We start from the raw sequence: 69,783 nt of genomic DNA, 5'->3' as shown, positions 1-69,783 counted from the left end.
TTGCCTTTCTAGCTTTCCGTTTCTGCTTCTCCGATCCTATCCTTTTGGGAACTTATGTCCTAATCACCACTCCTGGGAAACACACTTTCCCCATTCCGTGTGTTTTGTTTGTCTTGTGTTTTTTTGTTACTTTTTTTCCCCCTTTGTTACTTTTGTTTCCAGGTACATGTGTCAGAGTTTAGGGAAAGGAAGAGTGTGAGGATGGACAGGATAGATGGTGAAGGGTCTGCTCATGACTGATGTCTTCTCCCTGTTTTTTTTTCCCTCCCAGCTCTTCTGTCAGAAACTAGTGTGTTTCTTTTTCTCTTCTGTTCCTCAAGCCCCCACTCTCCTCCTCTTCTCTTCCTTTATTCTGCGCTAACCCATCCGGAGACCCTTCCCCTTCTCCTGCCGGCTCAGTTATGGCGGAGAACGATGTGGACAATGAGCTCTTGGATTATGAAGATGATGAGGTGGAGACGGCAGCTGGGGGAGATGGGGCTGAGGCCCCTGCCAAGAAGGATGTCAAGGGCTCCTATGTCTCCATCCACAGCTCTGGCTTTCGTGACTTCTTGCTCAAGCCAGAGTTGCTCCGGGCCATTGTTGACTGTGGCTTTGAGCATCCATCAGAAGGTAAATTTCCTGTTGGGCATAGAGTACTCATTGGCGCTTTAAGGATACAAGAAAACAGATAATAGCCATGGTCCCTTACAGATTTGTGTATAGGGTAGATCAGGAAATAGGTACCAGAACCTATTTCAGCAGTAAAAGATGTTTATACAGGTTAGTCTGTTCATGATAGTATGTAAGTGCTAGTGATTTCAGAGCAACTTAGAGTGGCTTTTCTCCTTGTCTCCTTGTTTTAAATTTTGTCTTTTAATTGAAAATTTCCAAAGAGGAGCTGGTTGGACCCTTGGACCAAGTCAACTCTGGTCTCTGCAAACCTTTATGGCTGGTCTAAAGATAGCTGGCTTTTGGGTCAAGTACCAAGTTCTTCCCTGGTAGCTCAGATGGTAAAGCATCTGCCTGCAATTTGGGAGACTGGGTTCAATCCCTGAGTCGGGAAAATCCCCTGGAGAAGGAAATGGCAACCCACTCCAGTACTCTTGCCTGGAAAATCCCATGGGCGGAGGAGCTTGGCAGTCTACAGTCCATGGGGTGCAAAGAGTCGGACACGACCGAGCAACTTCACTTTCACCAAGTTCTTCATTTTGCCCAAGGTTGTAGAGTTGTGTCACCCAAAGCATGACAATCTGAGTAGGAGAAGTAGCCTGTGACAGGCACTCAAAAGTCATGGATTGTTACAGATTAAGGAGCACTGGGACAGAGGAGCACCTAAGATGACCGATTGGTAGATGCCCAGAGGGTTGATGGCAGGACTTGGGGCCCTGGAGTTAGAAGAGGCTAATACTAGAAGGAACTGGGAAGGTCTTGATATGTGGGAATCAATTTGATTGAGGGACTTCCCTGGTGGCTCAGACGGTAAAACGTCTGCCTACAGTGCAGGAGACCCGGGTTCGATCCCTGGGTCAGGAAGATCCTCTGGAGAAGGAAATGGCAACCCACTCCAGTATTCTTGCCTGGAAAATCCCATGGACAGAGGAGTGTGGTAGGCTACAGTCCATGGGGTCGCAAAGAGTCGGACACGACTGAGCGACTTCACTTTGATCGAGGGAGCGGAGAGAAAGGGGTATGGAAATTGACAAGAATTACTTAAGAATTGAGTGGTGAGAAATGGGTTTGGCCTGGTGCAAAAATGTGGTGGAGTTCTCTGGAGATTGGAGTCTCATTTACCTTTTCTTTCCTGCTTCTAGTCCAGCATGAGTGCATCCCTCAGGCCATCCTGGGAATGGACGTCCTATGCCAGGCCAAGTCAGGCATGGGAAAGACAGCGGTGTTTGTGCTGGCTACACTGCAGCAACTGGAGCCGGTTACTGGACAGGTACACTTGCAGAGTGCTGCGCAAGCGTCTTGGCCGGTAGTGTTCAGGAAGGGTGTTGCCTCAGCTACAGGATGCTTTCAGAGCTGTGAGTTCTTGCTGCTAAGATGACCTTGATCACTCTTGACTGAGAGCCCTGGGGAATATTCTGTGGTGATTATGGGGTTAATGATTTAGATCTGGAATTGTAGCCACTTGTGGTTTGCTGGGTATGCTTTTGTGACACCCCTGGTGAGGGGATATACTGTCTGTGTCTCCATCTGCTGTCCCTCTCCCAGGTGTCTGTACTGGTGATGTGTCACACTCGGGAGTTGGCTTTTCAGATCAGCAAGGAGTATGAGCGCTTCTCCAAATACATGCCCAGCGTCAAGGTAAGCCAGGGTGAGAGGCTTGGGGGAATGAGGGTGTGGGGAGTTGGAGGCACTGGGGACTTGCTAGATCAGTAGTCTTCACGTCCCATGGGTATTAAATACCTCTACACAAATAAACATGTAGGACATAGTAAGTTCCTGGAACTTAGGTGCGTAAGAGATTTATGTTCCCCTATGAATTATACTTGTTAGAGGTGCCTGCTATATTGTATTGATATGTGTATACATTGTATCAGTATGTATATACACTGTGTCAATATGGGTGTGCATTGTGTAGCTGCTGTATTCAAGGTGTGGTTCCCAGACCTGTGGTTTCAATGTCACTTGGGAGTGGCTGGAAATGTAGATAACGTGGGTTCCACCCCAGACCTATCCAGTATGAACATGCATTCTAACAAGATTCTCAGGTAATTGGAGTTTGAGAAGCATATGTATATATTTGATGTATGTAATTTTTTATTCTCCTTGGGTGAAAAAATATAGTTTTGTTCACATTAAAAATTTCCCCCTTAATTATTATATTTAGAACTAGGAATATTTGAGTAGTAGCCCTAAACTAAAAACAATTTGTTTAAAATAGTAATAGTAGTACTTGCGCTTGGTAAAATGTGTAGTTAATCCAAAAGATCTTATGATGAATTTGTCTTCTCCTGTCTAATCATACTTCACAGAGTACCACTTGTTAACTTTTTTTTTTTTTAACTTGTGATGTTCTGTGAAACCAAGTATTAGGCACTATTTTCTCAATTTGTCTACTTAAAAGCCATTTTGACTTTTCATGTAAGACTGTTTAGCTTGTTTACATCGTTCTTTTTCCCAGAACTTGGGTAAACTATTTGATTTTCTAAATATAGTCAAAGCTCTATGTGTGTGTGTAAAGTATATCTGTGTTCTTACATTGTCAGTTTCGTTAGCATTTACTTTCTGTCCTCTTAGCAAGTAGACTTTCCATAACTTTCCATTGTTATGACTATGAAAACACTTGTTGAGCTCAGTAGAGAGCTAGGATGTAGTTCCACCTCTGTAGGTTTAATTCTTCACCTTGTGGACTCAAAAGAGGATGTTTTTGGTGTCAAGATCAAATATAAATTTGATGAGAGAGTCTGTCCATTTGCTCAATATTATGTTTCAGTGATTTGATAAAGAGATTGAGCTAGTTCTGCAAAATGTCCTACCTCTGGATTTGTCTGGTTACTTTCCTGTGGTGGTGTTTTAACTTGTTTTTCGCTCCCAGTGTTTCCTGTAAACTGAATTCTTTTTCTTTCTTTTTTTTTTTTGCTGTGGCACCTAGCATGTGGGATCTGAGTTCCCCCACCAGGGATCAAACCCATGCCCCCTGCATTGAAAGTGCAATAACTAGACTGCCACGAAGTCCCTAAACTGAAAGTTATGTTTGAAAGCTTAACTGGTTCAAGTTAAAGATTTTTGGCAAGAATTCTCACAGATGATGCTGTGTATCTCCTGTTTTGTTGCAAACCACTTGTCCCACAATTAATGGTTTTAGATTTACTCTAGACTTAGGGTTATGATAGTCTGAATCCCTTGATTGGTCTCCCCCTTTGAAACTAAAAAAGCAGTTTCTGATGCTGTATTAAAGGCTCAACAGCCATTTCCCTAATGGTTTTAAGGTGCAGTAATATGTGTAGCCTAAACAGGGTTTATTCAAAGGAATTAAAAAATCTAGGGTCAGTTAGGAACACTTGATACCTGTGAGCTTTTTTTTGGTACTTGACACTGTTAATTTCTTGCCATCCTCATTTTTACAGAGAAGCCTGGCTTTGGAGTTGGAGAAGGAAAATTGTTAGATTAAGTCAGAAGAACTAAATGCTAGTCCTCAGAGCATGTAGTTTAGGACAGGTCACTTTTGTTTCTTAGCTTCAATGTTTGGGGGATACGATACTTTTAGATTAGGTGATCTAATGTTCCGTTTAGCTCTGAAATGTTCTGAGAATTGGTTTAGAGCAAATTGAAAGGATGGGAACCTTGGGAAGGTTGACCCTTTTCTTCCTTGTGAAATACTGTTCTCTTCTGGGTTGGCAGGTTGCAGTGTTTTTTGGTGGTCTGTCTATCAAGAAGGATGAAGAGGTGCTGAAGAAGAACTGCCCGCATATTGTCGTGGGGACCCCTGGCCGCATCCTAGCCCTGGCTCGAAATAAGAGCCTCAACCTCAAACACATTAAACACTTTATCTTGGATGAATGCGATAAGATGCTTGAACAGCTCGGTAAGTTGTCCCAGTTGGGCTGGGGCTGGTCTAGTGATCTGGGAAGTTGCCTTTTGGAGCCAAATGATGCTTATTTGATACTGGAGCACTTTAGTGCCAGGACGACTCTTAATCTATCACCCATGACTGATGGCTCTGGCTTCCCTGGTCAGTCTCTGTTAGGCTTGTTAAGCTTCCTTGGTGATCAAGGAGAAGGGTATCATGTTCTTTCTTTTTGTGGTAGATGTTTATCTTTGAGAGGAGGGACTTAGCTAATCTTGGATGTTAGTCACTCCACCATTGTGTCCTTTGTAAATCTCTATAGTGGGTGTCATAGGGAAGAAAATGGAGCTGGAAAGAGAGACAGTCTACTCGTTTGGCATCCGCAACTCAGATTATATCATCAGATTATAGCTGAATAAATGTTTCGACTTAAGTTCTGGAATGAATGTGGAGAGTGTGTGTGGGAGTCTGTGTGGTGTGGTGTTCCAGTGTGCCAAGTGCTGTGAAGAAAGGAAGATGTTTTATGAGAACGCAAATTTGGTGAATGAGACTAGGGATGGGCATATACGCAGGGATAAGTCATTCCAAATGATCTTTGGCTATTCTAGATGGCGAGCTATAAAGTGGGCTCCAAGTAGAGATGTCATATTTGCCTGACTGGATAGGACAGTGTGATCCAGAGGAAGCGTGGAATGGACTCTGACAGCTGGAATGTAATAGGTGCGCGATATTGGTAGACAGTTGGAGCTTGGGGAGAGAGGAGTAGGGAGAAGGGCTTTGTAAGGACTTAATCTTTGTGAGCCTTTGCAGTGGGCTTTATCCCCATTTTCTAGTTGTGGGCTTTGGGGTTTCATCTAATTTCTTGTGTGGTTAAAATACACGACTGGAACCTGGTCCATACTCACTGTTCTTCCCGCTGTATTATAACCCTGGACATGATTACATGGCGGTTGGAGAAAATAGAGTAGAGAGAGACCTGAGGCAAATCTTAACCCTGACCCGCAACTCTCGGCTCACCCATTTCCAGCAGTCCTTACCTCATTGATAAGCCTGTCTCTGATCTTCATTTATGATAATATGTCTCTTTTCTACTATAATTTTTTTTTTTCTTTTTCCTGTAGACATGCGTCGGGATGTCCAGGAAATTTTTCGCATGACCCCCCATGAGAAGCAGGTCATGATGTTCAGTGCTACCTTGAGCAAAGAGATTCGTCCAGTCTGCCGCAAGTTCATGCAAGACGTAAATACCCTTCTACCTTCTCTCCCTCCACTCCCCGCCCGCTGCCTTCTCCCCCTCCGCGCCCTCTTCCTCCAGACTCCCTTGTCCTTCAAGCGCCAAGAAGGGGGCACGTGCCCATTTGAAAGTGATGACTCCTTGAAGAGACACACAGAGGCAGAGACAGTTAGTGTTAGGGTCTGCGCGGCGCCAGGGAAACTCCGGAAGACTTGGTCGGGTTAACGTGAGAGCGGGTAGTGTTCGACTTTTTTTTTTTCATCACAGCATTTTTTGAACCTCTTCTCCCTTTTGGGGGAGGGCAGGATTTTTCTGCCCTACCACCCACCCATCGTCTTCTACATACCCCCTACAGCCACGCACCCTCAAGGTGGCATCGAGCATACAGCCGGAGCCTTCTGCTCCCCAAACTCATAACCTCCCGGTGGCAGGAGAGCAAGAGAGGGACAGACAGATGGCAGGGCATGTCCAAAAGAAGAGCAAACAGCACACATGAATCCGCTCCCTCCCCACCTCCAGGGGTGGGGGCCTTTGGCACCTCAATCCCCGAGTCCATACTCCTTCCTACCCGTACCTCCTCGCACCCGTCGGAACCTCGGTTGATGTGAACCAGCAGCGGAGAAGCACCGTGGCGCGGCGGGGGAAATGCGGACGCACCCAGCGGTGGATGGCGGCAGCGGAGGCCGCGGGAAACCTGACCAGGAAGCTGAGGACCAAACCAGCCTCTTTTTCTGTTCCCGGTTTTTTTCCTGAACCCAAGGCGTGCCGTGCTCCCTGGTTTCTTTCCATTTGTGTTGGTGGGGAGGGGTGTTCTGAGTAGGGTGGTAGATTTTTATTTTTTCTTCTTTTTAACTCTTAATATTCAGAGGGATATGGAAAAAGTAAAGTGAGGAGCTGCACTTGGGTATAACCAGGTGGTGGTAGGGTCTGGGCTAGGCAGGCCCTTGTGTAAGCAGTGGAGTGTGTTTTTTCCCTCCCTCCCTGCTGTGCTCCTTCCCGTGGACCATAACTCTTACCTTTAGCTGTATTTGGGGTTCAAGTTAGATTGGAAGGAAGCCATGGAACTTCTCTTTGGAAATCCTTCCTTTGCTAGTCTGCATTCTGAAGTTCAGCTTCTGGTTTTCTCCTATGACACACTTATCCTTTCCCCAAATCTTGTACCCTGGGGTTTTATGTTAACCATGGCTTCCTGGTGACTCAGATGGTAAAGAATCCACCTGCAATGCGGGAGACCTGGGTTGGGAAAATCCCCTGAAGAAGGGAAAAGTTACCCACTCCAGTATTTCTTGCCTGGAGAATCCCCATGGACAGAGGAGCTTAGTGGACTTCAGTCCATGGTGTCACAAAGAGTCGGACATGACTGAGAGACAAAGCACAGCACACAAAGGGAAATTGGGCTTTAGAGTTGACTCTTGTGCCAATTACCCCTTTTTTTTTTTGTAAATGCTGTCTACCTTCCCTTCAAGGGCTGTGTGTGTGTGTTTTCTTTTTAAAGATGACTGAGTAACTCTGCTGCTCTGAATTTGCTTCTTAGCACCACTCATTGTACCTTCCTCGTAACACTAGATGGTTTGATTTTTCGTTCATAGACCAGTCTCATCTAAAACTATTTCCTTGTGGTCCAAGGGCAAGTTGCTACTCATCTTGAGTAATCTTTGCCTCTCTTTTCATGGCATTTTGACCTTAAGTCCATTGAAGCATTCTGATCTTCCACCTTCCTAATGGGGATATGGGAAGACATCTACCTTCCTTATGGAGATATGATTCTCCTAGTTGAGAGAATATGCGAATGGAGCTCTCCCAACTATTAAACCAGCTCTAATGGATTTATTCTGACCTTGAGTCACTGTCGCCATGATTTCCCAGGTGTTTGCTTCATGTTCTCGCTTTGAGAACCACTTCCCTTTGTTTTCTTTCCTCCACCACCTCCGTTTGAGGTAATGGCACCTTGCCATTGGATGGCTGGACTCTGCCCTTTCCTCCCTGCAGAGTTCCTTTCCTATAACTATTTTCAGTTGGGAAATCTTAAAACTCAACTGATAGGAAGGAAATCAGATCTAATGTCCAAAAGACCACATTAAAATGTGGGTATTTTTGGGGGTGGGGCTGGGTTTTCAATCTTCTCTCTTCTCCCCATCCCCCCATGGGGTGTATTGGAGATCAACTTCCTCCACCCCCCCAGGTTTAACCCCCCCACTCTGCCCTCCTCCCGTTCCCCACCCCTTCCCTCCCCCCTCCCCCCCCAGCCAATGGAGATCTTCGTGGATGATGAGACGAAGCTGACGCTGCATGGATTGCAGCAGTACTACGTGAAACTGAAGGACAACGAGAAGAACCGGAAGCTCTTTGACCTTCTGGATGTCCTTGAATTCAACCAGGTCAGTTGTCCAAGGTCCAGTAGGGAGAATGAGTACATCTCCAACTGTTGGCAGAAACCTTTTTATTGAGGAAGCCATGGATGCCATATGAAAGAATGGTGGAAAAATTCTTGTAAATGAGAGAAAGACTTTTAGGGGCTGAACGTGAGCACGATGGGAACTGCTTTTCGGTTCCATGCCTGACACAAAGTAAACCTCAAATTACAAAATCCTTGAGTCTTAAAGTTGGTGAGAGTCCCACAATAATTAGGCATGTTAGGTCTTAACTGTGTTTTGCACTGCTCACCTGGGTAGAAGTGTTTCATTACTTAACCTGTTGTGTGATTTGTTTGCACTAAAAATCATTTTCTATAAGCTCTTACTATGTTTGATGTTTTGGTGAGTGGGAATAATGGTCATGTCTTTCCAGACTTAGGTCAGATTTTTACCATTCTCATGTGGTGGCTTCATTCTTGTCTCCTAATGTATCTGATAGTTTTGGTTACTGTTTTCCATATCTTCTGCAGCATGTTTGTCTGCTCAGGAAAAGTCAGAGTCGAGCAGGAAAGACTTAGTATTTAGAGCAGAAGAGGAAGTATGTGATGGGGACTAAGGAGTTTTTTTAGAAATTACTGAGAACTCCTGCTTGTAATCTTTCTCACACACACCCACATGGACGGACGCACATCCCTCCAATCTCATACACACCACGCACGCACACAGGTGGTGATATTTGTGAAGTCTGTGCAGCGTTGCATTGCCCTGGCCCAGCTCCTGGTGGAGCAGAACTTCCCAGCCATTGCTATCCACCGTGGGATGCCCCAAGAAGAGAGGTGAGTCAGAGACGGGCAAGATGTTTTGTGTCCTTGCGAGCAAAAGGGACCCTTGAGAGAAGAAAATCTCAACACTCTTTCTGATTTCCTTTCTCATAAAGGCTTTCTCGGTATCAGCAGTTTAAAGATTTTCAACGACGGATTCTCGTGGCTACCAACTTGTTTGGCCGAGGCATGGACATCGAGCGGGTGAACATTGCCTTTAACTACGACATGCCTGAGGATTCAGATACCTACCTGCATCGGGTAAGCCCCACACCTGGAAGATAGCCCAGTGTCCTCTCCCACCCCTTGAGTTTCTCTATCTTTCATACCTTGCATTTCTTCCCTCCCTTTGTGTGTCTTCCTTCTGTGGGGCCTGTTGGTCCTATCACATGTCTCTTTCCAGGTGGCCAGAGCAGGCCGGTTTGGCACCAAGGGCTTGGCCATCACATTTGTGTCAGATGAGAATGATGCCAAGATCCTCAATGATGTGCAGGATCGCTTTGAAGTCAATATAAGTGAGCTGCCTGATGAGATAGACATCTCCTCCTACAGTGAGTAATGATCTCATGAAGCTACTTCCCCCAGTCCTTTAGATTCTCTTCATTTGCTTAGTGGGTTTTTTCTTAAAGCCCCTGGTGTATGGTGGCCGCTTGACAAGTTTGTCATCCATATTTCTGCTGCCCCCACCTTGATGCTCATTTGGTATGTTTAGTTGACCTGTGTATGGGGGTCTCTTCTCATCAAATTGTTTCTCTTTCTCTACCCCCAGACCTATCTCTGACCCGCATACCACACAAACATCTGGATGTGTTGGGAGAGGGGTGTTTGTGCCGACCTTGATTTTTTTTTTTTAATTTTTTCCCACGCTCTAGTCGAACTGCTGTATTTTCTTTTCAGTTGAACAGACACGGTAGAGGACTCACCCACCCGTTGTGGAATGTGACAGTTCCTCTTCAGGAGACCGCACCAGGCGTGGGGTGAAGGAGACACTACTGCTACCGACCCCGGGCACCCCGTCCCCCGCCCCGTGACTTCCCCTGGCATCACCACCACTCCTGAACCCCATTTCCCCAATTTGTCGGAAATTTTTTTTTTTTTTTTTTTTAACAAAACTAAAAAACTCATGCGTCTGTGGTGTCTATAAGCATTCCATCCCTTTATTGGATTTGGGGTGAAGTGGTTCTGGGGCATAATCCAGAGTAAATTCCTGTGGGGACTGTGCCCTGCTGGGGGCTGAGGTCAGCGGAAGGTGTTGAATTGGGATGTGAGTGAAAAGACTGCAGAGGCCATGACTTCTCATGACTATCCAGTTTCTAGCCCTTTTGTGGCAGTTTCTTCTGTTTTCTTAGGGCCTGGGAGAGGCTGGGATGTTGCTGATCCAAGGGCTGGGGAGGGTGGCGTGCAGTTTTCAGGGCTGGATGGTGAAGGGGCCACTGATGGAAGGCTTAGGTGACTTCTCCCAGGCTCTCTGTGTCTCCGCATCTGTTCCTTTAGCTTCTGTGTCTTGAGCACCAGGGCCTGGGCTTCCCAGGCCCCCTCTTGCCCTTCCACCAGGGCCTGGTACAGCTCCAGCTGCTGCTCCAGCAGCTCCTCCGCCTGGGCCAGCTCAGCTGTGGGGCGGGGCTGGTGCTCCTGGGAGGGCAGAGCATTAGGGAGAGGTCATCAGCCAGGGCTGAGGGCTGAGGCTCACTGGAAGTCAGGAATTCTACCTCTGCCCCATTAATTTGAGGTCATCTTACTGCAAAGCCAAAGCAGTTTCCTGTCTTGGGCATAGTCCTGGAGTGGGGTGTGGGGTGGTAGTAGTTAGAGATCACAGCCCAGGTGCTGTAACTGGACTTGAATGTGCATTTGGGAAGGGGAGAACTGGCTGTCCCAACCCTCCTGAGAAATAATTAACTGTTAGATGAGGGGAAGTTATTCCGTTCAAGGGCTTTGTGAACTGCAAGGAGGGTGGGATGCAGATAGAGGGTGGGGGCAAGAAGGGTGCTTTAAGGAACTGAGGGTTGGGACTAGGCCACAAGCATGGGGTGGGGGTGAGGGGGCATGTGCTGTGCTGTGGTTAGTCACTCAGTCATCTAGGACTCTGCGACCCCATGAACTGTAGCCCTCCAGGCTCTTCTGTCCATGGGGACTATCCAGGCAAGAATACTGGAGTGGGTTGCCTTGCCCTCCTCCAGGAGATCTTCCCAACCCAGCCATCGAACCCAGGTCTCCTGCAGTGCAGCTGGATTCTTTATCATCTCAGCCACCAGGTCTGCTTTCAGCTGACCTGTGGTGACATGGAGGGGATTCTCTGCCCCCCAGTATAAATTTGCCCTCATGCCCTCCACCTTCCTTGGTGCCACTTACCCTGTAAGGTGACATCTTTCTATTGTGTGTGGAGCTCGTCTCTGCTGTGCTTCTGGGACCCTGGGAGCAGCACCTCCAGGAGCCCTGGAGTATGGGGGCCCAGGATGGCAGGAGGAGGTGACGGCAGCATTGGGAGAGCCAGGCCAGAGGGAGGACCATGGCGGGTGAGGCAGGGAGCTGTCTGAGCCACCCCACAGCCACCAGGAACTGGCTCCCTCCGGGCTGTGGCCTCGCTTCAATGCCTGGCCCTGCCCCTGCCCTGCTCTGTTGCACCCACCCGCCTCCCAACCTGGCCCCAGAGTCCAGGAACTCAGGTTCCCTAGTGTGAAATTGTTCCTGCCAGGCAAAATTTCCTTCAGAACTCTGGTCCCCAGCCTACCGTGTCTTGTGTCAGTAATTCTTAGCACTGTGTGTTTCTTACTCATTCCTCTCAGTTCTGCAAGGGAGAATGAATTACATTACAGGTTGGCAGATGAGGAAATGCTCAGAACTTCATTCAGCACTCACTCATTCAAGTATGGGCTGGGACCTGCTCTGGGTCAGATGTGCTCAAGGCTCCACAGCCTGCTGGAAAAGCCTAGGTCTGCCAGACTTAAAGCTCACCCTTGACCTGGCTCAAGTATTGATTTTCACTTTATTTCCCTTTCCTCTTCTTGCCGGTGACCTTTCTCTTGTCCCTGTTGTGCATTGTACATTGTTGGGGTTTGCCATCTCTGTTAAGTTGGCACCATACACAGGTACTGGTTTCAAGCTTGGTTGAACTGGTGAGCCCTCCCATCAAATCCGCACTAGAACAAAAGTCTTGTCCACTCACTGAGGCTTGTGTATAAATACTGGACTTCCTGCAGTGTATCCTGAAATGTCCTGTTGTGGCTAGAGGGCACAGTCATACCCCTGGCTCACAGAGTGGATGGTTCCAGCTTTGATCTAAGAAAAAGTAGGTCCTCAGAAAAACATGCCCCAGAAAGCAAGGTTGCTGGACAGTGGACAGCTGCAGTTTGCTATTGGGACATCACACTGAATTTGGAGGGAAGATGGCCTCTGCCATAGTGTGGGGGTCAGAGGAGCAGAGAGGGAGACCTTCCTGGAGGTCAGTGATTTTTGAACTTGGGCTGAAGCAACTTTAGATGAAGTCAGAGATCTCTAGGTTCCCCATTAGTTGATAGGTTCCCATTTTTTAGTGGAAAAAGAATGGAGTCCCTGTACAATTTTGGAGGAGACAAGCCTTCCCTCTTGTCTCTCAGTGATAGGGTTATATGTGGGGGCTCATTTTTGAATTGCAATGTGTGCACAGCTTTAAGTTGTACTTGTTGAGACAGAAGAGGCCCAAACTACTGTTGTTACAAAGAAGGGAAGCTAGTACAAGGTTAAACAAGCCACAAGTAACATTTGAAACTAAGCACATTTATAAATTAAAAGCAAGATTAGCAGCTATTAATTGAGAAACTTCTGTAAAACAGTCTAGATGATGCACTAGTAACAAAGTATCCTACCTGAAAATTAGACATTTCTATCATGTGAATTTCTGTTTCAGGTTATGAACTCCAAAATGGACCAATATCTAGTGATTTGCAGTAGGCAGTCCTAAGCCATGAATTATAGTAGAGTCTGGATTTGGCTTTGTCTGGGAGAGCTCAAGAAAAGACTGGTATTTGGATCAGTTCAGATCTATTGGGTGAGCTGTGGATCTCATAGTCATGGAAATGAAGGGATGAAAGTAGATAAATGTAAACCTAGAGTTATGTTACTGTGTATATTTACTGTTGTTATTCCTGAGGGGCTAATAGTCTTTTTCTTTATGTGGTGCTGTTTTATTTATGTCTCATAGTCTTAATCAAATGAGAGGTCTGGCTTGGCCTCTGCAGGAGGGGCCTGTCTTCAGCCAGGGATAGGCAGAGGATTATGGGAGGTGTCTGGCACGAGGTCGAGGGGCTGCTCTGCTGATGCCGCCTTTACTACCGCATCCTGCCCAGTGGATGGGGCAGGCCTGGGGGCACTGACGTGAGTCACGTACCCTTCATGCAAAACTTGGGGAGATGGGTACTTAGGTATATTTAAGTCCACCCACTGCTCTAATGTGAGAAGTTTACTGAGAGGCACTTTTTGTTCCTGTCACAGGTGACCTTCATGGTAACTTTTCAAGAGAACTTTCTCACTTCACTTTTTTTGGCATGTGAATGTCCGGTTGTCCCAGCACCATTTATGTATTCTATCCCTGGGTTCTCTCTCCTGTCCACTGACCTACTTGTGTTTTCTTTCACCAATACCACGTTGTCTTGATTAGCATAGCTTTGTAGGAAGTCTTGACCTCAGGTAGGGTTTTCAAGTGTCCACCGACTTCTATAGTGTGCTGGCTGTTCCAGCTCTCTGGCCTCTCCATATGCATTTTGTCAGTTTGTCAATACAGGCATTCCTTGGAAGTATTATGGGTTTGCAGACCGCTGCAATAAAGTGAATATTGCAATAAAGTGAGTCACATGAATTTTTTGGTTCCTCAATTTGAATATATAAAAGTCATACAATGTGTGCGTGTGTGGGCTCAGTCATTAAGTTGTAACCCCATGGACTACACCCCACCAGGCTCCTCTGTCCATGGACTTTTCCAGGCAAGAATAGTGGAATGGGTTGCCGTTTTCTTCTCCAAGGGATCTTGCCCACCCAGGGATTGAGCTGGTGTCTCCTGCATTTCCTGTATTGACAGGCAGATTCTTTATCTCTGAGCCACTGGGGAAGCCCATATATACTTTATACTGCAGTCTGTTAAGTGTGTAATAGCATTATGTCTAAAAAAACAATGTGCATACCTTAATTAAAAAATAATGCTGTTGGAAAAATGGCGCTGATAGACTTGCTTAACACAGGGTTGTCACAAACCTTTGATTTGTAAAAAATGCCAGTATAATTTATTTTTTATTGAAGTACAGTTGAATTACAATTTTGTATTAATTACTGTACAGCAAAGTGACTGGCTATATATATATATATTTTTCATATTCTTTTCTATTATAGTTTACCATAAGATATTAAGTACAGTTTCCTGTGCTATACAGTAGGATCTTGTTTATCCATTCTATACACACCAGTTTGCATCTGCTAATTCCAAACTCCTAATCCAACCCTCGGCCACCACTCTCACCTGATTCTATTTCTGTTTCATAGGTTCATTTGTGACACATTTTAGATTCCTCATATGGATAATATCATACGGTACCTTTCACCCAGCTTCCCTTAATGTTAACATCTATCAAAACTATGTTGAGACCAAGAAACTAAGAAGTTAAAATTGGTACAATACCATTAGCTAAGCTGTAGACTGGATTTCACCAGTTTTTCCACTAATGTCCTCTTTCTGTTTCAGGATCCAATCCAGGGTACCTTAATGCATTAGGTTGTCATGCCTCCTTAGTCTCCTCTGATCTGTTGAGTTTCTTACTCTTTATCTGTCTTCATGAACATTTTGAGGAGTACCAGACAGAACGTTTGGGGAATATCACTCAGGTTGGGTTTGTCTGATATTTTCTCATGATTAAATTGGGTTTATGGGTTTTAGGGAAGAGCACTGTAGATGTGAAAGGCCTTTCTTATCACATCATATCGAGGGTACATGATATCAACATGATCTTTATCTGCCAAGTTTCTCCACTCAGTAGTAGTTTTTCCCTTTCCATTCTCTATTTTTGGCTTCCCAGATGGCTCAGTGGTAAGGAATCTGACCACCAGCGTGGGAGACACAGGAGATGCAGGTTCGATCCCTAGGTTGGGAAGATCCCCTGGAGAAGGAAATGGCAACCCATTCCAGGGTTCTTACCTGGGAAATCCTGTGGACAGAGGAGCCTGACGGGCTACAGTCCAAAGGGTCACAAAGAACCTGAGTGACTGAGCACACAGCACATTCTGTTGTTTGGAAATGAGTCACCAAGTCCAGCCCACACTCAAGGGGAGGGAAATTAAACTCCATCTCCTGTAATGGGGATTCTCTTTATATATTACTTGATACTCTTCTGTAAGGAAAGTGTGTCCTTTCTCCCTCCCTTTAAAATGTTTTTCAGTCATTTGTGTATTTTAATATGAACTAGAATATTTTAAAAAAATTGTATTTGTTTGGCTGCACCGGTCTTAGTTGTGGCATGCAAACTCTTGGCTGTGGCGTGTGGGGTCTAGTTTCCTGACCAGGTATCAAACCCTGGCCCCCTGCATTGGCAGCATGGAGTTTTAGCCACTGGACCACCAGGGAAGTCCCTGAACTCAGTATTTTTTATTTGGGGTTATAATCCAATATTTATTGTGATTTTGCTGCTGAAATTGTTCCAGCTTTGTTCATAGGGAGCTTTTTCAGGTTGGCTTCTGTGTCCCTTTGACATGCTCAATTATGGGGAATTGCCTTCCTCTCTGACATTACAAGGCATTCCAGGCTCATCTTGTAGTTTTTTCTGTCTTAAGCCTACAATCAGCTATTTTTCTAAAGACCCATGGTTCCTTTTATTGGAGGGTGTTTTAGCCAAAATCTGGGCATTGAGTGCTCATTTCACTTTTCTAAAGAGGACAGAGTTTCCAAGAGCTGCCCGAGCTCAAACAGGCAAACGAGAGGCTATCCTTTCAGCGCCACATAGAGCTTATTTAGTGCAAGCTTTACTACCCAGCACAATGGCCAGTTTTCCACATGTGCCTTCATTCCTTAAAGCTTCTGTTTTTGTTTTTGTTTTTTAGCCTGTAGGGCTGAAACATTAATAATTTAATTTTCTGATGTTTGGAGACTTCCCTGAAAGAAAAATTTTAGGTTTCATTAAGAAGTTCCACTTACAAAAGTAGAGTAGCCAAGAGGAAAAGACGGCAGAGGGAGGAATCAGTTACATTTTTCTTCCATTCCTGCTGCTCTTTCCATGTCCCTGCGCCGGGCAGGGCGGGGGAGGGATGGCTCTTGGACTCTGAGAGAAAAATAATGATATGGAATCACCTTTCCCAAACCCCTTGATTTCTGCTCTGTCTGTGCCCATCCCCTCTCCCAGTCGTTGGCCTTTTCCTTCCTCCAACCTCAGCTACAGCCCAGCCTCTTGCCTGGAGCCTGCTCCTCAGGGAGAAGTGAGCCATTCTTCCCACTGGAGGGCAGAAGAGAAGAAGAGAGGTCAGGTCCTGGGGATGTGGGAGAAGGCGCCGCAAGAATCACACGTGGAGAATGCAGCTGTGGACCAGGGAGGGAAAGGGAGGGTGGGGCCCACTGGGAGATTAGGACCGACATACATGCACTGCCGTATGTAGAGCAGATAGCTAGTGGGAACCTGTCATAAGGCGCAGGGAGCTCAGCTCCGTGCTCTGTGGTGACTCAAAGGGGCCCTGAGAGGGAGGTCCAAGAGGGAGGGGATATATGAATATATACAGCTGATTCTCTTCATTGTACAGCAGAAAGTAACACAACATTGTAAAACGATTATACTCCAATTAAAAAAAAAAAGGTTAGAACCAGAAGGGCTTTCAAATGAGGGTGAAATGTGAGTGACCAGAGGGCAACTGAGGACATTTCCAACATCTCCATTTAGGAGGGAAGGGAGGGCCCTTGGGTACAGGAGCAGAGAGCCTTGCCCAGGTATGGATGAGATTCACCCCCACCCTCACCCATCCTCTGACAATACCTCATCCCACATCACATTGAGGGGCCCTTCAGGCCCAGGTGCTCCACCAGCCAGAGGTATCGCAGGTCTTCTTCAAGGAGGACCCCCACAGCAGCCCAGCTCTTGGCAGGTCTTGTCACCCCCTCCACAGCGGGTCCCCGAGTCCTTAGTTCACCGTCCGTTCCCTTCCTTCCTGCAGCCGGATCAGCACTCTGCCGACAGCTCAGCCTCTCAGAGTGTGATTGCCCTCAGGGTCCTGCTTTGTTAGTGACCATAACCCTGGGTGGAGGGTGCGGCGGGGGTGGATCCAGAGAGAGAGGGCCGAGAGAGGGAGGGGGGTACCCCGACTCTTCCTCCCCAAGCAGTGCCTTCTCCCTCCCCCACCCCAGGACTTTCAAAGGCCGGAGCAAGAGAGACCCGACCCCACACCTTTCTGTAAGAAGTCTGTGCACAAGGGCGCCTACCTCCAATCCCACTGCAGTTTTACTGCCCGCCTGGGGCAGTCCTGGGTGTGCAGAGGACGATCCAGCAGTGCTCTTCCTTCACATATCTGCATGACTCGGTTCCTCACCTGCTTCACTGTGTCTTCTGCTCAGCTGTCACCTCCGTGAGGCCCACCCTGACCACCCTCTTTAAAAGTGCCGCCTCTCCCATTACATTGCATTGTTGTTGACTTTGTATTATTTTTTCTCTGTATCCCCTATCATTTTCGAACATACTGTGCAGATCTCTTTTCCCAAAGAGGACCTCAACAGCACTGCCCCACATGCTCTTTTACAATTGACCTCTCCACCCTCTGTCTACAGCTGAGGGCTAATTCCCCTCTTCTTGAATCAACAGCCTGTAAGCATCAGGAAAGCAAGTGTTTTGACTATTTTGATTAAATAGCCATCAGTCCTAGAGCAAAGCCTGGCACAGAGGCACTCACTCACTATTTGTGAAGGGATGAATAAATGCTGTGACAAGATTCCTTAAAGCTGGGTCTGAGGCTTGGAAGAGGGGAGTTTGCTGGTGTTTGGTTTTGGAGGTTGTCTTAGTCTGCTCAGCCTGCCATAACTAAATACCCCAGGCTGGGTGGCTTAAGTGACAGAAATTTGTTTTCTCACAGTTCTGGAGACTAGAAGTCCAAGATCCAAGTGCTAGGAAATTTGGATTCTGGTAAGGGCTCTCTTTTAGGCTTGTAACTATGTCTTTTCACTATGTCCTTACATGGCCTCTCCTCTGTACAAAGTGGGGGTGGAAGGGAAGAGAGCACAAACTGGTGTCTCCTTCTCAGAACTGCAAGCTTTATCAGACGAGGGCCCCACCCTTATGACCTCATTTAACCTTGAGTGTGTGTGCATATACGCTGTCATGTCTGACTCCTTGTGACCCACGGACAGTAGCCTGCCAGGCTCCTTGTCTGTAGGATTCTCCAGGCTAGAAAGCTGGAGTGGGTTGCCATTTTCTACTCCAGAGGATCTTCTCGACCCAGGGATCAAACTCGTATCTCTTGTGTCGCCTGTGTTCACAAGCAGATTCTTTACTACTGCTACCACCTGGGAAGCCTACAAATGTAAGATGGGAAACCACAAAACTCCTAGGAAAAAACATAGGTTTAATACTCTTTGACAGAAACTGTAGCAATATTTTTTTTGGATCTGTCTTCTAAGGCAAAGGAATAAAAGCAAGAATAAAGGGGAGCTAATAAACATTAGAAGCTTTTGCGTAGGAAAGGAAACCACCAACAAAATGAAAAGACAACCTATGGAATGGGAGAAAATACTGCAATAAAATGACCAGTAAGTTAATATCCAAAATATATAAGCTGCTCATACAACTCGACATCAAAAAACCAAATAACCCAATTAAAAAATGGGTGGAATACCTGAATAGACATTTTTCCAAAAAAGACATACAGACAGCCATAAAAAGATGCTCAACATCACTAATCATTAGAGAAATACAAATTAAAACCACAAGAGATATCACCCCACACCTATCAGAATGATTATTATCAACAAGAACACAAATAACAAATATTGGCAAGGATGTGGAAGAAAGGGAAATTCTGGAAACTGTTAGTGGGGATGTAAATTGGTGCAGCCTTTGTGGAAAACAGTGTGGCTACTTCTCAAAAAACTAAAAGTAGAACTACTATGTGACCCAGTAATTCCACTCCTGGATACATATTCAAAAAAATAAAACTAATTGGAAAAGATGCATGCACCCCAATACTCATATGCATCATTATTTATAATTGCCCAAGTATGGAGACAACCTGTGTCCATCAACAGAGGAATGGATAAAGAAGATGTTACATATTCACAATGGATACTACTCAGCCATTACAACAGCATGGATTGACTTGAAGGGTATTGTGCTAAGTGAAATAAGTCACAGAGAAGGACAAATAATACTGTGTGATATCATTTATATGTGGAATGTAAAAGAAACTAGTGAGTATAACAAAAAGAAATAGGGATTTTCCTGGCAGTCCAATGGTTAGGACTTGGCACTTTCACTGCTGTGGCCCAGGTCAAATCCATGAAATGTGGCCTAAAATACAAGTGAGAAAGAAAGAAAAGAAACAGACTCACAGATATAGAGAACAAACTAGTGGTCACCAGTAGGGAGAGAGATGGGAATAGGGGCCAGACAAGGGTGGGGATTAAGAGGTACAAACTGCTACGTATAAAATAAAATACAAGGATAAAGTTCAACATGGGGAATATAGCCAATATTTTACAATCACTATACATGGAATATAACCTTTAAAGTTATGAATCATGTTGAACACTTGGAACTTTTATTGTACATCAACTATACCTCAATTAAAAAATATAATCACACAGAGGGGGTTAGGGCTTCAACATATGGATTCTGAGGGCCACATCTTAGTGCATAACAGGGGTCTCCTGTGACATGTATTTGCTACCCACCAATTGGTCTTGGTTTCCTGAGCCTCTCCTCTCTCAGTACCACCCTGAACTCTTGTCTTGCCACATAAGCTCAATGGACAGGCTGTGTCTGTGTCTTACCCACCATCACCTGCCTCTGATGTCTCTTGGGCCAGAGAAGGGGGGTCCGTCTAGATTGTGGGGTCATGGGTGGCTGCTGTCCAAATTGCAGCCATGACTCAGTTGCCGCATGGGGGCTCCAGGGAACCCTTCCTTGGGCTTGTGAGTCCCATGTCTGCTCAAGCTGCTGTAACGGACTATCATAGAGGATGAGGAGTCCAAGATCAAGGTCTCAGCAGATTTGGTGTCAAATGAGGGCCCTCTTCCTGATTCACAGATGGCTGTCTTCTCACTGTGACCTCCCATGTGGAAGGGGAAAGGGAGCTCTCCAGAACCTCTCTTTTATAAGGACACTTACACCATTTATGAGGGCTCCACCCTCGTGACCTGACCTCCCAAACGCCCTACCTCCAAATACACTGGGGATTTGGTTTCAACACAAGAATTTCTGGGGATACAAACATTCAGTCTATGGCACCTGAAGTCCTGGATCAGTCATCAGGGTAGAACTGAGACCTGGGGCTGGGGTTGCCGAGCTCCCAAGTTCAGAGGGTGGGGGTAGCAGGGAGCACGGCCTGAGGGGTCCAGTCTGAGGATCTGGGTGGTTGGGTCACCAGAGAGGAAGGAGGTGGACTCATCCCAGAGTCCTCTGGAAGTGAACTGTGGAGGATGTAGGGACCGCCACTAAGAAGTGGGTATTTTTGGTCATCTGGGTCTCATTGCTGAGGTCCCTGAAGCCCATAGTGGTGTCTGGCCCCCACAGCGTGCTGAGCACTTGATCCCCAGGCGCCCCTTGACCTGGCATGGAGGCTCTGGTTGTCTAGGAGAGGGAGGGATAACTGAAGAACGTGACAAGCCATTCATTGAGGCTGGGCTCAGACATGGCAGTGAGGTCCTAGCGCAGGAAGTGGGACCCTGGAAACCCTGGGAATTTGATGCCAGAGTTGGTCCCCACAGTGACAGCCCAGCACCTGCCCTTCACTCTCTATGGCCCAGCACCCAGAAACCCTCTCCAAATACAACCCGCAGGTGTCCCCTAGACTGGCCTTTCTCAGGTCACGCTCCTCCCTGGCTCCTTCTTCTCTCCTTCTTGTAACCTTCAACTCCCTGATGTCCTTATTTCTGCCCTACCCTCACTTCCCCTGGAGCATCGGCTCCTTCTTGAACCCAGCTCACTGGGGGCTCTTCCCACTCCGGGATCCCACCCCCTGTCCTGAAATGCACTGGACTGATTCCCAGATACAGAGGTCCTCCAGCTCGAGGCAGTGGCAGGAACAAGCAAGCGATAAGGACTCAGGAGGCCTAGGTCCCATCTCAGGAGACTGAGGGCACTGTGTTTCTTGTGGGGTCCATCTGGGACCTGGGAACCAGTTGTTACGGCCTGGAGGCACTGTGCTTTGAGGCAGAGTCCACGGTGACTCAGTGGGAAGGAAACGTGTGTCAGTGTGGAATTTAGGGAAACACCTCATTCTCCCCAAACTGATGGAGGATGGAGGCCCCTTCTTGTGTTTAAAGCCGTATTCTGGTTCTGGGAGCCGCCAGAGACCCTGGGAGGGTTCTGGCTGAATAGGAGAGAGCTACGTCTCCTGTCCTGAGCCCTGTGGCCACACGAGGGCGCTAACACATTGCTCTGCGTGGCCTGGAAGGGTCTGGGCTCTAGATTAGTCAGAGATGGCTGACCTCAGGACTGAGTACCAATGTGGGGAAACAGCTTCTGAGCAGCTCTGGACTCCACTGGTGTCAGGGTCAGGGGTGGTCCAGGGACGGGAGGAGAATAGGGTTCTTATGCTAACTCTGAGATTACCATCCCTACCCTGTGACTCTCCTGCCTCTTGTTGACAATGCCTGGGAAAATGGAAAATAAGCATTTTCTTCTACACTATTTCTTTTCAGTACTCCTTGATGTAGCAACAGTAACAATATCTGTATAAGTTTTTTCTCAGGAAGAATACGTGAGAAATTGATCAAATGCTCACCTCTGGCAGAGGACCTAAGTGCCAGGGATTTGGGGAGGGAGGAAAAATTTTCACTTGCAAATCCTTTGGAATATCTTGAAAGATTTTTGAAAAATATGTTGCATTAAAAATCCCTCTTGGGGAGGGTATATGTGTATATCTATGGCTGACTTATGTTGATGTTTGGCAGACCAACCCTATTATATAAAGCAATCATCCTTCAATTAATAAATAAATACATTTTAAAACAAAACAAACAAAAATCCCTCTTGGGAATTCCTTGGTGGTGCGGTGGTTAGGACTCTGCACTTTCACTGCAGAGCAGCCCACTTTCAATCCCTGATCTGGGAACTAAAATCCCACAAACCACAAAACACACACACACATCCCTCTCAGTAACAATAAGGAAAAATATAAAGAAAAGAAAATCTATAAAAGAAAAAAATCTTTCTCATTTATGAGACTCTTTCCTATTTACTTGCAGTTCACACGCTATGGTCCTATGATATGATTCAGGCCTCACTGAATCACTCACTCACTCACTCATTCACTCACCCATTCATTCACTCAACAAGTATTTCTAAAGCAACAACCAGGCACTATTCAAGGAGATAGGAATACAGCTGTATACAATCAAAGTCTCTATACTTGTGCTCATTAAGCTTATGTTCTAGAGGAAGGAGAGAAAATAAACAATTTTGAGTGTGGTCCTCCAGCACTCACAGGGTAGTCACACCTCAGAGACATCCAGGCTGTTCACTGGCCTGAGAACTTGACCCCCAGACAGCGCTTCCCTCCCTGACATTCTCTTCAACTGTCCTTACTGAGAGCCCCTCCCTGCGTGGCTCACCACATCTGGGTGTCCAGCCTCCCTCTACCCACTGCCCTGCGTTGATTTTATTTAAACCCTAGTTGTTGTCGCTAAGTTATTCTGGCTCGGTGACCCCATGGACTGTAGTCCGCCAGTCTCCTCTGTCATGGGATTTTCCAGGCAAGAATACTAGAGTGCATTGCCATTTTCTTTGCCAGGGAATCTTCCTGACCCAGGGATTGAAGTTGCACCTCCTGCATTGGCAGGTGGATTCTTTACCACTGAGTCACCTGGGAAGCCTCACACCGTGGTCACTAATGCACATTTTGAAGTGTCATTATTTAATTGTTTATTTTCTCTCCTTGCTCTAGAACATAAGCTTTATGAGCACAAGTATAGAGACTTTGATTGTATACAGCTGTATTCCTATCTCCTTGAATAGTGCCTGGTTGTTGCTTTAGAAATACTTGTTGAGTGAATGAATGGGTGAGTGAATGAGTGAGTGAGTGAATGAATGAGTGAATGAATGCACAAGCAGCCTGGCACATGCACAGACACACATTGCCACACACATATTGTCACCCACACTGACACATACACACGCAGAACACACTCACATACACACATTGTCACATTCACACATTCTCACATGCACATACTCTTGAAGCCTAATTTTCATTCAATATTAGGTTGTGGACATTTCCCATGCATTATTATTTCTAAAAGTTTTCTCCAACTTATTGTGAAACATTTCAAAGATATCTCAAGTTTGAAAGAATAGTACAATAGCCATCCTAGATATAGTGATGTTAATATCTTGTCATATTTTCTTTGTGTATGTAATAGATTGTATTTCCATGATTTTTGCTGAAATCCTTGAAAATCACTTGCCAACATCCTGATCCTCATCCCTAGCTATTTCAGTGTCATTTCTTGAAAAGGAAACTGTCTTCAAATAATATTATTATCATACTGAAAATAACTGTAATTCCCTAACATTATGAAATGTCAAAGTAATATAAAATTCTCTTAATTATCCTCCACGTGTCTTTCACTTGGAGAGAGGAACGCTTGGTTGTGCTATCTATGAATTTTCCTTCTCTTCCCTCTCTCCAGCCCCTAATGACAACTCCAAAGAAAACTGAAAAGTAGACACATTGTTTTCCTACTTCTTTTGCAGCTTTTTGAAACTCAGTTTTCTGACATAAATCATCTCTTGTTTGGGAGCGACATCTCAATGTCTACATAACATCTCACAGTGCGATGAGCATCTTGGGACAGTTGGGAGTTGGGACTTGGGACACAGGTGCCCTGGGCCTTCTGTTCTCCTTATGAGGGTAGAAGAGGGACCCCTGTGCCAGGGTCACCCCTGGCTCCCTGAGAACCTACACCTCCAACAGCAGGTGTCAAGGCAGACCTGAGCCCTCAGGGTGAGAGTGAACTCACATAATCCTTGAAGACCACTTGTCCCCTTCAGACATTCCATCCCAGAGTCAGCGGATCCAGAGGGGTCCACACACAGGAACAAAGACCCAGCCACCTCAGCCCTTGTCATCTCCACCATCTTCTTCACCCCAGAGCCCAAGTGAGAGCCCCAAACCCCTGATCCTCTCCACCTTCATCTCCCTGTCAGCTGCCTTGACCCACCGGGACTAACCTCATTATGCCCTTTCCCTGTTTGTCTTAGTCATGACAAGCCCCCAGAGAGTCTGGCCTCTCATCTGTGTTAGAGGCTCTGCACAGCTCTATTCTGTCTCCTCTTCCACCCCTCCTCAGCTCCTGAGGGTTTTCACAGCGCCCCCTGGAGTTCTCAGACACTGACCAGCAAAATCTCCAACGTCCTCCTTCGGATGTTCCCTTCACCTCACAGCTCTGACAGAAACCTGGGTCTCCTCAAGGACACGGTCCCTCTGAAGTCCTCTGATACTGTTTCCTCATCCATGGACCTTGTACCCCTGTACCTGGGTGTGGGTGGGGTCCTTCTTATGACTCCCTGCAGGCCTTTCTCCCACCCCCTTCCCTAACATCCTCCAGTCTGACATCAGGTTAGAGCCCCCACGCTGCTGGTTGTGGGCCTTCCCCATGGACACCCAGCCCGTTCCCCTCATTGCTCCTCTCTCACAGCTCCTGACTCACCATCACTGACTCCAACAATGTTAGCTCCTTGGTCTCGGGTGATTTCAACATGAGATGTTAGGCTGAACAGTGGCCCTCAATGCGGTCCATGGCCAAATCCTTGAACCCGTGACACGTTCTGTCTACACAGCTCTGGGTTTTGCAGGATAGGAGGTCTCAGTTCCACTAAGGGGGCACTCTTACAAGGGGACACGACAAGGGTCCCATTGAACCATACCCTATGACTGCCACCCGGGAAGCTTGGATTCCATGTGCCGAAGACCAGCAGGTGAGAGTAGGGGTCCTGTCTTCTCTAGGCAGATGTGATTGAGTCTGGTCCTCAGGAGAGACGGAGTTGCTGCTACATAACTGGTGCAGGAGGACTACATGGGGAACTCAGGTGAGAGACTTGGGTGCCTGCTGCTTCTCCCTTGTCCCAGTGAAACTATGAATGTTAGGTGCAGTGACCCAGTCTGAGAAGGGTTTGATTTCCAAGGGTCCAGACGCCTCAGGTAGGAAGGTTTAGGACACAGCCCCCAGGTGAGGCACAAGGGCCCCTGCTCCTGTGCACTAAGATCCAAGGCAGCATTTATGCAGAGACCCTGCTTCCCAGGGCTGTTCCCAGACAATGACAGGTCGCAACAGTGACCCTAAGGGAGGCTCAATTCCGGGAGACACAGGGCTCCTCCTAAGGCCATCTGTGGCTCGGGGACTCTTCTATGGCCTTGCTCAACTTCACTTCCATTGCCTAGGGATCTAGGACAGTCCAATGAACCTTCTCTCCTGTCCGCCTCTAGGGGTCAGATTGCATCTTAGTCCTGTGGGCTCTCCCAGTGTTTTCTGCCTGCCTCACATTCTCCGACAAGTGTTTCCCCTGATAAAACACTGGCGAGTTCAGTCTCAACTTGGCAACTGCTTCTTGGAGGACAGGGACTAACAAGATCATTTTCATTTGTGCACCAATAACCTATTACTTATTTCAGCTTATAAAACCTTTCTCTTTATCCAGCTTCTCCGACCAAAATCTGCTTCATTTCGCTTGTCTTTTTAGTATCCGAGTTATATTTATTGCTTTAAGACACTAAGTTTTAAGATAATTTTCTGTTCAATAAAGCTAAGTAATAAAGCTCTCTTAAGTCTTTATTATTCTATGGATATTGTCTAAATCTATTTCCTTGCATTTTAAAAATGCTATCTATACTTAATATTGGAGAAGGCAATGGCACCCCACTCGAGTACTCTTGCCTGGAAAATCCCATGGGCGGAGGAGCCTGGTAGGCTGCAGTCTCATGGGGTTGCAAAGAGTCGGATACGACTGAGCAACTTCACTTTTACTTTTCACTTTCATGCATTGGAGAAGGAAATGGCAACCCACTCCAGTGTTTTTGCCTGGAGAATCCCAGGGACGGGGGAGACTGGTGGGTTGCTGTCTATGGGGTTGCACAGAGTCAGACACGACTGAAGCGACTTAGCAGCAGCAGCATACTTAATATTTCTAACTGCTCTCCTCTTGTTCTCTCTTTTACTAATTTGGACTTTTCTCTTTCTTCTCCTCCTCCTCAGCTTTCTTCCTCCTTCCTTTCTTTCTTTTTAATTTGAGGACTCCAAATATATAAATTAATACTATATGGTTGTGCTAAAAGGAAGCATTCTCAAGACCCATATGCTGAAAGTGTGATGCCATTTATATACACATTCCTTTTCTTCTTTTTTTAAAAAAATAATTTGATTTATTTATTGGCTGTGCTGGGTCTTTGTTGCTGCACAGGCTTTTCTCTAGTTGCATTAATCGGGGGCTATTCTCTAGTTGCGGTGCACAGGTTTCTCATCTCGATGGCTTCTCTTGTTGCGGGGCACAGGCTCTAGGGCGCTCAGGCTTCAGTAGTTGTGGCACGTGGGGTCAGTAGTTGCGGTTCCTGGGCTCTAGAGAACAGGCTCAATAGTTGTGGTGCACGGGCTTAGTTGCTCCACATGTGTGATCTTCCCAGACCAGGGATTAAACCCATGTTTCCTGCACTGGCAAGAGGATTCTTTACCACTGAACCACCAGGGGAGCGCCGACACATTCTTTTTCAATTAACACCACATTGCAATTCAACTACACTTCAATAAAAATAAAATTTATCAAGACAGTATGGTACTGGCACAAGGACAGAAATATAGATCAATGGAACAAAATAGAAAGCCTAGAGATAAATCCACGCATGTATGGACACCTTATCTTTGACAAAGGAGGCAAGAATATACAATGGATTAAAGACAATCTCTTTAACAAGTGGTGCTGGGAAATCTGGTCAACCACTTGTAAAAGAATGAAACTAGAACACTTTCTAACACCATACACAAAAATAAACTCAAAATGGATTAAAGATCTGAACGTAAGACCAGAAACTATAAAACTCCTAGAGGAGAACATAGGCAAAACACTCTCTGACATACATCACAGCAGGATCCTCTATGACCCACCTCCCAGAATATTGGAAATAAAAGCAAAAATAAACAAATGGGACCTAATTAACCTTAAAAGCTTCTGCACATCAAAGGAAACTATTAGCAAGGTGAAAAGACAGCCTTCAGAATGGGAGAAGATAATAGCAAATGAAGCAACTGACAAACAACTAATCTCGAGAATATACAAGCAACTCCTACAGCTCAACTCCAGAAAAATAAATGACCCAATCAAAAAATGGGCCAAAGAACTAAATAGACATTTCTCCAAAGAAGACATACAGATGGCTAACAAACACATGAAAAGATGCTCAACATCACTCATTATCAGAGAAATGCAAATCAAAACCACTATGAGGTACCATTTCACACCAGTCAGAATGGCTGCGATCCAAAAGTCTACAAGTAATAAATGCTGGAGAGGGTGTGGAGAAAAGGGAACCCTCTTCCACTGTTGGTGGGAATGCAAACTAGTACAGCCACTATAGAGAACAGTGTGGAGATTCCTTAAAAAACTGGAAATAGAACTGCCTTATGATCCAGCAATCCCACTGCTGGGCATACACACTGAGGAAACCAGAAGGGAAAGAGACACGTGTACCCCAATGTTCATCGCAGCACTGTTTATAATAGCCAGGACATGGAAGCAACCTAGATGTCCATCAGCAGATGAATGGATAAGAAAGCTGTGGTACATATACACAATGGAGTATTACTCAGCCATTAAAAAGAATACATTTGAATCAGTTCTAATGAGGTGGATGAAACTGGAGCCTATTATACAGAGTGAAGTAAGCCAGAAAGAAAAACACCAATATAGTATACTAACGCATATATATGGAATTTAGAAAGATGGTAACAATAACCCTGTGTACGAGACAGCAAAAGAGACACTGAAGTATAGAACAGTCTTATGGACTCGGTGGGAGAGGGAGAGGGTGGGAAGATTTGGGAGAATGGCATTGAAACATGTAAAATATCATACATGAAACGAGTTGCCAGTCCAGGTTCGATGCACGATACTGGATGCTTGGGGCTGGTGCACTGGGACGACCCAGAGGGATGGTATGGGGAGGGAGGAGGGAGGAGGGTTCAGGATGGGGAACACATGTATACCTGTGGCGGATTCATTTTGATAATTGGCAAAACTAATACAATTATGTAAAGTTTAAAAAAAAAAAGTACAATGCCAGATATACAGAATAAAACTAGAAGAAATGAAGTTTTTGTTAGAGTCTGAAAAACATGCCAGGGTGATCTGCATCGCAAGTGAGTTTCAACACAGGAAGTGGGTTTTACCTCTTGCTTTCTGTCTTTCTGCTGAAAACAGCTTCCTCTGGAACCACACAAACAACATGAACACTTACACAGCCCTAATGAAAATTTAAATTGATAGTAGAACTTTGGAAATCAAATTAGCCTTATCTAGAGTGACTTCACTTTCACTTTTCACTTTCCTGCATTGGAAAAGGAAATGGCAACCCAGTCCAGTGTCCTTGCCTGGAGAATCCCAGGGACGGGGGAGCCTGGTGGGCTGCCATCTATGGGGTCACACAGGGTCGGACACGACTGAAGCGACTTAGCAGCAGCAGAATGGTTACAGTACATATATCATATAACCCAACAATCTTACTCCTGATCATTCACTCTGGGGGGCTGCTTGCCTATGTGTCCCAGGAGACATGTACACTAATGTTTATGACAAAAATTGAAACACCAGATGTTCACCCAAAGGAAAATAACTGTGGTACAATCATGAACTATAAAGCTTTTCCAGCAGTAAAATGAGTGAATCTTTCTATCAGTTATCAGATAACTCACCTACCCATAACACTGAGTCATGGAAGAATACAAGCTGTATGTGTTCACTGAACAGGAAGGTCAAAAACAGGCCAAACTAAATAACATTTGGTTTGGGGGTATATGCACTTACTGTAAAATCATTAGAGAAGCTCAGAGGAACAGTAAACACAAATTTCAGGACAGAGGTTATATACGGGAGATGGGATTAAGAAGTGGCTCACGGTAGCTTCTTAGTCTCTGATTCTTTTTTTTTTGGCTGCACTGCATGGCATGCAGGATCTTAGTGCCCCAACGAGGGATCGAACCCGTGGTTGCTGCCGTCGAAGTGTGGAGTTTTAACCACCGAACCATCAGACAAATCTCCTTAGCTTCACATCTTATCTCAGAGGTGGGTTCCGAGGAGTATCAGAACTCCTTAAACTGGTATTTTTGAAACTGGAGTTTGTGAGCCATTCCAGATTAATTTTTTTTTCAATGAAAGGGAAAATTACATACCAAAGTTTAAGGATCCTTAGTAAGACCTACTCAGAGTAGAACTAACCCATAGCCAAATGCTGTGAACCGTATTCGAGAGAGAGGATCCAGGATGCCACAGAAATATCTTTGTCTAGGCCGTTCGCTCTTTTGTTCACTGGCGTCTCTGTCAGTCTTCTGCTGCACAGTGTTTAATCTGATGCTTAAGGTCTTGTGATGGCTTAGACACGTCACTTACGTTAACTTTCACATTCACCTGGCTTAAATACATTTACGGAACCAAAAAGTGCATTGTGCTCAGTGTAAATTAAGCTGGAAAAATATAAAGGAATATCATCTTTGATAATATTACCTGATGAGATTTCATTTTAACTACAAAAATAAGAATCTCATGGGAGGGAGATGGGAGGAAAGTTTAGGAGGGTGGGACACGGGTGTACCTATGGCTATTTCTTATTGATGTATGACCAAAAACCCCCACAAAATACTGTTAAGCAATTATCCTTCAATTGAAAGGAAAGAAAAAAAAAGAAAAATAAGAATCTCTTACTTTAGTCTCCCTCCCCACTCCGAGCTTAGTATCATGACAACAGTTTTGATGTGACTCATTAGACAGGAATGGCTAATTTTGATCTAGGAACAAAGTTTTACCTAGATCAGAATTGTCCCTTGGACTGCAAGGAGATCAAACCAGTCTATTCTAAAGGAGATCAGTCCTGGGTGTTCATAGGAAGGACTGATGTTGAAGCTGAAACTCCAATACGTTGGCTACCTGATGCAAAGAGCTGACTCATTTGAAAAGACCCTGATGCTGGGAAAGATTGAGGGCAGGAGGAGAAGGGGACAACAGAGATTGAGATGGTTGGATGGCATCACCGACTCGATGGACATGGGTTTGGGTAGACTCCGGGAGTTGGTGATGGACAGGGAGGCCTGGTGTGCTGCGGTTCCTGGGGTCACAAAGAGTCGGACACAACTGAGTGGCTGAACTGAACTGAACTCAATTGTCCATAGCTACCTAATCATTTACATATAGCTACTACATGTTTTCAGTGTATAGAATTTGCAGGGAAATCTTAGAGACCTTGGGGTATCTCACTTCTCTGTCTCCAACTTTTATTAGTAGTAATAGTGTTACTCACTCAGTTGTGTCCGATTTTTTGCGATCCCATGGACTATAATCTGCCAGGCTCCTCTATCCATGGAATTCTCCAGGCAAGAATACTGGAGTGCATTGCCATTCTCTTCTCCAGAGGAACTTCCCAACCCAGGGTTTGAACCCTGGTCTCCTGCATTGCAGGCTGATTCGTTATCATTTGAGCTACAGGGAAGACCTGCAAACTTTTATTATTACGTTCCAAAAAGAAGTTTGAAGCACTCAAGAATAATTGACTAAAGGAAGCATTTGATTTACAAAATCCTGAAAGAATATTTAATTTTGATTTTAACATGTGGGTAAATTCTTTTATATTCCTCCCTTCCAGAAGTGGAGCTTCATTTTCTGCTCTTGAGTTTGGGTTGGACTTAGTAATTCACTTATAATCTTTTATTTGTTTGGCTGCACCAGTTCTCAGTTGCAGCATGTGGGACCTAGTTTTCTGACCAAGGTTCCAACCTGGGCACCCTGCATTAGGAGCATGGAGTCTTTGCCACTGAACAAACAGGAAGTCCCAATGATTCACTTGTAACTGAGAGAGCAAGCTGATGTAATGGTGTGTGACTCTGGGCCTATGACATCAAACACAATACAGCTTCCATCTTGGCTGCCGTCTCTCAGATCACTTGCTCTGGCGGAAGATTGCTGCCTAGTCATTAGCTGCTTTAAGGAAAGTTAGTATCGCTCAGAACTGAGGCCTCCCAGGACCATCCAGGAGGGAAATGAGGCCTCTTCCAACAGCCATGTGGGTGACCATGTTTAAAGTGAATTTCTTGCCCTAGTTAAGCCTTTGGATGATGCAGCCTTGGCTGACAGCTTCATCGAAACCTATGAGAGGCCCTAACCAGAATTCAAGTAAACCTCTCCTGAAATTCTGATTCTGGAAAACTGTGGAACATAATAATTATTTGTTTTTTGAAATTCTCACTTTTACAGCAGTACATAGTTATTACAGCATCCAAAGAAAATAATGGATTATTGCATTTTATTTTTGATCTGTTGTAAATTAACAATAGGATGTCAAACATAGGGCTTCCCTGGTGTATCAGATGGTAGAGAATTTGCCTGCAATAGGGAGATGTGGGTTCGATCCCTGGGTCAGGAAGATCCCCTGGAGAAGGAAATGGCAACCCACTCCAGTATTCTTGCTTGGAGAATTTATGGACAGAGGAGACTGGTGGGCTATAATCTTTGGGGTCACAAAGAGTTGGACACAACTGAACGACTAACACTTTCTATTAAACATACCATTTAGTTTTAAGATTTAAGAAGAATCCCCATGGTTAAATGGACAGAAAGCATGTTATTACTATTTACAAAATTTTATTTATTTGAATTTCCATTACCAACTGTAACCCAATTAAACCCAAAGGAAGAACAAGGCTATATTAGGCAGATTCTAAAACAGCCGGGAATAACCAACTTCTCATTATTCACATTCTCCCAGTTATTTGATCAAACACTAATGCAAGTGGTACTGTGAAGGGATATTTTCATATGTAATTAGGTTCATATCAGTTGAGTTTACAACAGGGGATGATCATGGGTAATCCAGACCTAATCAAGTGAACTCTTAACCCAACTAGGTTATTACTGAACAAACAGTGAAAGGGATTCAGTGTGGGGGAGGGCTTGAAATGGACGGGCCCACATAGCAAGGCATGCTGGTGGCCAGAGGCGCTGAGAGCAGCATTCTACCGACCTCAAGAAAGGAAATGGGGACCTCAGTGCTACAACTGTAAGATGTAAAATTCTGCAAAGAGTTCTGCATGAGCTTGGAGGAGGACCTTAAGCTCTAGTTGCAAACACAACTTCATGAAATGCTGAACAGAGACCCTCTCCATACTGCACCTGGACTTCTGATCCACAGAACTGTGAGCATTGAAATGGCTCTTGTTAGAGCAACTACATTTGTGGTAACATTTTATGCAGCAATAGAAAACGAATGCACAGGCTCAACTGTGCAACATATAAAACATTTTCTCCACTGGAATGAATTTATGAACTCTCGCATATACTAGTTGAACAACATAAAATCTTTCCTAATTTTTCTACTTTAAAAAATTTTCTGATTTGTATATGATGCCATCAGACTTTAATACAATCAGGTTTGTTTATTTCATTTGTTCAACAATGATTAATCTAGTGCTCACTATGTATCAAACATAGCTTTATATGCTGGAGGTACAGCTTTAACCAAAACAGCTTTAACACAAAGCCCCTGTGCTCATGTGCCTTACATTCTAGAAGCTTTCCAAGAGTGAGATGGAGCCACTGGAATATTAAAAAATGTCTGAAATGACACTCCTGACCACTGTGGGGGGAATAGTCCATGGGTGGCAGGTGAGGTGGTGGCTCTTGTGTCACAATTCAGGGATGAGAAGTTGGTGGAGACTAAGGGGAGAAGAGGGCCTGAGGGATGAAAGAGACAGAGAGAAGGGCTAGAGAAGCAAGAGGTGTGGAGAAGAAACAGATGTAAAATTATTCTAAAGCAGTGACACTCTCAGGTTTAAATATGATGTTACATTGATTTGCTTAACAGGTATTCTTTGCATCTTGTATTTGCTCTGTTCTGTGAGGCTGCCTAAAAACCAAATGTCTCCTTATGTCAATCAGGTTAAAGAAAATAATACCAAGTGCCCAATAAAATGTGCACATCGCTTAGGTGTGGATCACAAACATAGACGATGCAGGAGTGTTCGTGAAGGACACTTTGATTGCACTGAACACTTGCAACTTTGAGGGGATTAAAGTTTGTACACTCTGGTTGAAATATAATGTGTTAATAATATTTCTTATTTTCTGTATTCTTGATGCTCTGCCATTTGTGGTCTGGATAACTGGGGAGAGACTTGCGCTCTAGAGCTGACCAATTCTTAGAGACAGCAAAGGGCTTGCCCAGGAGCAGCCTTTTCTTTGCAAACTAGACAATCCAGAGTCCATATCTGGAACCACCTCTTCTATAGCAGAGCCTGGCGGGCTACAGTCTATGGGGTCGCAAAGAGTTGGACATGACTGAGTGCGAACACACACACATACACACTTCTATCAGGTCTTACATTCCAGGAAGCAATATTCCTCAGCTCTCGTTATCCAGGGCCAGGTACCAGGCACCTAGAGACAGGCCCTGTCTCCCAGAACCTGCCAATGACCTTATTCAAACCAGCCAATCCTAAGATGTTTCTCCAGCCCTCCTTTGCTTTCCTTCAGCCCTGAGGAAAATGCCATGAAAGTTCTGAGCCATGCTTTCTCCCTCTCCTTGACCTTCTGGCCAAACTTGGTGCTTCCCCCTGTGGCTCTGTGTGGTGTGCCATGCCCCCTCCTCTCTGAAAATGTAATTAGTAAGAAATCTTCTTTCAATGGTTTAGCCTCTCCTGTCATCACCTAGTCACTGTAGTAAATTACTGCATAGGCACAGGTCTTCTGCAGGAAGAAACTGTGCTTCCATGGGCTTTTCTGTATTGACCATGTGCTGAGACTCTGACAGGAAAACTCAGGGCTATGGAATAAAGGTAATTTTAAAGTATAAAAGCCTGGAGCCACGGTTTGGGAAAGTGAAGTTATGAACTTTGGTTATTGCAGAGGTGTTTAGACACATTCACACGGGAAGGGTAAAATCATTACTTTTACAGATTAGATGCTCAGTCATCCAGGGGACATCAGGATTATGGTTAACAAGCAAACAGGAAGCTGGTTTCCTGTTTGAAATAGGAATCTCTACATACACAACTGCCCCCAGTTTCATGAGCATACCATTGTTTCTTCACCAGCTTTCGTAAGACCAGTTTGCAGAGGTGTTTAGACACATTCACATGGGAAGGGTGAAATCATTACTTTTACAGATTAGATGTGCAATCATTCAGGGGACATCAGGATTATGGTTAACAAGCAAACAGGAAGCTGGTCTCTATAGGAATCTCTACATACACAACTGCCCCCAGTTTTATGAGCATACCACTGTTTCTTCACCAGCTTTCCTAAGACCAAGTTGCCTTCTGGCACCCTATTCCTTGGAAGTTTGTTTTTCCTAGGAGAGTGCCCTAGGGATGAGTGAATAGGGATGCAAGTCAGGGAGAGGGAACTGGGGAAGGAAAGACAAAGGGGCTGATCCCAGCCTGGGGGTTTCTCCTTGGAACCCAAGGAAAACCAAGGTTTCTCCTTGGTTTTCTCAAACAGTCCCAGCGCCAGGGAGGCAAAGTGCTCTTGGTGCAGCCTTGAGGAGAGGGGCGGGGCACAAAGTCCCAGGTGCCCTGGGTGTGGCGCTCAAGGTCTCAGGTTCTAGGGGCGGGGGTTGGCGTCTGGGACACTGAAGCTAAGCACTGGGGATTCCCCATCACCTCCCCACAGTTTCACTTCTCTCTCAAACTGTGTCAGGTCCTTCTTCCTGGAAACCTATGATGATGCTCCAGGTCTCGGTCTATTGGTTTCTAGGGAAGCCAATCAGCGCCACCGCGGTTCCCTGTTACGAAGTTCTCAGACTAGTTCGAACTCACATTCGTCCAAAATCCCAAGCATGAGGGTCACCGAGCCGCGAACCCTCCTCCTGCTGCTCTCGGGATCCTTGGCCCTGACCGAGACCTGGGCGGGTGAGTGCGGGGTCGAGACGAAATAGCCTCTGCAGGAGAAGCCAGGGGACCGCCTGTCTGGGGCGAAGGACAGCCGGGGAAGACGCGTTTCTATGGCCCCGAGACCAAACCCACTACCTCGGCCCCGTCCCGTCCTGACCCTCCCCTGTCCCTTCCGAGCCTCCAGCCCTCTCCTCTCACCACTCGAGTCTCCCACCGGCCCTCTTCCGTCTCGCACGCCCCCTCGTCCCCTTATCCCCTACAGGTCACATTCACCTCGGACATGGGGACCCGCGCCCGAAGGAGCGTCGGCCCGGGTGGCAGCCCCTCCCGGCCCCAGGGGTCCACTCCTTGAGGTACTTCCATATTTTGGTATCGCGTCCTAACCTCGGGAGGGACCTTTATCAATCTGTCGGTTATCTGGACGACACTCAGTTCGTAAGATACAACAGCGACACCGCGAATCCGAGGGTGGAGCCGCGGGCGCCGTGGATGGAGCAGGAGGGGCCAGAGTACTGGGACCGGCAAACCCAGATAGCCAGAGAACATTCGCAGGATTCGCGGTCGAACCTGAAGGTCATCGTTGGCAACCACAACCACAGCGAGTTGGGTGAGTCTCAAGCCCTGCATTCCCCTGCGATGACCCGGGGTCCCCCTGAGTTCCCGGGTCCGAGGTTTCGCCCCCGAGGTCAGGAGATCCTCCGACCTCTCTTCGGTCTGGGAAGAGCCCACTAGGAACTAGGATTCACAGGGATTGCGTTTTCAACTTAGGAGAAAAACGGGCTCTGAGCAATCACCGCCCGGGAGTCTGGAGAGGGAGGAAAGCTAGGTTGAGCGCTGGGGGGGCTAAGTGGGCGGTGCTAACCGCGGGGGCGGGGCAGAATCGCACAGCTTCCTTTGGCTGTCTGGCTGCGATGTCGGGCCGGACGGCCGCATTGTCCGAGGGTACGAGCACTTCGCCTACGACGGCGTGGATTACATCACGCTGAACGAGGACATGCGCTCCTGGTCCGCGGCGGGCACGGTGGCTCAGATCATCCGGCGCAAGTGGGAGATGGAGGGAACAGCGGAACTGTACCGGGCATACCTGGAGACCGACTGCGTGGACTGGCTTCGCAAATACCTGGAGAAGGGGAAGGAGACGCTACTGCGCGCAGGTACCAGGGGCCCCGGGCCCTCCCAGATCTCACCTCAGGTTGGGGCTGTACCTCCAACTAGCCCAACCTTAAGGGCAAAAGCATAGGCTTGACACTAGCATTCTTCCCCCTCTCCTCCACCACTTGGATCCTTAGAGTAAGGCTTAAAGATTCTTACTCAGTGTCTGAAATGGCACTCCTGACCACTGTGGAGAGAATAGTCTATGGGTGGCAGGTTAGGTGGTGGTTCTTGTGCGACAGTTCAGGGATGAGAAGTTGGTGGAGACTAAGGGGGATGAGGGATGTGAGAAACAGAGAGAAGGGCTAGAGAAGCAAGAGGTGTGGAGAAGAAGCAGATGTAAAGAATTCTAAAGCAGTGACACTCTCAGGTTTAAATACGTTGTTACATTCATTTGCTTAACAGGTATTCTTTGCATCTTGTTTTTGCTGTGTTCTGTGAGGCTGTTTAAAAACCAAATGTCCTTCTCAGGACAATTAAAAGGTTCTGTCTCTCTGGATGTGGAGGTCTCTGAAATAATTTATTAGCAGATTTATTTGACTTTGGCCTAAGTCTTAGTGCTTTACTCTCTCACTTTTTTCTCTGCCCCATGCCTTCTTCACTGGCCACCTGAGCTCCAGATTTTTTGAGTCAACTCGGTCTTCACCTAGGTCAGGACCAGAAGTCTGTATTGTCTCACTCAGAGACCTGGAGCCTCCTACCCTGGGCTGTTTTATCCTGTTTCTAGAACTTCTCAAAGCATAAGAAGTTTTCCCATATCCTGGGGTCCAGGCTCATGTCTTTTGCACTCTCACCTCTCACACCATTTATTCCCTCCATTCTCAGAATGGTCACAGAAGTGCCCCCTCATGTGGGCTGTTAGAATTAATACAAAGTTCCTAAATTTTCTCACCTTTTTCCTCAGTTCCTCCGAAGACCCATGTGACCCGACACCCCATCTCTGACCGTGAGGTCACCCTAAGGTGCTGGGCCCTGGGCTTCTACCGGGCAGAGATCTCACTGACCTGGCAGCGTGACGGGGAGGACCAGACCCAGGACATGGAGATTGTGGAGACCAGGCCTTCAGGAGATGGAACCTTCCAGAAGTGGGCAGCCCTGGTGGTGCCTTCTGGAGAGGAGCAGAGATACACGTGCCATGTGCAGCATGAGGGGCTTCAGGAGCCCGTCACCCTGAGATGGGGTAAGGAGGGGGATGGGGCTGGAGTGTCCTCTCAGATAAAGCAGGAGCCCTTCAGGAGTCAGTTCAGCAATGTCAGGGCTCAAGCCTGAGGTCAGGGCTCTTCCCTTGACTCCACAGAACCTCCTCAGACCCTCTTCCTCACCATGGGCATCATTGTTGGCCTGGTATTCCTCGTATTGGCAGTGGCTGGAGCTGTGATCTGGAGGAAGAAACGCTCAGGTAGGGAGAGGAGTGAAATCTGAGTTTTCTTGTGCTCCCAGAGGGTTTCAAGACAGAAAATGTCCAGTCTCTTGCCTCAGTGCTGGGAGGCACCATCTACATACACGCACTTACCCAGTCTGAGGTCCTGTTTCTAACACTCTTTTTTAAAAATAATTTTATTTATTTATGGCCGCGTTGGGTCTTTGTTACTGCGCAGGTTTTCTCTAGTTGCAGTGAGCCGGGAGCTACTCTAGTGGTTGTGCGCGGGCTTCTCCTTGCGATGGCTTCTTTTGTTGTGGAGCACTGGCTCTAGGGCGTGTGGGCTCAGTGGTTGCAACTCCCGGGTTCCAGAGCACAGGCTCAAGAGTTGTGGCTCAGGGACTTGGTTGCTTCACAGTATTTGGAATCTTCCTGGACCAGGGATCGAATCTGTGTCTCTTGCATTAGCAGGCGAATTCTTTATCACTGAGCCACCAGGGAAGCCCTCTAACACTCTTTTGAAAGGCATGTGTGTAAAAGAGGATTACCTTCTCACTTTGATGATTCCCGTAATGGGGATCTGATTTCTAGCAGCTAAGTATAGACATCCAGAACGGGAGTGGTACAGTTCCCATAAACCCTCTTTCCTCATGTTTCTCAATCCTGCCCTGGATCTGCATTCACGGTTCTGGAAAATTCCCTGGGATTCAGGACTAAGGGATTCCTATAGAACCTCAAGGCTCTGCCTCCCCCCAGGCCTCTCACATGATATCTTTTACCCACAGATGGAGGGAGCTATACTCAGACTGCAAGTAAGTATGGACAGGTGTGTGTATGGGTGAACCCTGAGACCCTTGAGATAGTGTAGATGGGAACCCCCTGGAGGGGTTCACCCACCTTGTATTGTCTCCTTTAGTCTTAACTCCTGTGGGCTCTGACCAAGTTCTGTTCTATCCCAGGAGAAGACAGGATCTGAGGCCCTAATGTATCTCTCATGGCTCCTAAAGGTGAGACTCTGGAGGGCCAGAAGTGGGAGAGGGGTTGGGTTATGGGGATGCTCTGGATTTGAACATTTTGAGTAGTGGAAATTTGTTCAGAATGTCCCCACCTATGATGACTGACCTGAATTTATTCTTGATTATTTTCTTTTATAGTGTGAAACTGATGGCTTGTGTGGAACTGAGTGAAAGAAGTTGTGTTCACTCTATGTGAAAAAAGTTGTGCCTCCACTCTATGACTTCAGAACCCAGACTTCTTTTTTTGTAGAGATGTCTGAATGTGTCTGTGTTCCTGTACTGTAATGTGAGAAAGTGGGGAGGCTGACCCACCCCTGCCCACAATGGCCTCCATTTCTTCCCCCCACCATTGTGTAATGGTATCATAGGTGTTTGTGTATTATCGTATTGTTTATTTACATATGTGCAGTTCTTTGTTGTATATCAGTGCTACCTCAATAAACCTATGTAAAAAATATCATTTTGAAAACATATTTTGAAAGTGGCTGAGTGGTTCCTAATTTAGCCATTGCCTTTTGAGATCATATGTTAGATTGACAAAGTCTTTGTAATTTTTATGTATTTTATTTTTTTTATTTTTATATATATTTTATTTTATTTAACTTTACAATATTGTATTGGTTTTGCCATATATCAACATGAATCCACCACAGGTATACACGTGTTCCCATCCTGAACCCTCCTCCCTCCTCCCTCCCCATACCATCCCTCTGGGTCGTCCCAGTGCACCAGCCCCAAGCATCCAGTATCGTGCATCGAACCTGGACTGGCAACTCGTTTCGTATGATATTATACATGTTTCAGTGCCATTCTCCCAAATCATCCTGCTCTCTCCCTCTCCCGCAGAGTCCAAAAGACTGTTCTATACATCAGTGTCTCTTTTTCTGTCTTATATACAAGGTTATTGTTACCATCTTTCTAAATTCCATATATATGCGTTAGTATACTGTATTGGTGTTTTTCTTTCTGGCTTACTTCACTCTGTATAATAGGCTCCAGTTTCATCCACCTCATTAGAACTGATTCAAATGTATTCTTTTTAATGGCTGAGTAATACTCCATTGTGTATATGTACCACGGCTTTCTTATCCATTCATCTGCTGATGGACATCTAGGTTGCTTCCATGTCCTGGCTATTATAAACAGTGCTGCGATGAACATTGGGGTACACGTGTCTCTTTCCCTTCTGGTTTCCTCAGAGTGTATGCCCAGCAGTGGGATTGCTGGATCATAAGGCAGTTCTATTTCCAGTTTTTTAAGGAATCTCCACACTGTTCTCCATAGTGGCTGTACTAGTTTGCATTCCCACCAACAGTGGAAGAGGGTTCCCTTTTCTCCACATCCTCTCCAGCATTTATTGCTTGTAGATTTTTGGATCGCAGCCATTCTGACTGGTGTGAAATGGTACCTCATAGTGGTTTTGATTTGCATTTCTCTGATAATGAGTGATGTTGAGCATCTTTTCATGTGTTTGTTAGCCATCTGTATGTCTTCTTTGGAGAAATGTCTATTTACTTCTTTGGCCCATTTTTTGATTGGGTCATTTATTTTTCTGGAATTGAGCTGTAGGAGTTGCTTGTATATTCTCGAGATTAGTTGTTTCTCAGTTGCTTCATTTGCTATTATCTTCTCCCATTCTGAAGGCTATCTTTTTACCTTGCTTATAGTTTCCTTTGTTATGCAGAAGCTTTTAAGTTTAATTAGGTCCCATTTGTTTATTTTTGCTTTTATTTCCAATATTCTGGGAGGTGGGTCATAGAGGATCCTGCTGTGATGTATGTCGGAGAGTGTTTTGCCTATGTTCTCCTCTAGGAGTTTTATAGTTTCTGGTCTTATGTTCAGATCTTTAATCCATTTTGAGTTTATTTTTGTGTATGGTGTTAGAAAGTGTTCTAGTTTCATTCTTTTACAAGTGGTTGACCACTTTTCCCAGCACCACTTGTTAAAGAGATTGTCTTTAATCCATTGTATGTTCTTGCCTCCTTTGTCAAAGATAAGGTGTCCATACGTGCGTGGATTTATCTCTGGGCTTTCTATTTTGTTCCATTGATCTATATTTCTGTCTTTGTGACAGTACCATACTGTCTTGATAACTGTGGCTTTGTAGTAGAGCCTGAAGTCAGGCAGGTTGATTCTTCCTGTTCCATTCTTCTTTCTCAAGATTGCTTTGGCTATTCGAGGTTTTTTGTATTTCCATACAAATTGTGAAATTATTTGTTCTAGCTCTGTGAAGAATACCATTGGTAGCTTGATAGGGATTGCATTGAATCTATAAATTGCTTTGGGTAGTATACTCATTTTCACTATATTGATTCTTCCAATCCATGAACATGGTATATTTCTCCATCTATTAGTGTCCTCTTTGATTTTTTTCACCAGTGTTTTATAGTTTTCTATATATATGTCTTTAGTTTCTTTAGGTAGATATATTCCTAAGTATTTTATTCTTTTCATTGCAATGGTGAATGGAATCGTTTCCTTAATTTCTCTATTTTCTCATTATTAGTGTATAGGAATGCAAGGGATTTCTGTGTGTTGATTTTATATCCTGCAACTTTACTATATTCATTGATTAATTCTAGTAGTTTTCTGGTGGAGTCTTTAGGGTTTTCTATGTAAAGGATCATGTCATCTGCAAACAGTGAGAGTTTTACTTCTTTTCCAATTTGGATCCCTTTTATTTATTTTTCTGCTCTGATTGCTGTGGCCAAAACTATGTTGAATAGTAATGGTGAAAGTGGGCACCCTTGTCTTGTTCCTGACTTTAGGGGAAATGCTTTTAATTTTTCACCATTGAGGATAATGTTTGCTGTGGGTTTGTCATATATAGCTTTTATTATGTTGAGGTATGTTCCTTCTATTCCTGCTTTCTGGAGAGTTTTGATCATAAATGGATGTTGAATTTTGTCAAAGGCTTTCTCTGCATCTATTGAGATAATCATATGGTTTTTATTTTTCAATTTGTAAATGTGGTGTATTACATTGATTGATTTGTGGATATTGAAGAATCCTTGCATCCCTGGGATAAAGCCCATTTGGTCATGGTGTATGATCTTTTTAATGTGTTGTTGGATTCTGATTGCTAGAATTTTGTTAAGGATTTTTGCATCTATGTTCATCAGTGATATTGGCCTGTAGTTTTCTTTTTTTTGTGGCATCTTTGTCAGGTTTTGGTATTAGGGTGATGGTGGCCTCATAGAATGAGTTTGGAAGTTTACCTTCCTCTGCAATTTTCTGGAAGAGTTTGAGTAGGATAGGTGTTAGCTCTTCTCTAAATTTTTGGTAGAATTCAGCTGCGAAGCTGTCTGGACCTGGGCTTTTGTTTGCTGGAAGATTTCTGATTACAGTTTCAATTTCCGTGCTTGTGATGGGTCTGTTAAGATTTTCTATTTCTTCCTGGTCCAGTTTTGGAAAGTTGTACTTTTCTAAGAATTTGTCCATTTCTTCCACGTTGTCCATTTTATTGGCATATAATTGCTGATAGTAGTCCCATGATCCTTTGTATTTCTATGTTGTCTGTTGTCATCGCTCCATTTTCATTTCTAATTTTGTTGATTTGGTTTTTCTCCCTTTGTTTCTTGATGAGTCTGGCTAATGATTTGTCAATTTTATTGATTCTTTCAAAGAACCAGCTTTTGGCTTTGTTGATTTTTGCTATGGTCTCTTTTGTTTCTTTTGCATTTATTTCTGCCCTAATTTAAGATTTCTTTCCTTCTACTAACCCTGGGGTTCTTCATTTCTTCCTTTTCTAGTTGCTTTAGGTGTGCTGCTGCTGCTGCTGCTAAGTCACTTCAGTCGTGTCCGACTCTGTGCCACCCCATAGACGGCAGCCCACCAGGCTTCCCCGTCCCTGGGATTCTCCAGGCAAGAACACTGGAGTGGGTTGCCATTTCCTTCTCCAATGCATGAAAGTAAAAAGTGAAAGTGAAGTTGCTCAGTCGTGTCCGACTCTTAGTGACCCCATGGACTGCAGCCAACCAGGCTCCTCCGTCCATGGATTCTCCAGGCAAGAGTACTGGAGTGGGGTGCCATTGCCTTCTTAGTTAGGTTATTTATTTGGCTTTTTTCTTGTTTCTTGAGGTATGCCTGTATTGCTATGAACTTTCCCTTTAGGACTGCTTTTACAGTGTCCCACAGGTTTTGGGTTGTTGTGTTTTCATTTTCATTTGTTTCTATGCAAATTTTGATTTCTTTTTTGATTTATTCTGTGATTTGTTGGTTATTCAGCAGCATGTTGTTCAGCCTCCATATGTTGGAATTTTTAATAGTTTTTCTCCTGTAATTGAGATCTAATCTTACTGTATTGTGGTCAGAAAAGATGCTTGGAATGATTTCAATTTTTTGAATTTACCAAGGCTAGATTTATGGCCCAGGATGTGATCTATCCTGGAGAAGGTTCCATGTGCGCTTGAGAAAAAGGTGAAATTCATTGTTTTGGGGTGAAATATCCTATGGATATCAATTAGATCTAATTGGTCTATTGTATTGTTTAAAGTTTGTGTATCCTTGTTAATTTTCTGTTTAGTGATCTATCCATAGGTGTGAGTGGGGTATTAAAGTCTCCCACTATTATTGTGTTATTGTTAATTTCCCCTTTCATACTTGTTAGCATTTGTCTTACATATTGCAGTGCTCCTATGTTGGGTGCATATATATTTATAATTGTTATATCTTCTTCTTGGATTGATCCTTTGATCATTATGTAGTGACCGTCTTTGTCTCTTTTCACAGCCTTTGTTTTAAAGTCTATTTTATCTGATATGAGTATTGCTATTCCTGCTTTCTTTTGGTCCCTATTTGCATGGAAAATCTTTTTCCAGCCCTTCACTTTCAGTCTCTATGTGTCCCCTGTTTTGAGGTGGGTCTCTTGTAGACAACATATATAGGGGTCTTGTTTTTGTATCCATTCAGCCAGTCTTCGTCTTTTGGTTGGGGCATTCAACCCATTTATGTTTAAGGAAATTATTGATAAGTATGATCCCGTTGCCATTTACTTTATTGTTTTGGGTTCGAGTTTATACACCGTTTTTGTGTTTCCTGTCTAGAGAATATTCTTTAGCATTTGTTGGAGAGCTGGTTTGGTGGTGCTGAATTCTCTCAGCTTTTGCTTGTCTGTAAAGCTTTTGATTTCTCCTTCATATTTGAATGAGATCCTTGCTGGGTACAGTAATCTGGGCTGTAGGTTATTTTCTTTCATCACTTTAAGTATGTCTTGCCATTCCTTCCTGGCTTGAAGAGTTTCTATTGAAAGATCAGCTGTTATCCTTATGGGAATTCCCTTGTGTGATATTTGTTGTTTTTCCCTTGCTGCTTTTAATATTTGTTCTTTGTCTTTGATCTTTGTTAATTTGATTAATATGTGTCTTGGGGTGTTTCGCCTTGGGTTTATCCTGTTTGGGACTCTCTGGGTTTCTTCGACTTGGGTGATTATTTCCTTCCCCATTTTAGGGAAGTTTTCAACTATTATCTCCTCAAGTATTTTCTCATGGTCTTTCTTTTTGTCTTCTTCTTCTGGGACCCCTATGATTCGAATGCTGTAACGTTTAATATTGTCCTGGAGGTCTCTGAGATTGTCCTCATTTATTTTAATTCGTTTTTCTTTTTTCCTCTCTGATTCACTTATTTCTACCATTCTACCTTCTAATACACTAATCCTATCTTCTGCCTCAGTTATTCTACTATTTGTTGCCTCCAGAGTGTTTTTGATCTCATTTATTGCATTATTCATTATATATTGGCTCTTTTTCATTTCTTCTAGGTCCTTGTTGAAACCTTCTTGCATCTTCTCGATCCTTGTCTCCAGGCTATTTAACTGAGATTCCATTTTGATTTCAAGATTTTGGATCATTTTCACTATCATTAATCAGAATTCTTTATCAGGTAGATTCCCTATCTCTTCCTCTTTTGTTTAGTTTGGTGGGCATTTATCCTGATCCTTTACCTGCTGGGTATTCCTCTGTCTCTTCATCTTGTTTATATTGCTGAGTTTGGAGTATCCTTTCTGTATTCTGGCAGTTTGTGGAGTTCTCTTTATTGTGGAGTTTCCTTGCTGTGTGTGGGTTTGTACAGGTGGCTTGTCAAGGTTTCTTGGTTAGGGAAGCTTGTGTCAGTGTTCTGGTTGGTAGAGCTGGATTTCTTCTCTCTGGAGTGCAGTGAAGTGTCCAGTAATGAGTTATGAGATGTCTATGGTTTTGTAGTAACTTTGGGCAGCCTGTATATTGGAGCTCAGGGCTGTGTTCCTGTGTTGCTGGAGAATTTGCGTGGTATGTCTTGCTCTGGAACATGTTGGCCCTTGTGTGGTGCTTGGTTTCAGTGTAGGTATGGAGGTGTTTGATGAGCTCCTGTCAATTAATGTTCCCTGGAGTCAGGAGTTCTCTGGAGTCAGGATTTGGACTTAAGCCTCCTGCTTCTGGTTTTCAGTCTTATTTTTACAGTAGTCTCAAAACTTCTCCTTCTATACAGCACCATTGATAAAACATCTAGGTTAAAGATGAAAAGTTTCTCTACAGTGAGGGACACCCAGAGAGGTTCACAGAGTTACATGGAGAAGAGAAGAGGGAGGAGGGAGTTAGAGGTGACCTGAATGAGGTGAGGTGGAATCAACAGAGGAGAGAGCAGGTTAGCCAGTAATCACTTCCTTATGTGCACTCCACAACTGAACTGCTCAGAGATGTTCACAGAGTCATACAGAGAAGAGAGGAGGGAGGAAGGAGACAGAGGTGGCCAGGAGGATAAAAGGAGGGAATGAAAAGGAGAGAGACAGATCCAGCCAGTAATCAGTTCCCTAAGTGTTCTCCACTGTCTGGAACACACAGAAATTCACAGAGTTGGGTAGAGCAGAGAGGGGTTAGGGAGGAGACACAGGCGACCTGGTGGAGAAAAAGGAGAGTCCAAAGAGGGAGAGAGCAGTCAAGCCAGTAATCTCGCTCCCAAATAAAAATGGGTACTGAAGATTGGGTTCTTAAAGGTACAAAATTGATAACAAATACCAAAAAGCAAAAATTAAAAATCTAGAGTAGAGTTTGGAATTTCAAAGATACAATGTTAAAGAAAAGAAGAAGAAAAAGAAAGATTAAAAAATACAAAGTCACAAAAATTATAAAGAAAATATAGGTACAAAATTGATAACAAATACCAAAAAGCAAAAATTAAAAATCTAGAGTTTGGAATTTCAGAAATACAATGTTAAAGAAAAGAAGAAGAAAAAGAGAGAAAAAAAAAGTCACAAAAATTATAAAAAAAATATAGGTACAAAATTGATAACAAATACAAAAAAGCAACAGAGAAGGCAATGGCACCCCACTCCAGTACTCCTGCCTGGAAAATCCCATGGATGGAGGAGCCTGGTAGGCTGCAGTCCATGGGGTCGCTGAGTCGTATGCGACTCAGTGACTTCCCTTTCACTTTTCACCTTCATCCACTGGAGAAGGAAATGGCAACCCACTCCAGTGTTCTTGCCTGGAGAATTCCAAGGACGGGGGAGCCTAGTGAGCTGCCGTCTATGGGGTGGCACAGAGTCGGACACGACTGAAGTGACTTAGCAATAGTAGCACAAAAAAGCAAAAATTAAAAATCTAGAGTAGAGTTTGGAATTTCAGAAATACAATGTTAAAGAAAAGAAGAAGAAAAAGAGAAAAAAAGTCACAAAAATTATTTTAAAAAAAGGTACAAAATTGATAACAAATACCAAAAAGCAAAAATTAAAAATCTACAGTAGAGTTTGGAATTTCAAAAATACGATGTTAAAGAAAAGAAGAAAAAAAAATGAAAGAAAGAGAAAAAAAACAAAGTCACAAAAATTATAAAAAATATATATATGAAGTTTGCTTTTAAAAAAATAGGGTCTTTTTTTTTTTGCAAATAGTAGGTTATAAAAGTGAAAATTAAGGGAGTAATAGAGGACTTAAATTTTTTTAAAAAATAAAAAAAAAGAAAGAATGATCGTAAAAATAGTAAAAATATATCTAGGACTTTGTCTGGTGTTGTTGTGGGAGTTCATTTTCGGCTAGTTCCTTGGTCTGGCATATATTTCTCAAGATCTATAGGCCCCTTCCTATGTAGTCGGTACTAACGACAGGGTTTTAATCTATTGCACCTGTCGCTTCCTAGGTGGTTCCCTCTGTTATAGCTTCTTCTGTTTGCTGGTCTCTTCAGTGTCTGATTTCTGCCCTGACACAAGGGGGCGGTGGTGGACACTTTTTTTGGTGGGAGGGGGGCGCTCACTTGTTCAGTCGCGCTGTGGGGAGGGAGGGACGCTGCAAACAAATAACACTGGTGTGTGCTCGCAGTGCCTCAGCCACACTGGGCCTGCCTCCGCTGGCGGCGGGTGTAGCTTCCCTGCCCACACTGCTTAGGCTCTAGGTTGCTCCGCAGGGAACCATCGGAGGCCAGCCCTGGGCTGCATGCACCTCCCAGGTCTAAGCCTCTCAGGTTCAGGCACTCGGGTAGTCCTCAGAGGCGCAGACTCGGTTGGGCCTGAGTTTTGTGCACTTCCCGGGTCTGAGCAGCTCAGGTGATGAGGTGTTTGGCGACTGTGGTCGCTGCGACTTATCGCCTCCCGGCCGCTCGCTTTTCTGGGTGTACAACCGGCGCACCTTCTCAGGCGGATGTTGACCGTCCAGAACACCAAGAAGTCTTAGTTTGCAAAAACGCCTGCTTACAGTTTTGTAGATAACATCTCTCTGGGGCTGCGATTGCCCCCTTCCGGCTCTGGCTGCCTGTCACCAGAGGGGGATGGTCTGCAGCCGGCTATCTCTGTTCAGCCTTTGTTCTGTGCGTGGGCGTGGTGGCTTCTTAGGTTAGGACTGGCTTTTCGTGTGGTATCTGTCCCGCAGTCTGGTTTGCTAGTCCAAGTTAGTTCGCGCAGAAAGCGCTCCGGGCATTCAGGCCAGATCTTTAAGTGATGCAGCCCGCGCCTCCCTGCCCCGCCCCCGCTTGCTAGTGGCTGGTGCAGGCATCTGCGCTGCTTCTCCGCTGGGGGAGTTACCGTTGGGCTCGTAATCTGTGGGTTTTAATTGTTTATTTATTTTTCTTCCCTGTTATGTTGCCCTCTGTGCTTCCAAGGCTCGGCACAGACTTGGCAGTGAGAGTGTTTCCTGGTGTTTGGAAACTTCTCTCTTTTTTAAGACTCCCTTCCCTGGACGTAACTCCGTCCTTCCCTCTTTTGTCTCTTTTTTTGTCTTTTATATTTTTCTACCTCCTTTCGAAGACAATGGGCTGCTTTTCTAGGTGCCTGATGTCCTCTGCCGGCATTCAGAAGTTGTTTTGTGGAATTTACTTGGCGTTTAAATGTTCTTTTGATGAATTTGTGGGGGAGAAAGTGGTCTCCCCGTCCTATTCCTCCGCCTTCTTTTGTATTTTATTTTCAAAGTAAATGATTCACTCTACTTTCTGATCAGATATAATGTTAACTTTGAACTTCCTTGTGGTCCAGTGGTTAAGACTCTGTGCTTCCACTGCAGGGGACATGGGTTCCATCCCTGGTTGGGGAAGTTCCACATGCAGCAGTGTGCCCCGCCCCCGGCAAAAAAAGAAAAAGATATAATATTAACTTGAAATCTTAGTTTGAGTAGTTCAACTTCAGCTAATTATGGGCAATTCTATGTGACAGAAGCTGTGTGTGTACAGTGAAGCTTAGAGAATATCAACAAAAAGTGAATGCCAATCTTCAGTTCTTAAATTACAAACAAAAAGGGAGAAGGCAATGGCAACCCACTCCAGTACTCTTGCCTGGAAAATCCCATGGACAGAGGGGCCTGGTGGGCTGCAGTCCATGGGGTCGCTAGGAGTCGGACACGACTGAGCGACTTCACTTTCACTTTTCACTTTCATGCATTGGAGACGGAAATGGCAACCCACTCCAGTGTTCTTGCCTGGAGAATCCCAGGGACGGGGGAGCCTGGTGGGCTGCCGTCTCTGGGGTCGCACAGAGTCGGACACGACTGAAGCGACTTAGCAGCAGCAGCAGCAGCAGCATAAATCACAAGTCTTGCTGTTCTTTTATGATAAATCAGCTCAATATAGAAAAATTGACACCTGGGTGTGGTTTCCGTGTGTGTATGGTTTTACCTCCTCTTTATAAATAGCAGGAAGCACAATTAATGAATTGTATACGCATGTGTTTAGTTTTGTAAGAAACCGCCAAACTCTCTTCCGAAGTGACTGTATCGTTTTGCATTCCCATCAGCAATGAATGAGATTTCTTTAGTCTCCGTATTTTATTGGCATGTGGTGTTTCAGCATCTGCTTTTTGGCTGTCCAAATAGGTATGTTGTAGGACTCTTTTGTTGTTTTAATTTGCACTTTTCTGACCATCTTGCTTTCTTCTAAGGCGGCAGAGACCGAGGCTCAGAACAATCTTGAGCAATGAAGCTGTTAACCAGAGCCGGGTCCCTCTCGAGATTTTATTCCCTCAAAGTTGCTCCTAAAGTTAAAGCCACAGCAGCCCCTGCAGGAGTGCCTCCACATCCTCAGGACCTTGAGTTTACCAGGTTACCAAATGGTTTAGTGATTGCTTCTCTCGAAAACTATGCGACTGCATCAAGAATTGGTTTGTTCATTAAAGCAGGCAGCAGATATGAGAACTCCAACAATTTAGGAACTTCTCATTTGCTTCGTCTTGCATCCAGTTTGACTACAAAAGGAGCTTCATCTTTCAAGATAACTCGTGGAATTGAAGCAGTTGGTGGTAAATTAAGCGTGACTTCAACAAGGGAAAACATGGCCTATACTGTGGAATGCCTGCGGGATGATGTTGATATTCTAATGGAGTTCCTGCTCAATGTCACCACAGCACCAGAATCTCAACGCTGGGAGGTAGCTGCCCTTCAGCCTCAGCTAAGGATTGACAAAGCTGTGGCTTTTCAGAATCCACAGGCTCATGTCATTGAAAATTTGCATGCTGCCCCTTACAGAAATGCCTTGGCTAATTCCTTATATTGTCCTGATTATAGGACTGGAAAAGTGACACCAGTTGAGTTACATGACTATGTACAAAATCATTTTACAAGTGCAAGAATGGCTTTGATTGGACTTGGTGTGAGTCATCCTGTTCTAAAGCAAGTTGCTGAACAGTTTCTTAACATAAGGGGTGGCCTTGGTTTATCTGGTGCAAAAGCCAAGTACCATGGAGGTGAAATTCGAGAACAGAATGGAGAGTCTCGTCCATGCCGCTCTTGTAGCAGAGAGCGCAGCCATAGGAAGTGCAGAAGCAAACGCGTTCAGTGTTCTCCAGCACGTCCTTGGTGCTGGACCACATGTTAAGAGGGGCAGTAATGCCACCAGCTCTCTGTACCAGGCTGTTGCCAAGGGAGTTCACCAGCCATTTGATGTTTCTGCTTTTAATGCCAGTTACTCAGACTCTGGACTCTTTGGGTTCTACACTATCTCACAAGCTGCATCTGCTGGAGATGTTATCAAGGCTGCTTATAACCAAGTAAAAACAATTGCTCAAGGAAACCTTTCTAATCCAGGTGTCCAAGCTGCCAAGAACAAGCTGAAAGCTGGGTACCTGATGTCATTGGAGTCTTCTGAGGGTTTCCTGGATGAAGTCAGGTCCCAGGCTCTAGCTGCTGGTTCATACACGCCGCCATCCACAGTCCTTCAGCAGATTGATGCAGTAGCTGACGCTGATGTCATAAATGCTGCAAAGAAGTTTGTTTCTGGCCGGAAGTCAATGGCAGCAAGTGGAAATTTGGGGCATACACCTTTCATTGATGAGTTGTAATACTGAATCCTATACTGCAGGAAAGAACTGAACGTTTTGTGAACCCAGAGCAGCAAATACATAAAGTGAAAAGTCTCTAATGTAACATTTATCTTTTCTTCCAGTGAGATGAAATATAAAACATAAATATAGGTAATTGTTCCCAACTGACCTAAAGTCAATAAAGCATTCTATTAAAAAAAATTGCACTTTTCTGATGACATATGGTGTGGAGAATCTTTTCATGTACTGTTCTGCCATCTGTATGTCTTCTTTCATAAAGTATCAGTTAAGGTCATTGGCCCATTTTTTAACCAAGTTTTTTCTTATTGTTGAACTTAAATTCTTTGTATATTTTGGATAACAGTGCTTTGTCAGTTATGTATTTTGTAGGTATTTTCTCCTAGTCTATGGCTTGTCTTTTCATTCTCTTAAGCATTGCTAGATTTAATATTTAAATGTATAATTTAAAAAATATAGTAGTACAGCAAAACTATTTATAAAATACCTCTTCGATAGAAAACTGTACTTAGAAAGTTTTCTCACTTTATACCAAATCTGTAATTGGAAAAGTACTTTTATTTCATATATGAATAAAAATTTGATAATATTTTTCTAGACTCATAGAGAACAGTGATAAATGTGCTCTTCATATAATTCAGATATTTGATTAGTTTCCCAGTATAAGAAAATGTTACCCCTGAAGTAAGTTTCAATAACATTATTTTTGTTGAAATAGGTTTTGTTCCAAAGGTAGTAATAACAACAAAGCTGAGAATTCCCTGGCTGTCCAGTGGTTAGCTATTTGAGCTCTCACTGCTGAGGGCCTGGGTTCAATCCCTGGTTGGCAATTAAAATCCAACAAGCCACCTAGGGTGGCCAAATAACAACAACAACAAAGCTATTTTTTTTTTAGGGTAATACAGAATTTATTGAATTAAATTTTTCTAGTTACAACTGAGATCACATTTACATACTATTTTGCTAGTCTACATGGGTACATTATTTCTAACTCACAAAAATTGTTTTTAAACAGTAGTGCATACATTATACTCCTTGGGCTTCCCAGGTGGCTCAGTAGTAAATAATCCACCTGCCAATGCAAGAGACACAGGAGACAGTTCAATGCCTGGGTCAGGAAGATCTCCTGGAGGAGGAAATGGCAACCCACTTCTTGCTGGGAAAATCCCATGGACAGAGAAGCCTGGTGGGCTACAGTCCATGGGATCACAAAGAATTGGACACAACTGAGTGACTGAGCAGACACACACATAAAGCCAGCTTTGCTTAAAAACCGCTAGTTTCAAAGATCAGTCTGATTTTGAAGATGAACCAAGACACATACCATATGATTCTAAAATCTATTTTAGCCATTTTATAAGATAGCCTTTGAGCTAGTTACTGGACTATAGTATTTATTTTTAAAAAGGACACTGATGAAGGGCACCATCTGGTATAATAATAACTTTTACCAGACAGCTGATTGCCTCCCTCTCCTGTCAAAAACCTCTGGCCAAGAGTGCTCCCCTGTGAAGACTGAAAGGACCCTGTGACACTCCGTCAGCAGTTCCCTGACGGAAGCAGGCCCATGTCCACCTTTAATTCTACCACTCTAAGCAACTTGCAAACAGTTCTGAGATTAGAACATTTACCGGCGTACTTACACACTCACTGACATGGAGAGTCTGGTAGAACAGAGGGAAAGTCATAGGTGGGTAGGTAGGACGGTGGACACAGGAGGAGCTAAGCTGCTCTGTTCAACACCTGGGTATGTATCTCAGGAAGGCCAATAGCAATGGACTTGCTCAATTCACCTTCCAAATCAGAACAAGACTAAAAAGCTCAGGTGAGTTTTTTTTTTTTGTTTTGTTTTGTTTTTAATTTATTTTATTTTTAAACTTTACATAATTGCATTAGTTTTGCCAAATATCAAAATGAATCCACCACAGGTATACATGTGTTCCCCATCCTGAACCCTCCTCCCTCCTCCCTCCCCATTCCATCCCTCTGGGTCGTCCCAGTGCACCAGCCCCAAGCATCCAGTATCGTGCATCGAACCTGGACTGGCAACTCGTTTCATGCATGATATTTTACATGTTTCAATGCCATTCTCCCAAATCTTCCCACCCTCTCCCTCTCCCACCGAGTCCATAAGACTGTTCTATACATCAGTGTCTCTTTTGCTGTCTCGTACACAGGGTTATTGTTACCATCTTTCTAAATTCCATATATATGCGTTAGTATACTGTATTGGTGTTTTTCTTTCTGGCTTACTTCACTCTGTATAATAGGCTCCAGTTTCATCCACCTCATTAGAACTGATTCAAATGTATTCTTTTTAATGGCTGAGTAATACTCCATTGTGTATATGTACCACAGCTTTCTTATCCATTCATCTGCTGATGGACATCTAGGTTGCTTCCATATCCTGGCTATTATAAACAGTGCTGCGATGAACATTGGGGTACACGTGTCTCTTTCCCTTCTGGTTTCCTCAGAGTGTATGCCCAGCAGTGGGATTGCTGGATCATAAGGCAGTTCTATTTCCAGTTTTTTAAGGAATCTCCACACTGTTCTCCATAGTGGCTGTACTAGTTTGCATTCCCTCAGGTGAGTTTTAAATGTGCATAGGTTCTGCTGGTGATGAGGAGCTTGTAAGCAGGCTCTCTAGTTCTGCACAACAGGATGCAGGCACAGAGCCCACCCAGTAGCCAGATGTCTACTGCCGCATAGATAACATGCCTCATGCTTTCCTGTGGCTTCTTCACAACTTCCAGTAGCCTCATACCCCTTGGCATAGAGGTCAGAGGGGTGGGCCAGACTTCCATGACAGCTGCTGGCGATCTCCCTGCAATAGCTAAGAGGGACACTCTGATTTTTGGTTTCTTTGAACCAGTCTGTATTTTCCCAGTGAGAAGAGTTGTGAATGCAACAACAGGATGACGGCTGTCTCGGAACATAATAGCCCAGCTAGCAGAACAGGGTTGGTTCCACCGTAGGTCTTCTGTATTTTCCAAATGCTGCGATCAACCTCATTTTCCACCTTCGCTCTGTAAACATATCCCCAAACCACTACAACAACTTCTGTGACCAAAACCTAAGAGTAAGATGACAACAAATGTGGCAGGTCTACAGCGGCTTTCCTGGATGGTGGCATAGCAGCCAATCAGCCCGGTAATGAAGAGCCCGGCTCTTACAGCTACGATCAGCGTAGCAGGGAGGAGAGGGTAGACGTCTTCAAAGAAGTGGTGGTAGTGGTTGTAAGGGATGAAGACATATGCTCCCACACCAGAAGATGAGGCTGAGAAACACCAGTGTGGTCTTGGAGTAGGTGATGCCACACTGGCCCTTCTCACGGGGGGGACATGCTCACTAATGAAGGTTGCAATGAAGGTTGACGGAGCCTCCCTGCTGGGAACTGGCCAGCCTGCATGGGAAGGCGGGGCCCTCCCCCGCCCACCCCTCCTCGTAGCTGCTCACCCCAAGCCCCAGCCAAAGGTTCGTTAACAATGATGGATGGACTGAATTTTTAAAAAGTGATAACAGACCCTTTGTTTCATTTTTCTAATGCTGCCCTGTCCGCATGAAACTGTTTATATTTAAATCTATTAAAATAAAATAAAATAAAATTTAAAATTCAGTTCCTCCATTGAACTGGCCATACTTCAAATGCTCAAAAGTCCCATGTGGTCAGTAGCTACCATAATCGAAGTGTAGATCTAGAACATTTCTATCATTGCAGAAGCAATTTTTGGACAGCAGCAGACCAGTGGATTCTTCTTTCATCTGCAGAATCTTGAGTATAGTTACAGGATGATGACAATGTGGAGTTCCAATTCCAATTCATGAACTCTTTTCTGATGAGTGAGTGTCCATCTCCTGTGTGAGTAAAAGTTAATTATTCCAACTAGACAGAAATAGTTAATATTACTTTTAACAGTTTTACATTGTAAATTGCAACCAATAGAGAGGTATGTAAAATATATTTGGATTTACCTTAAGTGAAAAAAATTTTTTTGAGGTTTTTTTACATATCATATTAATTTACATACATTTATTTTCAGATGTACCACATAGTGATCCAAAATTTTTATAGAGTATAATCCATTTTGGAGAAGGAAATGGCAACCCACTCCTGTATTCTTGCCTGGGAAATCCCATGGGCAGAGGAGCCTGATGGACTGCAGGCCACGGGGTCACAAAAGAGTCAGACGTGACATAGCAAATGAACAACAACAACATACTTCATTTAAAGTTGTTACCAAGTACTGGTTAAATTTTCTTTGCTGCACAATACACCCTTGTAGTTTATTTATTTTATACACAGTAGTTTGTACCTCTTATTGCCCTACCCTCATCTTACCCCTTCCCATTTCCCTCTCTCCAAATTACTAGTTTGTTTCTGTATCTGTGAGTCTGTTTCTGTTTTGTTATATTCGTTTGTTCATTTTATTTTTTAGATTTTACGTGTAAGTGATAACATACAGTATTTGTCTTTCTCTGACTTATTTCACTAAGCGTAATACCCTCCAGGTCCTTCCATGTTGTTGTAAATGCAAAATTTCATCCTTTTTAATGGCAGAATAGAATTTCACTCATCTTTGCAGAATATGCTTCCACATATTAGGAACTTAGATTGCTTCGGTATCTTAGCAATTGTAAACAGTGATGCTATGAACATTGGGATGCATGTATCTTTTTGAGTTAGTGCTTTCATTTTCTTTGATATATACCCAGGTGTGGAATTGCTGGGTCATATGGTAATTCTATTTTTAATTTCTTGAGGAAATTCCACTGCTGTTTTTCATAGTGGCTGTACCAATTTACATTCCCATCAACAGCATACAAGGTTCCTTCTTCTCCACATCCTCACCAACATTTGTTATTTGTGCTGCTGCTGCTGCTAAGTCGCTTCAGTCGTGTCCGACTCTGTGCAACCCCATAGATGGCAGCCCACCAGGCTCCCCCGTCCCTGGGATTCTCCAGGCAAGAACACTGGAGTGGGTTGCCATTTCCTTCTCCGTTTGTTATTTGTAGATGTTTTAAAAATACACCCATTTTATATTTATTTATTTATTTGTTCATGCTATGTGGCATGCAGGATCCTAGTTCCCCAACTAGGGATAGAGTCCGTGTCCTGCCCCCCTCACACACTGGGAGGGCAGTCTTGACCACTAGACAGCCAGGGAAGTCCATATCTGTAGACTTTTTGGAGATTGTTATTTTGACAGATACGCAGTGATAGCTCATTGTGTTTTGATTTGCATTTCTCTGATGACTAGTGATGTTGAGCATGTGCTGCTGGCCATCTGTAAGTCTCCTTTGGAAAAATGTTTATGCAGGTTTTCTGACCATTTTTTAAAGTGGGTTGTTTGTTTCTTTGATATTGAATTGTATGAGTTATTTATATATTTTTTACGTTAACCCTTTATCAGTCATATCATTTGTAAATATTTTTCTCCCATTCAGTAGGTTGTCTTTTTATTTTGTTGACAGTTTCATTTGCTCTGCAAAAGCTTATGAGTTTTGGGTGTTCCCTGGTGGTCCAGTGGTTAGGAATCAGTGCTTTACTGCATAGTCCCAGGTTTGATCCCTGGTCAGGGAACTAAGAGCCCACAAGCCACACAGCATGACTTAAAAAAAAAAAAAAAAAAGGTTATGAGAGTTTAATTAGGTCCCACTTGGTTATTTTTGCTTTTGTTTCCTTTACCTTAAGAGACAGATCCAAGAAAATATTGCTACGATTTATGTCAGAACATGTTCTGCCTATGTTCTCTCCTAGGAGCTTTATGGTTTCAGGTTTTACATCATTTCAGTTCAGTTCAGTTGCTCAGTCCTGTCCAACTCTTTTCGACCCCATGGACTGCAGCACGCCAGGCTTCCCTGTCCATCACCAACTCCCGTAGCTTGCTCAAACTCATGTCCACCAAGTCGGTAATGCCATCCAACTATTTCATTCTCTGTCATTCCCTTTTCCTCCTGCCTTCAATCTTTCCCAGCATCAGGGTCTTTTCCAAGGAGTCAGTTATTCGCATCAGGTGGCCAGTTATTGGAGTTTCAGCTTCAGCATCAGTCCTTCCAATGAATATTTAGGCTGATGTCCTTTAGGATTGACTGGTTGTATCTCCTTGCAGTCCAAGGGACTGTCAAGACTCTTCTCCAACACCACAGTTCAAAAGCATCAACTATTTGGCACTCAACTTTCTTTATAGTCCAACTGTCACATCCGTACATGACTACTGGAAGAACCATAGCTTTGACTAGAGGAACCTCTGTTGGCAAAGTAATGTCTCTGCTTTTTAATATGCTGTTTTGGTTGGTCATAGCTTTTCTTCCTAGGAGCAGGCTTCTTTTAATTTCATGGCTGGAGTCCCACCTGCCGTGATTTTGGAGCCCAAGAAAATAAAGTCTGTCACTGTTTCCATTGTTGTCCCATCTATTTGCCATGAAGATGGGACCAGATGCCATGATCTTAGTTTTTTGAATGTTGAGTTTTAAGCCAGCTTCTTCACTCTCCTCTTTCATGTTCATCAAGAGGCTCTTTAGTTCTTCTTCCCTTTCTGCCATAAGGGTGGTGTCATCTGTGTATCTGAGGTTATTGATATTTCTCCTGGCAGTCTTGACTCCAGCTTGTGCTTCATCCAGCCCGGCATTTCACATGATGTACCCTGCATATTAGTTAAATAAGCAGGATGACAATATACAGCCTTGACGTACTTCTTTCTTAATTTGGAATCAGTCTGTTGTTCCATGTCCGGTTCTAACTGTTGCTTCTTGACCTGCATACAGATTTCTCAGGAGGCAGGTCAGGTGGTCTGATATTCCCATCTCTTGAAGAATTTTCCACAGTTTGTTGTGATCTACACAGTCAAAGGCTTTGGTGTAATCAATAAAGCAGAAATAGATGTTTTTCCGGAGTTTTCTTGATTTTTCTCTGATCCAACAGATGTTGGCAATTTGATCTCTGGTTCCTCTGCCTTTCCTAAATCCAGCTTGAACATCTGGAAGTTGATGTTTCACTTACTATTGAAGCCTGGTTTGGAGAATTTTGAGCATTACTTTCCTAACATGTGAAATGAGTGCAATTTTGTGGTAGTTTGAACATTCTTTGGCATTACCCTTCTTTGGACTGGAATGAAATCTGATGTTTTCTAGTCCTGTGGCCACTGCTGAGTTTTCCAAATTTGCTGACATATTGAGTGCAGCACTTTCACAGCATCATCTTTTAGGATTTGAAATAACTCAACTGAAATTCCATCACCTTCACTAGCTTTGTTTGTAGTGATGCATCCTCCACTTGACTTCACATTCCAGGATGTCTGGCTCTAGTTGAGTGATCACACCATTGTGGTTATCTGGGTCATGAAGATCTTTTTTGTATAGTTCTTCTGTGTGTTCTTGCCATCTCTTCTTAATATCTTTGGTCCATATAATTTCTGTCTTTTATTGTGCCCATCCTTGCATGAAATGTCCCCTTGGTATCTCTAATTTTCTTGAAGAGATCTCTAGTCTTTCCCATTTTATTGTTTTCCTCTATTTCTTTGCATTGATTAATGAGGAAAGCTTCCTTATCACTCCATGCTATTCTCTGGAACTCTGCATTCAAATGGGTTTATCTTTCCTTTTTTCCTTTGGCTTTAGCTTCTCTTTTTTCTCAGCTATTTGTAGCCCTCCTCAGACAACCATTTTGCCTTTTTGCATTTCATTTTCTTGGGGATGGTCTTAATCACTGCCTCCTGTACAATGTCATGAACCTCAGTCCATAGTTCTTCAGGCACTCTGTCTATCTGATCTAATTCCTTGAAGCTATTTGTCACCTGCACTGTATAATCATAAGGGATTCAATTTAGGTCATACCTGAATGGTCTAGTGGTTTTCCCTACCTTCTTCAATTTAAGTCTGAATTTGGCAATAAGAAGTTCATGATCTGAGCCACAGTCAGCTCCTCGCCTTGTTTTTGCTGACTGTATAGAGCTTCTTCATCTTTGGCTGCAAAGAATATAATCAATCTGATCTCGGTATTGACCATCTGGTGATGTCCATGTGTAGTATCTTTTCTTGTGTTTTTGGGAAAGGGTGTTTGCTATGACCAGCACATTCTCTTGGCAAAACACTATTAGTCTTTGCCCTGCTTCATTCTGTACTCTAAGGCCAAATTTGCCTGTTACAGATATCTCTTGACTTCCTACTTTTGCGTTCCAGTCCCCTGTGATGAAAAGGACATCTTTTTTGGGGTGTTAGTTCTAGAAGGTCTTGTAGGTCTTCATAGAACCATTCAACTTCAGCTTCTTCAGCGTTACTGGTTGGGGCATAGACTTGGATTACTGTGATAGTGAATGGTTTGCCTTGGAAATGAACAGAGGTCATTCTGTCATTTTTGAGATTGCACCCACGTACTGCATTTCAGACTCTTTTGTTGACTATGAGGGCTACTCCATTTCTTCTAAGGGATTCTTGTCCACAGTAGTAGATATAATGGTCATCTGAGTTAAATTCGCCCATTCCAGTCCATTTTAGTTCTCTGATTCCTAACATGTCAATATTCACTCTTGCCATCTCCTGTTTGACCAGGTCTAATTCATGGACCTAACATTCCAGGTTCCTATGCAGTATTGCTCTTTACAGCATCGGACTTTACTTCCATCACCAGATGCATCCACAACTGGGTGTTGTTTTCACTTTGGCTCCGTCTCTTCATTCTTTCAGGAGTTGTTTCTCCACTCTTCTCCAGTAGCACACTGGGCACCTACCGACCTGGGGAGTTCATCTCTCTGTGTCATATCTTTTTATCTTTTCCTACTGTTCATGGGGTTCTCAAGGCAAAAATACTGAAGTGGTTTGCCATTTGCTTTCTCCAGTGGACCACGTTTTGTCAGAACTCTCCACCACGATCCGTCCTTCTTGGGTGGCCCTACGCAGCATGGCTCATAGTTTCGTTGAGTTAGACAAGGCTGTGGTCCATGTGATCAGTTTGGACTGATCAGTTTGACATCATTTAGGTCTTTATTTTGAGATTATTTTTGTGTATGATATGAGGAAATTTTTTTATCTCATTCTTTTACATGTAGCTGTCAGTTTTCCCATCACCACTTATTGAAGAGACCGTCTTTTTTCCATTGTATATTCTTGCTCCCTTTGTTGTAGATTAATTGACTAGATGGCACAAAAGCAGACATACAGATCAGTGCAACAAAAGACAGGGCCAGAAACAAACACACACCTCTAGTCCCAGAAATGTTGTTGTACTGCCGCTGGTGAACGGGGCTGGTGCCTGCTGACTGGTTTGTGAGGCTGGTGTCAGCTGGCTGGTGGGTGGTGCTGGGCCCAGAGTATCCTGGGGCTGGTGCCCACCCACTGAGGAGCGGAGCTTGGTCCAGGGGTCTCTGGCTGCAGGGCCCTGGGAGTCTTGGGTCGAGTGCCTGTGCCATTCTGTGGGGTACATCCTGGGCCCTCTGGTGGAGGACCATGCTCAAGGGAGGCTGTGGGCTCAGGGAGTTTTAAGGCAGCCTGCCTGGGAACCCACATCTCCTCATTCTCACCAACCCCCGCCCCTTATATACACACACACACACACATAATGATCCATATGAGGTCTGTGCAGCGTTGCATTGCCCTGGCCCAGCTCCTGGTGGAGCAGAACGTCCCAGTAATTTCTATCCACTGGGGGATGCCCCAGGAGGAGAGGTGCGTCAAAGATGGGGAAGATGTTTTGTGTCCTTGGGAGGAAGAGGTCACAAAGAGGCCTTTCAACATTTTTCTACTTTCCTTCCTCTTGAAGGCATTCTCAGTATCAACAGTTTAAAGATTTTCAACACTGAATTCTTGTGGCTACCAACCTTTCCTCTGTGAGCAGAGGGGAATTGAAAAAGAGAGGAAATTCCCTAATGGTCCAGTGGTTTGGACTCCATGCTTTCACTGCAGGGGGCAGAGGTTTGATCCCTAGAACTAAGTTCCCACAAATTTCGCTGAGCATACCAAAAAAAAAAAAAAAAAAAAAGTGGGGGGTGGTGGGAAGAGAGAGAGAGAAAGCTATCCCTGGTGCCTCTTTTTTTTTTTTTTTTTTTTTTGATAAAGATACCAGACCTATCCAGGAGTTGGTGATGGACAGGGAAGCCTGGCGTGCTGCAATCCATGGGGTCACAAAGTCGGACACGACTGAGCAACTGAACTGAACAGAACCAGATCTATCATAATGCCCCAGATCTATCATTTTGGGGTAATCTTTACCATCTTATTTAGTCTCAATTACCTCCTTAAGGGCCCCATCTTCAAATTCAGTCTCATTGGTCTTAAGTAATCAGCATGAGATTTTGTTTGGGAGGGATGTAATTAAGTCCAGTTACAGAAGTGTTGATTTGATTTCCAGAGGTCCAGACTCATTAGGTGTGAAGATGTGGGTCACACTCTTAGGTAAGGTACAAGGGCTGGGACTTCTGTGCTCTGAAATCCACAGCAGCATCTGTGCAGAGGCTCAGCTTCCCTGGTGGCTCATTCCGCCTGCCATTCAGGAGATGTGGGTTTGATCCCTGGGTTGGGAAGATCCCCTGGAGAAGGGAATGGCAACCCACTCCAGTGTTCTTGCCTGGAGAACTCCACGGACAGAGGAGCCTGGTGGGCTACAGTCCATGGGATCACAAAGAGTCAGACACGACTGAGCGGCTAACACTTTCACTTCACTTTAATTCACTTCACCTGCTCCCCGTGGGTTGTTCTCAGACAGTAACTGGTCTCAGCAGGGACACCAGGGGAGGCTCGTTCCTGGGAGACATGGGGCTCCTCAGATGACCAGCTGTGACTTGAGGACTCCCTCTGGCCTTGTTTAACTCTGGTCACATTGTCTGATGGTCTTGGAGAGTCCAGTAAACCTCTCCTTCTGTCTGTCACTTGGGGTCAGAGTTGCATCTTGGTCTGCGAGCTCTCATCTTTACTGATGCCCTCTCCATATTCTCTGACAAGTGTTTAATAAAATTCTCCTGATCTTAATCCCATTTTGGCAATTGTTTCTTCCCCTTTTTTAAAATATTTATCTGTTTGACTTCTTTGGGTCTTAGTTGCAGCACTCAGGATCTTTTGCTGCAGTGTGCAGACTCTCTAGTTGCGGTGTGCTGGCTTAGTTGCTCCACTGCATGTGGGATCTTAGTTCCCCGACCAGGGATCCAACTTCGTCTCCTTCATTGCAAGGTGGATTCTTAACCACTGGACCACCAGGGAAGTCCCAGCACTTGTTTCTTGGAGGACTGGGACTAACAAAATAATTTCCATCTGTATACCAATACCAATATACTTATTCCATTTTGTAAAATCCTTCTTTTTTTCCAACTCCTCCTACCAGCGTTTGCACCATTTTGCTTGTTTTGTATTATCTCTTTGAGGTAATAGATGATTTTTTCCAAAAAATTGAAGTATAGTTAATTTATAATGTTGTGTTACTTTCAAGTGTACAGCAAAGTGATTCAGTAAATACACACATATATATATATATTCTTTTTCAGATTCTTTTCTATTATGGGTTATTATAAGATATTGAATATAGTTCCTTGTGCTATAAACTAGATCCTTGTTTTTAGCTTATTTTATATATAGTAGTTTTTAACCTGTTTTATATGTAGTAGTGTGTTTATGTTCATCCCAAACTCTTAATTTATATCTCCCTCATCTTTCTCCTTTGGTAACACAAAGTTTGTTTTCTATGTCTGTGAGTCTATTTGTTTTGTAAATAAACTCATTTGTCTCATTTAAGATTCCACATATAAGTGATATTGTATGATATTTGTCTTTCTCTAACTGTAGATATTTATTGTTTCAAGCTACTAAGTTTTAGAAGTAGTTTGATATACAACAATAGATAACTAACAAAGCTCTCATAAATCTCTATTATTCTATAGGTATTGCCTAAATTTGTTTTATTTCCTTGCAACTTGAAAATGTTATTTATACGCATTTCCAATTTCTCTCTTCTTTCATTTTTTATTTTCTTTTGTCTTTTCTGCTTCCTCCCTTCCTTTCCTCCTCTCCTCCTTCCTTTATTCTTATTTTTGGATATTTCAAACATATAAAAAAATACTACGTAGGTATACTAAGAGTCCTTTGGACTGCAAGGAGATCCAACCAGTCCATTCGAAAGGAGATCAGCCCTGGGTGTTCTTTGGAAGGAATGATGCTAAAGCTGAAACTCCAGTACTTTGGCCACCTCATGCGAAGAGTTGACTCATTGGAAAAGACTCTGATACTGGGAAGGATTGGGGACAGGAGAAAAAGGGGACAACAGAGGATGAGATGGCTGGATGGCATCACCGACTCGATGGACGTGAGTCTCAGTGAACTCCGGGAGTTGGTGATGGACGGGGAGGCCTGGCTTGCTGCGATTCATGGGGTCGCAAAGAGTCGGACATGACTGAGCGACTGAACTGAACTAAACTGATACTAAAAGGAAGCACTATTTGTTTATACTAAAAATATAATGCCAAGATATATGGAATAAAAGCAAAATAAAAGAAGTAACTAGTTGTCTGAAAAGAAAATGCCTGGTTGATTGTGCAAACAAGTGACTAACTCTTCCTTCCTTCCCTTAAGCTGAGTTTCCTTCATTTTTAGAACAAACACATCGGCCACATGAACACTTACACATTTCTGGTAAAAGCTTAAGTTGGTACTAGCACTTTTTTTGTTGTTTCATTTTGTTTAATTGTAATATAGTTGATTTATAATAATGTGCTCGGTAGCGGTACTTTGGAACTCAAAATAGCGCTATTTAGTATGGTTAAAGTATATATACGATCTACTCTAGTATTTGACTTTAAAAAATCCTGAAAAAAATTTAATTTTAATTTTGGTTTTAGCACATACATGAAAGCTTTGATGTCCCTCCCTTCCAAAGATGAAGCTTAATTTTTTTTCTTCTGAGTGTGGGCTACACTTAATGACTCACTTCTACCTGATTTAATGGTGTGTGACTTTGAGTCTAGGACATAAAACTCACTTCAGCTCCCATCTTTGTTGCTCTCTCTCACTCAGATCACTTGTTCTGGGGAAAGCCAACTGGTATGTTATAAGCATGTTATAAGTGGGGCTAGTGGTACAGAATCTGCCTGCCAATGCAGGAGATGCAAGAGACATGAGTTCGATCCCTGGGTCAGAAAGATCCTCTGGAGTAGGAAATGGCAACCCACTCCAGTATCTTTGCCTAGAAAATTCCATGGGCAGAGGAGGGTGGCGGGCTACAGTCTATGTAGCCATGGGGCCACAAAGAGTTGGACACGACTGAGTGACTAAGCACAGACACAAGGAACATGTTATAAGCAGCCCTGTGGAAAGGTCCATGTGTCTAGAAACTGAGGCTCTATTCCAACAGCCTGCAGACCCAGCCGAGCCATCAGATGATGCAACCCTGGCTGACTGTTCCCTTTTGAGAGGCCCAGAACCAGAGACCTTCTGGGAGATGATACATGTTTGTTGTTTTGAGCAGCTGATTTTTTAATAATTTATTATGCAGCAATAGGCAACTGATACAGTGTCTCAGGAAGAAAACAAATTATTGTATTTTAATTTTTGTTTGCTGTAAATTTCTCTAAATGCCTACTCAGGTCCATGATGTATTGAAAGAGCATTGGGCTGGGCGGGCGGCGGCGGCCTCTGGCCGGAGGGAGCTCCGGGGCTGAGTCCGCGTCGACGCCGACCGCGGAGGCGGCACCTTGGGCAAGGGGTAGCGGGGCAAGTTGGCCACCGCCGCCGCCGCCAGAGGTGGTGGGAGAGCCGCTTCGGGGTAGGGGGCGGGTGGGGGAGGGAGGGGCGGGCAGTCGCTCGGCAACGGCACTTTTTAAATTTTTTCGAGTGCCGCAGCGGCGACCCCACCGCGCCGATGTTCCTGATCCCGGAGCGACAGCGACTGCTGCCTAACCTGGAAAGAGGAAGGCCAGCTCCTGAGCAGGCCTCATTGGTGGAGGAGGGGCAACCACAGACCCGCCAGGAAGCTGCCTCCACTGGCCCCGCCCTGAGACCACAGCCACCACTATTCTAGCTTCCGTGAAGGAGCAGATAGAAAGAAGGAACTCACTTCTGTTCAAGTGCTACCTCTTTCATGACGCCAACCATGAAGTTCACCCCAGCCTGAAGTCAACTCTCTGCTGATCTTTCTTAGCACTTTATACCACTGCTCTGATTCATCACATGCTCCTTTGGATGATATAATTAAAAGCTACCTGAGGATGAAAATGAAAGTTACTTAGTTATGTCCGACTCTTTGCAACCCCATGAACTGTACAGTCCATGGAATTCTCTAGGCCAGAATACTGGAGTGGGTAGCCTTTCCCTTCTCCAGGGGATCTTCCCAACGCAGGAGATCGAACCCAGGTCTCCTGTATTGCAGGCAGACTCTTTACCATCTGAGCCACCAGGGAAGCCCAAAGGGCTTGAATATACTAGGGCTGCATGAATGATTGTTGAAAGAGGAAGTAAATAAATAATGCTATCAGATCACTTTGTCACCAACTGGCTATCCTGTAAGGATAATGGAATCTGTTGCCACATTCATAGAAACATTACTAAGCAAGAGAATCTCAAGACAATACCTAGAAAACTACTCAGCTGTACATTCTTATCTTTAAGACAATTTGAGTTGCACTATATCCGTATTGATCTAGAAATTAAATCTGATCTCTGCATGGAACAAACTTAAATTTTATTTCACATGGATGGTCAAATTAAGTCTTTTAAAAATATGAAAGAAATTTGTATTTCATCTTCCATCTGTTCAGCTTAGCTGCAAATGAAGTGTAGGGAATGAAAGGATGCGGTTTATCTTGGTGATGTCACAAAATATCCACCATCATCATGTAAACCAAGTAATCGCAAAAGAAATGTCTTCCAGTTAAGGATCATCCTTCAAGAGAAGGAAAAAGTCAGCCCATGGGATTAGCAAAGTAATGTTATCCTTGGACTCCAGTCTAAAATTACAGAAAGTGTCAGTTGAACTTAAGCCACCAGTTGGCTGTTGGGTTTATACAATTAGGATCATCATTTGGCAGTTTCTACTGTTCAGTTCAACTCCTGCTGAGAACACAGGATTCCCAAAGTGAAAGTAGATGTTGGAAACAAACTATTTTGTATCCTGGTAAGTTTTCAGGCTTACCCAAGAATGATCTAGTGCCTACCTTATATGTGGTCAGGTAAAGAAATATGGCCAATGCCCTCAGAGAGCCTTGCCACTTCCTGTGAAAATCATAGACTAAACTGATTGATTCATCCTTGAAATGGACAGCATGCCTTTGGATGGAAAGGAATTGGAATCTGGTAAGACACTGACTCATTCAGAAATTCACTGCTATCCCTGCAACTTAGAAGTGTCAGCATGCTAACGTCACAAGCTCAGGGAAGCAGTGAGCCAGGAGCCAGGAGCAGACTCTTATTATCAATGGGGGAGTATATTGAACTTTTATAATTGGTAGAATCTCTTAGTAGATTGTAGAAATACTCTTTAAAAAATCATATGGCCAATCCTGAATAGTGTTAAATATTTTTCATAGCTCTGTTTAAGGTGCAAGTTGATTTACATTCTGTAAAATCACACATGTAATATTTATTACACTCTTTCTTCTTCTGTCATAAAGTTTCTTGAATAATTGAGATCTCTATTTGAACTTGGCCTGACTCCCTAAGTGCTCTAACTTCCATTGTTCTCCCACAAACCACACCCTCTTATTTTGGGTTTATGATTTAAGAAGTTTGGAATCCAGGTTTAAGATTGAGTTCAATCCAGATAGCATGAAATGGTCAGCAAAGACTAGATTTGGTAAAACGTGCTAATATTATGTGTACTTCTCTTACTCTGGTGAAGTCCTAAGTGAGGTATTGGGTATACTTTTGTTATCTTTGATGAGTGAAAATTGAAATGTTCTTCATTTGTGAGGCTTTCAAAGAGAATAATAGCACCTTTAAAGTTAATATTTTCTGACTTTGTGAAAATTACAATTCTGCCTTCATGTGTTCATATTAACTTAAGTGATATTTAAATATCAAAGAGTGAAATGAGAGTCATTATAGAGATCCTTAATTTTTTGGAGATAAAAAAGGAAATTTAGATCCCAACTGTGTTCTATTGATATTACTTCATTTTTACACAGATGTGTTAGTTTCAGTAATTACACACCCTTTCCTGTTTGGCAGAATGCCCAGAACTGAACAAATTCCAGCACAATTATTTACTTTATTTCTCTGAAACTGAAACAGCTCAACTGCTGTACACCTGCTTTTGCAACTTCCTTTTATTTGGCCCCTAGATTTATTTACAATGAAATAGTTCTCCCTGACACACCTCAGCCCCATGCAGAAGACAGAATTTTTACTTCAGCTGTAAACAAGCATAGTTTGCAGCCTAGCTAAAAGCATTGTACTGTAGGTACAACACTGAAAACTTCACACTTTCCCTTTTAGTAACTTAGTAATTTTTTTCTCTTGGTAACTGAATTATCTTGGCAATTGTAATTATGTAATATAGGAACATCTTCTGTGCCTGAACTGCATCATCAAACACAAGGTAAGATTGGATCTTTTCTTAGTGACTTCTGTGGGATCATCAAATTTTACAGCTTTTTCTCTTTAATATTATGGAATTAAGGTTCAAAGTGGGGTCAAGTGGTAGATGTCTTGTGACACTCTTTGGCCTGGATTCAAGAATTCTGAATGCTGGTAACTGGTTCTTAGGAGATCAGTCCTCTTAAATTGCATATGACACAGTGAAAATTTAACATTTCTCTTCCATGTGTTAATGATGTAGGGTACCCCCAGTTCGAGTATCTCTGTGGTTAAATAATACAAAAGAGTATAGTTAACAGGTAAATTTTACATCTGCCCATGTTTTCCAGTAGTCTGGTAAATGATCAGCTGGACCTGTGAGCACAGTTCCCAAGTCTTTCTGTCTGAGGCATACATTTTGAGTAACTGATTTTTTTGTTCTATTTGATTCCCTTGGAGACATCTTTTTAGATGTATTGACACAATAGGTGGTTGTTTTGTTTTACTTTGTTTTGTTGACGAGCTCTTAACTTCCAGGAGTTTGAACAGCTTCTGTCTGGCTCTTTATCCACAGCTGAATTACACTTGCAGACATGGAATACATAGTAGAAGACCCCCCAAATATTTATTGGGTAAATGAACTAAGAATGTAAAAATGCTCACTATCCCACTGTAGTTCATTTACACTTGCTTTTAACTAGGTAAATATATATATATATTGAAAGCCTACTGTGAGCAAAGACTGTCCAGGAAAGAGATGGGAGGGATGGTCAGGAGACCTATACAAGTGGTCTGTTTAATACAATTTCTGCCCTCAGAAGAATACAGAGTTACAAACCATATTGTATATTTTTATTTGTGGTAATTGGCACATAATGAATATTCATTCATTGGAACCACAAAATCCAAGAATTTATCCCCTTTTTTTAGTTAATCAGGCTATAGATGTATAATGTATTATGCCAGTTTTATGTAAATTTGTTAACTTAGGCATTATTATTATTATTAACTATTAGGCAAAATTATTTAATTTTTACCATTGAATTAGCTGTACCTTTGGTTTACATTTGAAAGTAATAGAATATTTTTCCTTTATTAACAGTTAAAGTCAACCTTGCCTTTGCATATTTAAAATGATAATTTTCTTTTCAGTTGAATAACTCAGTTCACAATTCCTGTTCAGAGTTGAATTATGAATATATATGGAAGAGTTTTTCTCCTGTACATGCAAACTTTATGATATTAAATGTGAAATGAATGGGAAAAAAAAAAAAAAGAAAGAGCATTGGATGGGAACTTGCAGACTTGGATTTTACTTGAACTATGTTAACTGGGCAAGTTATTCAACTGCCACGGTTCTCTGCTTGTTTCCTGGAAATGGAGGGTTAGATTATGACCCTGCAGGTCTCTTCTGCACCAGCTGTCTCAGATTCTGAGCGCACGTTCCTGAGCAGAGTCACAAGGCACAGCATTCATGTAGGAGGACACCCTGCTCAGTACACTCATCCTTCAGGTGCTGAGATGCAAACAGCTCAACACTAACAAACACCAAATTTGTGCTGAGAGAATTCCTGAATGGATTTCAGAATTAAATACAAGTAATTCTGGGGTTGCTTTCCTGGTGACTCAGCAGTAAATAATCCGCCTACTAAGGCAGGAGACATAGGTTTGATCTCTGGGTGGGGAAGATCCCCTGGAGATGGGAATGGCAATCCTCTCCCTCTCTCCCCGCTTGTTTCCCTCTAGCCACCAGAGCAGACAAGGCTTGGGCATCAGGTATGTGCCAGACACTGTTCCGAGCACTTCATATATCAACTCAGCCAACCCTCACCACATCCCTAAAATGTCACACATTGTATTAAGTCCCAATCATGTCTCCTGAGGCTCCTCTGGCTGTGACAGTCCCTCTCACTTCTCTTGTGTTTGATGACCTTGATCCTTTTGAGAATTCCTCAGGGATACTGTGGAATACCTCTCTCTTTGAGTTGGGTTTTTGGGAAGAAGACCACAGAGATGAGTGACATTCTCTACACATCAAGGGTGTGTACTTGTCCACTCAAATATCACTAATAAGTTCACCTCATCACCTGGCTAAGGTACAATTCCCAGGTTTCTCTTTGTGAACTTTTTATTTTCAGTTTCCCACTTTCCATGCTGTAACCTTTAGAAGGAAGTCACCAAGTGCGGCCCACACTGAAGGGGGTGTCTGCTGTAAACACTGGTGTTCAGGGGTTTGTCTAAATATAAGTTTGCAAATGAGTTGGGGAAACACTAGATGAACTAGCAGACTGGATGGAGAGCCACTGTGTACCGTCATGGAAATGATACTTTTGAAAAACGACCTGAAAACCCCTTGTACTTGTAAAACCCTGGACTGATCATCTTCAGATTACGCGTTAGGACACACATTCTTTGCTCCAGGACCCATCATATTTTGACTGAGTTGTTCTGCCATAGAAATTCCATCACTGGAAAAATGGACTGGATTCTGCCCACTGCAAATAGCTGAAAATGCCATGTAATATGCAAAGACCATATTAAAAGTATCAAAGAGGTGATGATGTTCTAATAAATGACGACATCCTAAAAAGAAGGGAAAGAACCTGCTTGGCCTCCACAGAGAACTCAGTCCTGAGAAGAGAAGAAAAGGCTGTGTGAGTTTACTCCCCTGAGCCCAGGAATGGAGCCCAGCAGGTCCAGCTCTGTGTCCCCAGCTCTTCACTTTTCTACCTACCTGCCTTCCTTCTTAAAAATTTAGACAAACCTTTATAATTCTGATTATGATGTATATGTGTAATGTATGATATATGATTTAATGTATATTCACTGTAAAACAAGTAATAAAGTGTTGAAA

The 69,783-nt window shown here is 43.9% G+C and overlaps 4 protein-coding genes, 1 long non-coding RNA gene, 1 other non-coding gene and 1 pseudogene across 15 annotated transcripts in view; 4 read left to right on the top strand and 3 right to left on the bottom strand.

The window, feature by feature from the left end:
• Positions 1 to 10,028, top strand: part of DDX39B (DExD-box helicase 39B) — an 11,117-nt gene extending 1,089 nt beyond the window's left edge. For both annotated transcript variants that reach the window (XM_025267103.3, XM_044928472.2), the window contains exons 2-11: positions 272 to 612; positions 1,794 to 1,921; positions 2,197 to 2,289; positions 4,330 to 4,513; positions 5,617 to 5,735; positions 7,976 to 8,107; positions 8,810 to 8,919; positions 9,021 to 9,165; positions 9,308 to 9,455; positions 9,802 to 10,028. In XM_025267103.3, the coding sequence (XP_025122888.1) occupies positions 402 to 612; positions 1,794 to 1,921; positions 2,197 to 2,289; positions 4,330 to 4,513; positions 5,617 to 5,735; positions 7,976 to 8,107; positions 8,810 to 8,919; positions 9,021 to 9,165; positions 9,308 to 9,455; positions 9,802 to 9,818 (1,287 nt within the window). In that variant the 5' untranslated portion in view covers positions 272 to 401 and the 3' untranslated portion in view covers positions 9,819 to 10,028. The remainder of the gene's footprint in view (positions 1 to 271; positions 613 to 1,793; positions 1,922 to 2,196; positions 2,290 to 4,329; positions 4,514 to 5,616; positions 5,736 to 7,975; positions 8,108 to 8,809; positions 8,920 to 9,020; positions 9,166 to 9,307; positions 9,456 to 9,801) is intronic.
• On the top strand, positions 4,572 to 4,648 carry LOC112583077. Its single transcript, XR_003107432.2, has one exon. It is a non-coding gene; the product is annotated as a small nucleolar RNA SNORD83 (small nucleolar RNA).
• Positions 10,029 to 10,206: 178 nt separating the features above from the next.
• On the bottom strand, positions 10,207 to 11,412 carry MCCD1 (mitochondrial coiled-coil domain 1). Its single transcript, XM_025267125.3, has 2 exons — positions 11,254 to 11,412; positions 10,207 to 10,536 (listed from the first exon to the last, which is right to left on the bottom strand). Exons 1-2 carry the CDS (start codon positions 11,410 to 11,412, stop codon positions 10,207 to 10,209), a joined length of 489 nt encoding a protein of 162 aa, XP_025122910.3.
• A 2,143-nt stretch (positions 11,413 to 13,555) lies between these two features.
• Positions 13,556 to 17,458, bottom strand: LOC123329395. 2 transcript variants are annotated; one of them, XR_006544786.2, is made up of 4 exons: positions 17,324 to 17,458; positions 16,285 to 16,349; positions 16,055 to 16,178; positions 13,556 to 13,694 (listed from the first exon to the last, which is right to left on the bottom strand). It is a non-coding gene; the product is annotated as an uncharacterized LOC123329395 (long non-coding RNA). The 2 variants fall into 2 exon arrangements; XR_006544781.2 differs by lacking the exon at positions 17,324 to 17,458 and adding an exon at positions 16,881 to 16,994.
• A 17,587-nt stretch (positions 17,459 to 35,045) lies between these two features.
• On the top strand, positions 35,046 to 49,181 carry LOC102412769 (BOLA class I histocompatibility antigen, alpha chain BL3-7). Of its 8 annotated transcripts, none has more exons than XM_025260551.2 (8): positions 35,046 to 35,206; positions 35,451 to 35,795; positions 36,067 to 36,342; positions 37,245 to 37,520; positions 37,638 to 37,739; positions 38,486 to 38,526; positions 38,660 to 38,707; positions 49,047 to 49,181. In XM_025260551.2, exons 1-8 carry the CDS (start codon positions 35,134 to 35,136, stop codon positions 49,083 to 49,085), a joined length of 1,200 nt encoding a protein of 399 aa, XP_025116336.1. In that variant the 5' UTR covers positions 35,046 to 35,133; the 3' UTR covers positions 49,086 to 49,181. The 8 variants fall into 8 exon arrangements, with proteins under 8 accessions (XP_025116336.1, XP_025116338.1, XP_025116337.1 ...); XM_025260553.2 differs by lacking the exon at positions 49,047 to 49,181 and adding an exon at positions 38,855 to 39,189 and having other exon boundaries at positions 38,486 to 38,512; XM_025260552.2 differs by lacking the exon at positions 49,047 to 49,181 and adding an exon at positions 38,855 to 39,189.
• LOC102393356 (cytochrome b-c1 complex subunit 2, mitochondrial-like) lies at positions 49,082 to 50,641 on the top strand. The gene is given in 2 exon segments (XM_044938337.1): positions 49,082 to 49,869; positions 49,871 to 50,641. Coding segments are annotated over 2 exon segments (1,359 nt in total). The 3' UTR covers positions 50,442 to 50,641.
• A 2,327-nt stretch (positions 50,642 to 52,968) lies between these two features.
• On the bottom strand, positions 52,969 to 64,354 carry LOC102413113 (annotated as a pseudogene).
• Positions 64,355 to 69,783: the final 5,429 nt, after the last annotated feature.

This window comes from Bubalus bubalis, chromosome 2 (assembly GCF_019923935.1).
Source record: "Bubalus bubalis isolate 160015118507 breed Murrah chromosome 2, NDDB_SH_1, whole genome shotgun sequence".
NCBI lineage: Eukaryota > Metazoa > Chordata > Mammalia > Artiodactyla > Bovidae > Bubalus > Bubalus bubalis.
This window is presented reverse-complemented; position numbering and strand designations above follow the sequence as displayed.

Coding starts and splice junctions, on each gene's coding strand:
- LOC102412769 (XM_025260547.2), top strand. CDS start 35,134: ATGAGGGTCACCGAGCCGCGAACCCTCCTCCTGCTGCTCTCGGGATCC. Junction 35,796..36,066: donor CCACAACCACAGCGAGTTGG/GTGAGTCTCAAG, acceptor GGGGCGGGGCAG/AATCGCACAGCTTCCTTTGG. Junction 38,708..38,854: donor ATCTCTCATGGCTCCTAAAG/GTGAGACTCTGG, acceptor TTTCTTTTATAG/TGTGAAACTGATGGCTTGTG.
- MCCD1 (XM_025267125.3), bottom strand. CDS start 11,412: ATGGTCCTCCCTCTGGCCTGGCTCTCCCAATGCTGCCGTCACCTCCTC. Junction 10,537..11,253: donor GAAAGATGTCACCTTACAGG/GTAAGTGGCACC, acceptor CTGCCCTCCCAG/GAGCACCAGCCCCGCCCCAC.